The sequence below is a fragment of the Haemaphysalis longicornis genome, unplaced genomic scaffold (genome assembly GCF_048455015.1).
Source record: "Haemaphysalis longicornis isolate Haplotype H1 unplaced genomic scaffold, Haemaphysalis longicornis Haplotype H1 scaffold_2, whole genome shotgun sequence".
Taxonomy (NCBI): Eukaryota; Metazoa; Arthropoda; class Arachnida; order Ixodida; family Ixodidae; genus Haemaphysalis; species Haemaphysalis longicornis.
The window spans coordinates 95,194,178-95,266,266 of NW_027526295.1; the positions used below are offsets into that span (position 1 = coordinate 95,194,178).

At 46.9% G+C, this 72,089-nt stretch overlaps 2 protein-coding genes across 2 annotated transcripts; both read right to left on the reverse strand.

Moving 5' to 3' along the window:
• Positions 1–17,121: 17,121 nt before the first annotated feature.
• LOC144168168 (uncharacterized) lies at positions 17,122–17,945 on the reverse strand. Its single transcript, XM_077697204.1, has 2 exons — positions 17,822–17,945; positions 17,122–17,549 (listed from the first exon to the last, which is right to left on the reverse strand). Exons 1-2 carry the CDS (start codon positions 17,943–17,945, stop codon positions 17,122–17,124), a joined length of 552 nt encoding a protein of 183 aa, XP_077553330.1.
• A 117-nt stretch (positions 17,946–18,062) lies between these two features.
• On the reverse strand, positions 18,063–55,137 carry LOC144168169 (uncharacterized). The gene is made up of 5 exons (XM_077697207.1): positions 53,961–55,137; positions 52,656–52,675; positions 18,873–19,096; positions 18,470–18,815; positions 18,063–18,320 (listed from the first exon to the last, which is right to left on the reverse strand). The coding sequence occupies exons 1-5, from the start codon at positions 55,129–55,131 to the stop codon at positions 18,063–18,065; spliced, it is 2,019 nt and encodes a 672-aa protein (XP_077553333.1). The 5' UTR covers positions 55,132–55,137.
• Positions 55,138–72,089: the final 16,952 nt, after the last annotated feature.

Below are 72,089 nucleotides of genomic sequence, written 5' to 3' on the forward strand. Positions count from 1 at the left end.
CTTTGCGCAAAGCGAACTGTTCGTGAAACGGCGAAGTAATAGGAACATGAGCAAAAAAACTGTGTCTATGGTAAAACAAGGCTGACGACGGCCAGAACCCAGAAGGAACAGTGAGTAGGGAAGGCGTCCTGCTAAATGTGGATAGACTGCAGATGGTCGAGCTGCTTAACTATTGCCGCAAGCCATGCATTGGGTTTGCTTATTTGTGTTTTGCTTTGCCGCCCGGCTACGCCGGTCTGTGTTATCAGTCTTGTGTGTGCCAAGAGAGGTGCGTGTTGCCTTCTTTCTTTCTGTGCCGCATGTGTTATCTCTTCTAATAGGAAGAGCGTTCCGAACTAACGCGAGCAGCCTACAATAAACTGGGTTTATCTACAGTGTTCTGGATACAATTCGACTATTCCAGAAACCCCCGCGCCGAGTGATAAATTCCCGCTGAGCAGATGCCGTGGCATTTGACTCTCAACGCTCAACTACGCACGTCGCTTTCCTGTCTGGTAATTCGCCGCCTGTGTATTCTTTTAGTTGTTAAGGGAGCAAAAGTTCGCTCCAATAAAATTGTTTTCTTTGTAAGGCAACTGCGTCGTCTTTGGCTTCGTGACATCTGGTAGGTGCTGGGTACGCACCCATCATGAGCTCTACAACCTCTGGAAGCCGCCAAGCCCAAGCCAGTCCAAGAAGAGCTAGCCTCAGACTGCAAGGCCTCCGGCCCGAGTTTGGTCTCCTGCCATACGGACCCAAAAGAACGACTGCTGCAACCACCACCATGGTGCAAGAAGCAACATCACCAATCGTCCTGCAGCAGCCACGATAACCGCCATTCTTCCGAGGAGCCCCCGCAGAAGATCCAGAAGAATGGTTGGAGAAACTGGAGCGCGTCCGGATTTTCAACAGGTGGGACGACGCAGAAACGTTCCGGCATGTTTTCTTTTACTGGTATGATTCAGCTCGTACTTTGTTCGAGAACCACGAGAGCTCCTTCACCAACTAGACTTGCTTCAAAAGCGAGTTCCTGAACACCTTTACTACCGTGGTCAGGAAAGAACGCGCTGCACTATTGCTGGAAACTCAAACGCAGCACCCGAACGAAGGGGTCATGATCTTCGTGGAGGAGATGAAGTGACTTTTTCGCCGTGCGGACCCAGAAATGGCGGAGGAAAAGAAACTAAGGTTTCTGATTCGAGGTGTGAAGCAAGAGCTCTTCGCGTGCCTTGTTCGCAACCCCCCTAAGACCGTGTTGAAATTCGCGTCCGAGGCCGCCCCGATGGAGAAGACGCTCGAAATTCGAACAAGGCAGCACGACCGCCAAATCAATGCGGTGGTTTCTGAGACGATTGGTGCCGGCGCTATTAACTCCGACTCACTACGCGACACTATCTCCGCAGTGGTGAGGAAGGAGCTGCGGAAACTTTTACCGACGACAACGCTACAACCTCAAGTCGCTTCCCTGACTGACTTGATCCATTTATTTCATTTCATTTCATTTATTTGCTCTTTAAAGGCCCGAAGGCATTACATAAAGGGGGCTTGCGCCAAGGTATAAGAATACATACACCGAAAATAACAACAACAAGACCACAATAAAAAGCAACATCAGTTAGGAATAGCGAAACTATTGTAAAAACAAATTACTCGACAGAGAGAGGGAGAGAGAGAGAAAAAAAAAGAGAAAACGTGACAACGGAATTTTCACAATCGATTCGGCAGGGGTATCACGTGAAGGCCTAAAGGTTCGCCGTTTCAAGTTTTTTGCAAAATAATTTTCGATTAGGGCATGAAGCTATGTCATTGGGTAGGGAGTTCCAAATTGCTATTGCGCGAGAAAAGAAAGAAATATTCATTGATAATGTACGGCACTTGATTCTAGAGATTGGGTGACTGTGGTTAAGACGGGCAGCTCTTGGTGGGGGCGTTAATACAGCATGCCGTGATTGTGACGGGAAATAAAAGGTGTGTAGAAGGCACAAACGAGCGATAACGCGGCGTGTAGCGAGGGTGGGGAGGTTGATGGACTGTTTGAGTGACGTCACACTGACTGTGTGGGAGTACTATGATGTTATAAAACGGGTGGCACGGTTTTGTATTGATTCCAAGTCGTGAGAAAGATATGATTGCGAGGGGTTCCAAATTGATGATGCATATTCTAGCCTTGGTCGAACGAACGTTAGATATGCAAGTTTTTTAACATCGGTTGTTGCGGTTTTAAGGTTGTGACTGAGGTAGCCAAGTGTGCGTGAAGCGTCTGAGCAGATGGATTCGATTTGGACACCCATGACAACGATGACGTCAGATGAACACCAAGGTATTGATACGTAGTGGCAGGGATTACTGGTACTGATTTATTTGTGTACAGGTGTTGAACAATAGTGTGTTTTCGGGAGAATGACAAGACTTTGCATTTTTCGAGGTTTAATGGCATGAGAGATTTATCGCACCAAGTAGAAATTGTGTTGAGATCGTGTTGCAAGGAGTGGTTGTCAGAGGGACAGCGGATGGGGTTATAGATGACGCAGTCATCAGCGAATAATCGTAATTTTGTTGTAATATTTGTCGGTAATTCGTTTATGTAGATGAGGAACAACAATGGTGATAGACTTGCGCCTTGCGGGACTCCAGAAGTTACATTGGTGAGCGATGAGCGTTGGTTGTTAGCGGTAGTATATTGCATGCGGCCTTGTAGAAAGTGTTCGATCCAGCGTAGTATATTAATGGGTAGTTGATTACGGGGAACCCGGCCAAACGCCTTTGAAAAATCCAGAAATACTGCGTCCACTTGGAGGTTGTCTTCCATGTAGTAAAAGATGTCGTATTTAAATTCTGCTAACTGCGTTTCGCAGGAAAATGACTTTCGAAAACCGTGTTGATGTGGATAGAAGAAGGTAATTGTTTCCAGGTAATTCATGAGGGCAAACGCTATTATATGCTCGAGCAATTTGCAGGGGACACTTGTGAGCGAAATAGAACAATAGTTAGCTGGGTCTGCTCGATTTCCCGATTTAAAAAGCGGCACAACCTGCGCAACCCTCCAATCATCGGGATTGATGCTAGACTCTAAGGATTGCGAAAATATCAAGAAAAGTATCTGACTAGATAAAACAATAGTGTTTTTCAATAATTTACTGTTAATTTGATCACAACCGGCAGAAGCTGACAACTTAGGTTCTTTGATGAGATTAAAAATGCCTTCACAGCTAACGTGGATAGCGGACATCGTGCTCACGCAAGTGATTGAAGTGGGGACAGAAATAGCAGCGTTACTAGGGGAAAAAACGGAACAAAAATAGTCATTTAAGGCATTTGCACACTTATCGTTATTTATTGGCTCGTCGCCTTGGTCTGTAAGTTGTATAATATTAGAGCCGGGCTAATTGCTAATCATGCGCCAAAACTTGATGGGGTTATTTTGAAGACTATTTAGCAGGTCTGTAGAGAAGAATTTTGCTTTAGCTTTACCTAACTCCTGAATGTACTGTTTAGAACATAACTGGTACCTGTGCCAGGCCTCAGAATGACCAGTTGCGTTTGCTCGTTTGTACAGACGTTTCTTACGGTTTAGGAGTGATTTCAAATGTTTAATAAACCAAGGGTTGTTTGAATCAGCCTTGACGAGAATATTCGGTACGTATTTCTTTTTTAAGTTTAGCATGACATTTTTATAAATTTCCCAGATTGCGTTGAGAGAGCGGTTTAGGTATATATTTTGAAAGTCTTGAAAGAAATGCTCTAGCTCCCGGTTAAACGCCTCAAAATTTCCTTTCCTGTAATCGCAGATGAACTTTTTTGATAGTGATATTTTACGTAGTGGCAGGGAAATGCAAATATGTATAAGATTGTGGTCGCTCAAGCCTCCAAGAACAGTAACATTTTGAACGTTATCAGGGCAGGATGTTAGCAGTAAGTCTAGTGTATTATCTCCTCTGGTAGGAGACGTTATCATTTGATTAAGGTTGAAGTCCAAAATTAATTTGATAAACTCTTTTGATTCGCTGTGCGGAGAACTGTGGGTAGTTGTCAGCAAAGGCCATGAAATTTCCGGAAAGTTAAAATCTCCGTACAGAAAAATAGGTGCTTGTGGAAACATAACTCTAACGCGAGTAAGTGAAGAACGGAGACAGCTACAGAAGGAGGTGGGGTGATCCGGTGGGTGGTAGCAGATGCCAAACACTGACTTCACATTGGTGTTCTACACGAGCACTCATGTTAGTTCCAAGTCATTGTCATGAAAGATGAGGGAAGAAGAGAAAGAATTCTTTACGGCGATTAGGACGCCGCCACCGCGGCGATTGCTGCGGTCACGACGATAAAGCGTCAAATTGAGATTGCCGGGAAATATTTCACGATCATTTATGTCCTCGTTCAACCAAGTTTCTGTTAATAGGATTATATCTGCCGATACGTCTTCAATAAAGCTGCAAAATGCATCGCGTTTTGAAATAATACTGCGCACGTTAGTAAAGGCGATGTTAAGGGTCATAGAAGATAGGTTCGACTGGCGGAACGGAGGCGGTGAAAGATATGTCTTAGCGTGTCATTTGCCATCAGGTGCAGCGCTTTCTGGTGAACTAGATGAAGACGAAAGTGTACTTTGACTAGAGCGTTCGATGACTGTGGCTGAAACAGGGTCATAAGAATAAGACCTCGAGCCAACGAGGAGCTTATCGAGTTGCAGTTTGAAGGCGCACTTTTTCGGACGAATAAATTTGATTAGCTTAGCACGTGCGAGTCGTGTTGGCGCTTCAAAGTCTTCTCTAATGGCAAAATCTGTTCCTTGAAGTTTTCGACCACATGCAAGAATTCCTTCTTTTATTTTGAAATGGGCCAGCTTTATGATTACAGGGCGCTTTTTGTTAGCGGAATATCTGCCCAGGCGATGAGACCGTTCAATGTCATGTGGGCTCAGCTGCAGTTCTAAGTTGTTAGCACAAAATTGTAAAACCTTTTCTTCCGACTCCTTCCAAGTTTCTTTTTCGCAGTCGTCAAGGCCTGAGAAAAGAGTGTTATTTCGGCGCATGCGGTTATTCGAGTCGATGTGAGTGGCCTTCAAAACCTCGAGTTCCTGTTTGATCTGGGAAGTATCATTTAGTTGAGTGGTGGACGTTGGCTCGGACTGTTTTAATTCTAGCATGTTAATCCAGTTACTCAATGACGATATCAGCTGTTCTAGGGCAGCTTGAGCTGCCTTGACTTGAACTAGCTCTGCACGAATAACTGTTTGCCCATCTTCAAGTTTTTTTAGCAGCAACCAGAGAGGCGATGTCAGGCTTAGGAGTCCCGGGGTTGACCTCTACATCTCCCGACAGTTACAGGAACAACTCAGACAAAGTGGTATGCAAACTAATCGCTTATTTGGCGAATAATGCTACTGCACTGCAGGTCGCTGGGGCACGACACCGTGACAAGGAAACGGTTGCTGCTTCGACATTCTTCAGAACAAGTAAGGTAACAAACCTGGAACAGTAGAAGGGCGATGAGCATGTTGCGGCGAATGATGTCGTGCCCCAAGCGTCCTGCGCGGCTGTCCAGCTTATATACACTACGATGCGGTCACGTCACACATGACGTAGACGACTGAACATGTTGCCAGGTGACGAGGTGAATCCGGGCCAGAACTGATGGTTCTGGTTTTGTTGGTGGGCACAGAAATTTTCCTGGAAGCGGAAGCAGAGTGATGAATGCCGGGGTGTCTGGGCCCTCCATGGTTGTGAGTGGTCCAGGAAAAAGGCATGCTGTCGGGGAAATCCAGTAGGCCAGGGCCTGGAACAGTAGAAGGACGGTGAACATGTTACGGCATACAGCAGGCTTTTGGAAGGCGTACAGCAGTACAGCAGGCTTTTGGAACTTCTATGCCACCCGAAGCCCCCCACGAGCAAGAGGCTATGGCCTACTCCGCGGCTGTTTGTCGACCCCGCCCTGTTCGAACACGTCGTCAAGAGGCCTCGTCGTACCGCCGCCCAAAGTCGCCCGCCCGATACCCTGTAACACGAAACCAGGCCCCAAGAAAGACCGAGGTATGCAGAACGCCCGATAATCTCCCGCTGTGTTACCACTGCAGAGAGGCCGACCACATCTACCCTCGCTGCCCATACAAGAGACTCGGACTTCGTGGTTTCTCCTTCGAAGCACCACGCCCCCGACCCGGCCGGTGCCCTTCTGAGATTGAAGAATACCTGTCCAACACCAGCCGTGAACCAGCCCGTTTCAATCGCTCACCGTCGCCCTACCCGTACCAGTCGCCGGACCGCCGTAGCAGTGCTGACTTCGCACGTGGAAGGTCCCCCAGCCCACGCGGGGGAAACTAAAGGCAGCAACTTCTGGAGGTGAAGTTGCACAACGGCGGCAAAACTCTCCAACGACGCAACGATTCGCCGAAGACTGTGACTCACGACAAGCCCTCATCCCGACAACCCGACGTAAACCTGACATTACTCCCGAACACGGCCACAAGGCGCTACGCGTACCCGACAAGACCGAGCCTGCCCCTGAGAAGACGATGACGACGACGCACAGTGCCCGACCGTCACCACGCACAAGCCGAGATGCGACGCCCCGACGCACCCGGAACTCGAGGAAGGCGGCGTCATAGGTAGAGGTGTCAATCGACGGCTTTGAAGTAGTCGCCCTCGTAGACGCAGGAGCCGACTACTCAGTAATGAGCGGACCCGTTGCGTCTAAGCTGAAGAAAGTTATGACCAGATGGGAGGGTCCGCACATACGCACAGCAGGAGGCCACCTCGTGACGCCAAGTGGAACGTGCACATCCCGCGTCACCATAGACGGCACGACGTACCCTGCCTCGTTCGTTGTCTTGCCTCACTAATCCCGCGACGTAATTCCCGGAATGGAATCTTTGACTGACAACGGAACAATAATTGATCTGCAGACCAAGTCTATAACTTTTTCCTCCGATCACTCCATGACGCCGGAACCGAACCCCGAACATCGTGCAGCTGTGGATCGCCGATGATCATGTCACGCTGCTACCCCGCACCTCCACCAGATGTCACGAAGCCAAAGACGACGCAGTTGTCTTCAAAGAAAATAACTTCGGAGCGAACTTGTGCTCCCCTAACAACTCAAAGAATACCCAGACGGCGAAGCAGCAGTCAAGAAAGCGACGTGCGTAGTTGAGAGTCGAGAGTCGAATGCCGCGGCGTCTGCTCAGCGGAAATTTATCACTCGGCACGGGGGTTTCTGGAATACTCGAATTGTATCCAGAACACTGCAGATCAACCAAGATTACTCTACGCTGCTCGCGTTAGTTCGGAACGCTCTTCCTATGAGAAGAGATAACAAATGCGGCACAGAAAGAAAGAAGGGACACGCACCTCTCTTGGCACACACAACACCGATAACACAGACCGGCGTAACCGGGCGGCAAAGCAGTCACGGCAACTACGTTCGGAGTTGTCGTGACTGCCAGCGACGAAAAACGCCACCGACAAGACCCGCCGGAATACTGCAACCAATCGCCGTCCCGTCGAGGCCATTTCAACAGATCGGAATGGACCTTCTAGACAAGTTCCCTACGTCACGATCACAGAACAAGTGGATTGTGCTAGCGACAGACTACATGACTCGCTACGCAGAGACCGCCGCTCTTCCGAGGGGGACTGCAGAAGAAGTCGCCAAGTTCTTTATAAACCAAATTGTGCTTCATAAGCCCTTGAAGTCCTGAAGTAAGGGGCTTCATAAGCCCCTGAAGTCCTAATCCCAAACCACGGAACGGCCTTCACCGCGGCGCTTATGCAAGGAATCTTACGCTACAGCAACACAGACAACCGAAGAACTACGGCGTACCACCCCCAAACGAACGGACTAACGGAACGCTTGAACAAGACAATCGCGGATGTGCTGTCTATGTCGGTCAAAGTTGAACATAAGACTTGAGACGAAGTCTTCCCGTATGTCACGTTTTGGTACAACACGGCTATCCAGGGAACCACACAGATGATATCGTTCGAGCTTGTCTACGGAATACGGACGACTACGATGCTTGACGCCATGCTTCCCCACGTGGAAGAAGAGTTCAACGCCGACGTCCAAGGATACCTTCAGCGTGCGGAGGACGCCCGACAGTTCGCTCGAGTTCGCACAACGGACCAGCAGCTGGTGGATACGCGGCGCTACAACCTCCGACATCGAGACGCCGAGTACCGCCCAGGGGATCGTGTGTGGGTTTAGACTCCCATCTGACGACGTGGACTCAGTGAGAAACTTCTAAGACGGTATTTCGGACCGTACCAAATTCTACAACGTGATGGCCACCTTAGCTACGAGGTGATCCCCGATAGTAATTCCGGAACATCACGACGACGCACGCGGCCCGAAGTCATCCACGTGGCTCGCTTAAAACCTTTCTACGCACGTTGAAGGACTTTTATTTTTTTTGTTCGGACTGTCGCTTGCGTTAGGATCGGGTCGATGCACTCTTAGAGGGGGTAATGCCTGCGAACCATGCATTGGGTTTGTTTATTTGTGTTTTGCTTTGCCGCCCGGCTACGGCGGTCTGTGTTATCGGCGTTGTGTGTCAAGAGAGGCGCGTGTTCCCTTCTTTCTTTCTGTGCCGCATGGGTTATCTCTTCTGTTAGAGAGAGCGTTTGGAACTAACGCGAGCAGCTTAGAATAAGCTTGGTTGATCTACAGTGTTCTGGATACAATTCGACTATTCCAGAAACCCTCGCGCCGAGTGATAAATTCGCGCTGAGCAGATGCCGCGGCATTCGACTCTCGACGCTCAACCACGCACGTCACTTTCTTGTATGCTGTTTCGCCGCCTCTGTATCCTTTGAGTTGCTAGGGGAGCACACGTTCACTCCAACAAAATTATTTTCTTGAAAGACAACTGCGTCGTCTTTGCCTTCTTCACATCATCGTTCACACATCGGCAACGCTATTGGAATTGTGTATCTCCATTGCATTAAAGACAAAATAAGCAATTATTTTTATGGGGTGCCGCACCTTCTCCATTTCAGGCATATCCTTGTCAACCCGGCAGCCGAGCGCGATGGCATCTTCAATATATGATGCGTAGGTCTCCTCCGGGCATTGCACACAAGCATCCAGTTCCTTTTTGGCTGCAAGCTAGCGAGCAGAGGACGTCTCGATGATCTTGCGTAGTTTTTGTTGAAGGCTCGCCCAATCATCGTCTGAACCTCCTTGGTTGAAGAACCACGTCTCCGCCGCTTCTTTCAAGGAGAAGGAAACGTTCTGAAGCTTGAACGCATCGTCGCATCCGTTGAACGCGCTCCCTCGCTCGTACTGGTCGAAACATTACTCCATGTCGTCGCTCCAGAGGCCAGCGAAAAAGGGAGGATCGTGTTGGCGGCTGGTGAAAGTAATGGTTGGCTGGACCGTAACCGCAGCGTTGTTGCCCGAATGGTTGCTCTCGCGCTGCATGGGGTTTATTGAAAGCAGTAAGCACCGACCTGAACGAAGCTTCAGTGGTGTCACCGGGAGAAAGTAGTAGGCAGGATCGAATGCACTCTCCACCACTTGAGAGACGGCATTTCGCAAGAAGACCTTTATTCTGTCGCCTAGCCCAGACCTTCGCCCGCAGTCGAAGCCAGGGGAAGATGATGATCATTTACAGATGATAATGGCGATGGGTGCACTGTTATGACTAACTGGAAAACACACCCCTTGGTCACAGTGCTTGTGATGATGGTGATGTGGCGTTCGGGCATAGTGTCCAGACATAACGTCCCTATGCTCACAATATACACTCAGAGCTTCTTTCCCTCGTCGAGGTGGATATCTATTCTTCATATTCCTGTATACTTCCAGTAGCAAGTGACTTTGGGGTATTCGTCTATGTACGCAATGCCCAGTGGTCCCCTTGAAGCTTGCATTTAGCGCAGCGGAATGCATTGAAATAAATATTTCGTCGGCTATGCTTGACATTCCGCTTTTAGCCATGTACAGATATCCGGCCCAACATTCTAGTGTTTTAATCTGAACTTGAAGGCTCTACCCAGCGCGTTTCTGTGAATTCTATTCTTTGGTTAGTCAGCGATTACATTCTTGACACGTTGTCGTCCATTAGGCCGATCGTGTGCGATTATGTCAATATTTTAGCAAAATAAAGTATTCATCCCACCATATCGACCACCGCAAAGTACAGTACCTCGCGGAAAAATCTTTGACATCATGTTTTGAACCATGTTATCATCAGAGAACGTATATGTGACCTCACTCCTACAGTTATCAAGCAAAAACGTGCCGGTCATTATTTTGCCGTTGTCATCTTTCTTCCCGCCGTGGAATAGAACACATGTTACTAAGCGCAGCTGGTTTTATTGATAGACAAATTTGATAAATGTGGAGCTGATTTTGATTCCGAAGTGTTATACTGGAGCGTTACCTTTCAAAGCATGTATTAAAAAGTCATCAAAATATTAAAAGAACCTAAACTAAACGCACAAAAACCGTGCTAGCAACGAAACTAAGTGTGCACAGTCCTTGGATAAAAGATAAAGCCCGGCGTTGGTTGAATAGCAATGTCTCTTCGGCAGAATTGCCTCTCTTGACTTGTGCTCGCTTGCACGGCATCTTATTTAGTTTCAGGCCTAAAAAGTACAAGGAATAGATTATGCTTGACTGTATAAACTGCAGCAAAACGTCAATGTATTATCTAATGTATTAATCTTTAGGTTCAATTCTTTTACGGAGCATGGTTTTTTAGGGCACTATTTCGGGCGAGAGAAAGGAGCCTCGGACAGGACGACCGTTCGTCGGCAAGAACAAGGTGATTCAATTTTGTCGAAACTCTGCGGGACCCCGTGTCCTCGCGCACTCGCGGGGCCGCGCCTGTCCCGCCATGTCGCTTGTGCTGCCGCGCGAGGTGGGGCGCTCGATCTAGCGATATCGCTGGAGCTGCTGCTACAGTTTCATCCCTGATGAGCTTAAGATCACTCTGGTCAAGCCACTCCATATAGGTGGAAGATTTAAAACGATTGAGTATTACAGACTAGTATTTATATTGACTTGCGTTGCACTATTCTTAGAAGACTATCTATTTCGCACAATGAGTACTTAAAATAACAAAGTTGCTTCAGAATCTCAGTTTGGGTTAGGACAGGACAGCGTACTACAACGCTTTTAGAAGAGTTTTACGATATTATTTATTCTGCCTTCGATACCAAGTTGGTCTCTTCTGTTCTTTTCCAGGATGTCAAAGAAACATTCGACTCGGTTGATCATTCTTGATTTATTCAAAAGCTTCACCTTCGGGGTTTATTGGTCCCTTTTCCTAAACCTTCAGAAACATGCTTCCAACGCTGGGCTCAATTAGTGTGGATATCCATTTCTCTGGTTTCATTTTTTTGGCAAGGACGAGTTCTAGAAAGTCTCATTTATCGGCATTGGTGCTAAAGTGAATATCTATGATTTGTGTTGTGTCACAACGAGGAGTAGCCTGTTCTTGTATGCAGGCGAGACCGTTCTTGTGTGTATTCAATCTCCTTATAATAAAATTATTCACTCCCTTGAAACAGATGCAATTTCGGTGATAGACATTATTCTTATACCTCTATTTGTAAAAACCCGCAACAAACAAACTGTGTCTGTTTGCGCAAGCATCACAAAAAACTGACAGCACGCCGATTGCAGTTCAAACTCAGGATGCAACGATTGACACTGGTTTTCAGTTTCCTTTTCAACAAGTGTGAAATATCTACGTGTATGATTAGATAGCGACATGACTTGGAACACCCACACAACTTACGTATGTAGCAAGCTTCGTGAAGTGTCTTGTGTTTTACATAATGTACTCTCTTGAATGCCAGTTCCAACATGCGCAGTTATTGTGCGCTAACTTGAATACCGCATTCTTAGATTGCGCATATCTTGTTATGCTATTGATCTTTCTCCTGACGTTCCAAACAAAACTGCATATCAAAAAACATCATCCACGGCGTTGTCTACAATGTAGATATTCCCGCTAACGTGCGCTCCTTCACTTAATTCAGTCTGCCTAAAGTCGATCTTGTCCTTTTTCAGACAAATATTTTTAAAAATCTTCCGGTGCAGCGTTTTTGTCTTCTGTTGTACAAGTGCGAGGGTTCAGACAGGGTCCTGAATTTGTTTAACCGCATGGCTGCACACGTTTCGGTTCCTATGTTAGACCCAATTCTATGACATATATTTTCCACTAGATACGCAAATAGATATTATCGATTTCCTCGTTACGTGGCCTGAGAATGTACCCGGGGAAAAACTTCTCTGTTTTGTCGAACTCTTACTAACACCATTTATCGCCTCTGCTGACTGCCAGGTACGGCCTGACAGGTCTTGGATGGCTTGGGCTGACCTGATTTTCTTTTATATATTTCGAAAGAGAAAATAAAGTATTACTTTTACTCTCAGTGTCACGAAAATGTCACGTTGTTACATACCGTACGACGCTAATCGCTCACTCAGCTGCTTACGGCGGAACTCTTCGGTAGCTCCGCCGCCTACTAAATTATACTCTTAAAAGAATTGCTTCCCTTAAAGCTGGAATATTACAACGTGGCGGCAAAGCTGATGACACAAACCATGGTTGAAGGTGGAGCGATATATTAAACAAATCGAACGACCTATGTGCAGTATTAACATGGCAGCCATTCAAGTCCTCGCAAGGTCCGGCAGCCACTTTGTTGAAGTCGTCGTCATCGTCTGAATTGGGCCATGATCCTGTGCGTATTGTCCGCTTTGACTTTAGTAACATAGCCCCCGCGGTCAGTGGAGATCGTCATGGTCTTAGCCGCGGCAGGATGAACGTATTATGCGGATGACGAATGTGATCAGATTCAGAATGTACAAGGAAGAATCACTTGCCGCCACTGACTACGATGATGATCCTGGTGATGCCTGGCCCCGCAGCAGCAGCGATGTCTTCATGACACTGTCGAGGGTTATAGAAGCCACATTGGGTGAAAGGGCTGGAGACACGACATTTGCGGTTCGTCTCGTCACTGGTGATCTCGGTTCTTGAGCGGTGTCTCACGGGCTGGGGTACAGGGCGAGGACATAATCGAGCTGTGGTCACAGCGGGGCTGGGGCTGCCTGGCGTGGCTCCCTTATCCTGGTTTGCTGCGTCCACGCCAATGGTATGCGACGCTGGGGCCAGGATGGGGATGTACTCAGAACCTCCAACCAAATGTAACGTGGTGGCAAAGCTGATGGCATGGACCATTGTTTAAGGTGGAGCGATATAATAAACAAATAGAACGACGTATGTGCAGTAATAACATAGCGGCCATTCGAGCCCTCGCAATATCCACCAGCCACTTCAATCACGTGGTCATCGTCGCGGTCGTCTGAATTTGGTCGTGATCCTGTGGGGCATTGTCCGCCTATGACTTCGGTAACGGAAGAGTTGGGTGAAGACGATGAGGGCAGCTACGGCTATGTACCGTTTGCGCTGAGCTTTAGAAGAGGACGAAGGGCTTCCAGCTACCGGTCTCTGTACTCTCTTGCTGGCATCACTCAACATTGTTATTTTAGTCGATACATTGTATTTCCGTGCTCCAGCCGCGTAACATCTTGGTGGAGGATGCGGGATTTTCCCACTAACCACTTAACTCCACAGCGGTCGTCGAATTCCGCCGTCCACGATGCCTAACAGCAACGACCCGGCTTTAGGTGCTGCCAATCCCCCCATCACCCGGTCTCACCCTCGAGAACATAGAATGTTTACCAGCAATGGTGAAGACGACGCTGATGATTGGATCCGTATGTTCGAGCGGGGAAGCCGACTTATCAGGTGAGATCCCACAGTGATGTTGGCCAATGCTCCGTGTTGCCTGAAAGCACTGCACTGACATAGTACGACACCAAAGAAGGGACGTTGACGAGCTGGGACGTCTTCAAGGAGAAGCTACGGGCAGGGTTTGGAAATTCTCCTCACCGACAGCTTACTGCCAAGAACAACCCCGCGTCCTGTGTCCACAGATCAACCGAATCCTACAGTGCATATATTCACGACGTACTTGCTCTGTGTGTCAAGGTTGACCGAGCAGTGCCTGAGGGAGAAATGGTTGGGCACAACTTAAAAGGAATTGTGGAAGACGCTTTCAATCTACTAGTTTTCAAGAGCAGCTCGAACGTGGATGACATCATTGCAGAGTTCCGACGCTTGGAGCAAGCCAAAAGCCGACTTGTTCCCAAAAACATCGCCGGCTTTCCGAATACTACCGCTACTCCGCCATGCGAAGATATGCTGCTTCGCCCACGCGACGTCACCCCACCTGAGACGCTCACCGGAATAACTCGTCGAGGAATTGAGGCCATGTCGCCAGCCCCGCTCACAACACCAAGCAGTGACAGCCCATCCAGTTGTGTTATTCAAGCTGTGGTACGCCAAGAACTACCCGGTTCTGCAAAGCCCCGTACACATCTATCATACCGCACCTCGTTGTTTCCACAATCCGGCTTACTTGCAGACCCCTGACGACCGTCCGATTTCTTGATTTGCTTTTGTTGCCATCGTATCGGACACGCCTCCCGTTACTGCCGCAATCGCCCTTACGATGCTGGCCGTACTTCGTAGTAATATTACCGGCTACGTGAGAATGCTCCCCGACGATTTTCACTCGACCGTGATACCAACAGCTCCGACGAACCAGCTTCGTTCACCATACTTAGCCGTTCGTCCTCCCGTCACCGTCACCAGTCCCCATCCCCCGAAGCCCGGCGTCTGACGTCACCGTCCTGCGCCGGCCACCTCTTCCCGCAAACTAGACCATGCAGCTCTCAGAGCTGATGGTGCATCGATGACACCGACCGAAAATCCTCTACCCGCTTTACCTGCCCCTTGCAATCTTCTTGGTGTCCTTGTTGATAGAGTTCCTGTCCAAACGCTAATTAACACGGGCGCGATGATATCTGTGATAAGTGCGAACCTCTGCAGTCGACTCAATAAAATGCTCACGCCTGCCCCATCTCGTGTTCTTCGTGTTGCTGATGGGACTTCCCCTACCGTTTTTGGTATGTGCCCGCCCGCGTCAGCATCGCCGATCAGCGAGTTCCCGCTTTGTTTACTGTTTTGCCCCACTGCCCCAATGACCTCATTCTTGGCCTTGATGTTCTTTCTGAACATTCTGCGCTTATCCACTGTTCGGAAGGCGCCATCAGCTTTGGTCTACCTTGCCCAGAAAATGTGCCCGAGGAAGTGCAATGTCGCTTACATTGGACGGAGTGCCTTCGTCTCATCGCGCGAGCTGCTAATAATGTCTTACTTTCTACGTCGCCTCCTGTTCCCGACTGTGATTACTTCCTTGCTCAACAAACTGATGCTCTCCTCAGCCGGGACGTGACCCTTCCGGACACCATGGTGTGTGTTTCCAACAATCGCACTACTCCCCCTTTGATTAATTTTCGAGCTTTTCCGCAAATTATTCCCAGTGGCACGACCATCGCGGTGGCTCACTCATTGGACAGGGTGGGTGGCGGTGATTTATTAAGAAGGGAAGAGAAAAGAGCTGGGGGTATTGTTTAACTCAGTCGGGGAGTTCACCTTCATATAACTAGTCCAGAGAAAGGAATGGGGTTTCAAAGCATAAAAAGAGAGAAAGAGGAAGGAAGGAAGAGAGTGGGGCACAGTATATGTAGCGTTCGTTGCGTCCAAGGCGAGAAGGCTACAAACGCTGCACTCATCCTGTCACAACTAAGAAGTTGAGGAGGTGCTGCAAGACCTCCCGTTGTACAGCGTCGAATCCCGTGGGGAAAAAGAAGACTTCCAGCTTGTGGCTTGGTACACCGAGTCGCTAGAATGCGGTCCGGAGCTCCTCTCTCACAGTGTCGTTCTGGCGGCAAGAGCTCAGCAAGTGCTCGAGCGTATCGAGCTCTGGGCAGTCAGCGCAGGTGAGGAACGCCCGGCAGCCCTGGTGGTGCAGGCTGGCTCCCACGTTGCAGCAATTAAGCCGCAGGCGAAGCAGGAGCGACCGGGCGTCTCTACTGATGCGGCCGGGCAGGAGCCGTGGGGCCTGACGACTGACCACTCGGGCATCTGGATTTTTACCCTCCACCACTCGGGCCAGGATAGTCCTTCCAGCGTCGAATGACACCACATCCCGAGAGGCTGGTACCCCTGCCTGGTGAGCAGGGCCCTTGGCCAGGGCGTCTGTAACCTCGTTGCCTGTGATGCCCACGTGCGATAGTAGCCCGTGAAGTGGCAGTGGACACCCCTGGGACCCCACTGCATGGAGCCTCTCTCTCTCTCAACATAGCCACTGGAGCTGGCAGCCGGTCGGCAGCTCTTAGACAGAGGAGGGCAGACCCAGAGTCAGTCAGGATGATGGCCCCCCGGTCATGGGCCCCCTGCTCTAGAAGATTCGCGGCCAAGTGGAGTCCAGCCAGCTCTGCGTAGGTGGATGAGGCCGGGAAGTGGAAGCTGCACACCCGGCTGGTGCCAAGTTTCAGAGCCGTGCACGCAGCTCCGGCTCTGCCCGTCGACTGTTGCACAGAGCCATCCGTGTACACCTGCAGACGTCTGGCAGCATCGTCCTGTAGCAGGGCGGCCACCTCTTGGTAGGTGGCCTGGGGTGGAGTGGACCTCTTGCCACGGACTACGGGCAATGTGGTGGCGATGCGTAGAGGCTACCCCGTGCGTGGTGGTGGTGGCTCCAGGCGCGGCCGATGCGGCAGCTCGATGTGGCTCTCGTAGGTGCTAAGCAGCATGCCCATGCGAGATTTGGGCCGGCTGCGGTATCGCTGGAGGAGTGCCGCGCCGTCCGGTGTGCCCTGCAGGCGGTGGATGTGGTGGAGACCCACTTGCAGAGCCAGCATCTGAATAGGCCAGGAACCTTCCTCCTTGTACGTTGCCGCCCACGGGGATGTGCTCGCAAGGCCCATGCAGAGGTGGACAGCCCGGCGCAGATCCACCTCCAGCTCCTCCCAGTGGCACGGCTTGAGTTGCACCAGAGGCAGAGCGGACAACGCCATCCCGTGGAACACCCGCTGGGAGACGGTGTGTGTGCAGCCCTGACCATGCGCTAACAACCTCCGCGCGCCCTGGTGGACCATCATTGTGCGTAGCCGGAGCGCCTTCACAGCAGGTATCCAGGACAAGTGGCAGTCGACCAGGAGCCCCAGATACTTGGGCGTGGCGCACCACGGAAGGGACTGGCCCTTCAAGGTTAGCGGTCATGTCGACTTGCGTGCCCTGCTGCCCCTCGGGTGGAACACCAAAGCCTGCGTTTTCGACTCGGACAGCTGCAGGCCAGGGCTTGTCAGGAAGTCGGCGACTGGCCACAGCATCCCCTGGAGGCACGCCTTCACCTTGGAGAGCAGTTTCGTTGGTCTGTGTGCCCACATGGCGATGTCGTCGGCATAGACTGCCAACTCCACCGTAAACGCAAGACCAGCCGGGATGCAGTCCGGGAGTGAAGCAAGGACGAGGTTGAAGAGGAATGGGCTGAGCCCACTCCCCTTGAGAACCCCAGAGCTGATGTCTCGTGGGCTACTGGTTGCTCGGCCAACCTTGACTCGAAGGGTCAGGTTGGCCAGGAACGCCTTCACGTAACTCCAGAGGTCCCCCTCAATGACCATGCTGTAGAGGGCATCCAGGATAGCTGTTGGGGGACGGAGTTGAAAGCCCACTCCATGTCCAGCAGGAGCAAGAAGGCCATCTTGTCATTGCGGTCCTGCTCCAGCATAGATAGTACATCCCCCAGCCAATACGCCGTGCAGTGGTGGCGCCTGAAGCCACTTCGCTGTTCCTGGAGGACGCCCAGATGATCAGCAACTTATTGGAGGCGGGCCAGGACAGTGCTCTCCATCACCTTATCCGCTGCGGACGTCAGGGAAGCCGGCCGGTACGATGCAAGCTTGGTGGGCGGCTTACCGACCTTCAGCATCGGCCTGACAATTGCGACCCGCCAAGAAGGTAGAAAGCTTCCCCATCTCCACACCCGGTTGATGAGCTGCAGAAGAGGCTCCAGCTGGGTGACGTCCAGGTTCCGGAGCATCTGACACGTCACCCCGTCAAGGGCAAGCGCGCTCCGCCGATAGGGGCATCGATGCAGGGCTGCCTGCAGCTCTCGGAATGTGATGTCGGCACCTCAAATGGCCACCACTTATGGGTCCTAGGGGGACTCCGGCCGCACGTGTAGCTGGGCCGCATTTGCAGGTGAAGCCGGGGTGAACTGGTCGGCTAGCCGCTCTGCCAAGGCGTCCTCAGTGATCCCCAAGAAAATGGCAGACGCCAGCAGGGGCTGCTGGTTGGTGACAGCAGGCTGAACCAAAGCCTGGAAGAATCTCCAGGCTTTGGCTGTATCCCTACGCGAGTCCATGGAGTAGCAGAGCGATTCCTTCTCTGCCTCCGCCGCTGCTTGGCTGTCCTTCTGCAATGCGCATCCACCTTCCGGTACGCCGTCCAGTCTTCCCGACGCCTGCTCCGGATGGCCCGCCGTTGCAGCTGGTTGCACCTGGCCCGGAATCTTAGGAGCTCCAGGCCAGGCAGTGCCGTGCAGAGGGGTACCTCCCCCCGTACCGTGGCCTTGTTGGTGCTCCGCACGACAGCTGTCAGGAAATCAGCCTCTGGGTCCTCCAGATACTTTGCCACCTCCTTGCGGTAGTTGACCCAGTTGGTGACGGCGTAAACCCTCGTGTCTGCTCGCCTGTGGTCGCATCTTGAAGTGACGAGAATGGGGTAGGGGTCCGAACCCCAGGTGCTCGTGGTGGTTTTCCAGGTGTAGGCACACCGCTGGGACACCAGTGTAACGTCAATATGCGACAGTTGAACCATCCCAGCGGGGCCAGGGCGGGTGAAGGTGGGGCTGCCTGTGTTGGCCACGAGCAAGCCGTAGGCTCTTACAGCATCCAGCAGCTCTCGTTCCCTGCGGGTGGTGCGGGGGCTGCCCCAGGCCGGGTTGTGCGCGTTAAAATCGCCGCACACGACAACGTCCTGGGCCAGGGAGGACCGCAGCCGCCCCACTGCTGTGGCATCGCAGGGCCGCGTTGGAAGAACGTAGAGGCTGGCCACAGTGGTGTCCGTGTAACCTATGCGCACCGTGACGGCGGCGAATTCCATGGGGCCATCCACTACCGAGGTCAGGTCCACTGGAGCACTGTTGAGCATGGCCCTCACGTAGACAGCTGCCTGGGACTTCCTTGGTGGCTGGCTGGCGTTGACATTCACAATGAATCACAACAACGATTGCCCCTGATCTCTCACACGAGAATACTGCAGCTCTTTATAGCCTCCTGCTCTCTTGCAGCAACATTTTTGACTGCGGCATTCGCCCTCTCGGACAGAAAGTATGGTCAAACACCGTATTTTCACGGGTGACGCGCGCCCAATCCAACGCAGGCCATACCGCGTATCCGCCACTGAACGTCGAATTATACAAGGAGAAGTCGACAAAATTCTCGCTAAGGACATCATCGAGCCCTATTCCAGCTCTTGGGCGGCACCGGTCGTACTCGTTAAAAAGAAAGACAGCACGTGAAGATTTTTCGTCGATTTCTGTCACCTGAACCACATAACGAAAAAGGACGCGTACCCTCTTCCCCTAATTGATGACGTTTTTGATTGCCTCGACGGAGCAGACTATTTTTCTTCCATCGACCTACGTTCCGGTTATTGACAAATCGCCGTGGATGAAATGGACAGGCAGAAAACCGCCTTTATTACACCGGATGATCTCTACCAATTTCAGGTAATTCCATTCGGCCTATGTGACGCGCCTGCCACGTTCGAAAGAATGATGGAGGCCATCCTTCATGGCCTCAAATGAATCACCTGCTTGAGCTACCTGATGACACAATCGTTTTCTCTGCGACCTTTGAAACGCATTTAGAACGTTTATTAACGGTCCTTTCTGTTTTCCGCTGCGCAGGTCCTCAATTGAATTCATCCAAATGCCGATTCGCCAAAAGTCAACTTCAAATTCTCGGTCACGTCTTGGGTGCCTTTCGGTGTTCAGCCCGATCCAGCCGAAATACACGGAGTCAAGAACGTTCCCCAATCGCGCACCTCAAAATACTACAGAAGATTTCTCAGGCTACGCTCCTACTTCCGCCGCTTTATACAAAATTTCGCCCATAACACAAACCCTTTAACCGACCTCTCCAAAAAAGACGTTCCATTCACGTGGGAATCTCCACAAGCTGAAGCCCTTGCCACTCCTATTGATAGCTTACTTCCACTCCTATTCTATCCCACTCTGACATTTCTGCTCCAACCGAACTACGCACTGACGCCAGTGTCCACGGCATGGGAGTTGTGTTAGTGCAACGCCATTCCGGTGAGGTGCGCGTGATCGCGTACGCAAGCCTCCTCCTTTCGGTCGCCGAGTGCAACAATTCCATAACCGAACGCGAGTGTCGTGCCCTCGTGTCGGGTGTGGAGAAGTTGCGCCCATATCTATTTGGCCATCCGTTTTCTCTGGTCAGGGATCATCACGTCCTGTGCTGGCTGCAATAACTAAAAGATCCCATGGGCCGCCTTGGCCTCTAGGCTTTGCGTTTACAAGAATACTCGTTTTCAGTCGCGTACAAATCACGACGGTTGCACGGTGAAGCCGACTGTTTATCGCATTACACCATGGATCCTCCAAGCGTGCCTTGAATGACACAGAGGCCTGTATTTTTTCCATCTGCGCACTGCTGCAAACCGGTGCATGACAATACCAGGATCCCTTCTTCTGATCAATAATCTATCACCTCCGTACAAATTCCCGTGAACGAACCTCTCGGAATTAGGTACTGCAGGACAGCGTCTTATACTATCAGAATTTTCGATATGATGGCCCAGAACTGTTGCCTGTCATACCCCCTCCCTTGCACTCCACCGTCCTTGAACAACTTCATGACCATCCACTTTCTGATAACCTCGGCGTTACCCGCACATACGCTAGCGTACGCCGCCGTTTCTTTTGGCCTGGCTTGTACCGTTCTGTAAAGAAGTATGATGAAGCTTGTGACCAGTGCCAACGGCGAAAGGTTCCCTTCAAATTGCATGCTGAACTCCTTCAGCCCCTTCCTATCCCACACGAACCCTTCGCCCGCGTCGGTCTTGAGCTCCTGGGGCCTTTTCCTGCAGCCACTTATGGGAATAAGTGGGTTGTCGTTGCAACAGATTATTTGACACGCTACGCCATAACACCATCCCTATCACCTAGCTGCGCAACTGATGTGGCTGACTTCTTCTTTTAAGACGTCATCCTTCATCATGGACCACCTCGACAGCTCTTGACCGATCACGGCCGCGATTTCCCCTCTAAAGGCATTGCCGACAGTCTTCATTCCTGTTCCAATAAGCATAAATTGACTACCGCCTACAACCCTCAAACGAACGGTCTCACAGAGCGCCTAAACCGCACGCTGCTCAACATGCTTTCTATATACGTTTCCTCCTACCACCGGGATTGGTATGCCGCCATGACATTTGTAACCTTCGCCTACAATTCCTCCCGCCATGAAACAGCTGGTTGCTGCCCTTTCTACCTGGTCTTCGGCAGGGAACCCGTTTTACCCTTAGATAGCCTTGTCTCACTTCCCGCAACTCCTACTAGTCAGTACGTCAGCGACGCCATCGCACAGGCTGATCTCGATCGTCAGATCAATCGCACAAGCCTCACTTCGTCCCAAGCACCCTAGAAGTCCCTCTATGATCGCCCCCACACCAATGTCCAGTTCCAGCCAGGTTCATTGGTGCTACTGTGATCACCCCCGCATCAAGTAGGACTTTCTGCCAAACTACGTTCTCCTTACACCGGCCCTTACCGCGTGTTACGCCGCGTCACCGACGTCACGTACGAAATTACGCCGCACCCGTCCTCCTGTGCCCAGCCTCACATGGACTTTGTTCACGTGGCCTGGCTTAAGACTTACCACCCCAACACCTAAACGTTATGTCCCGAGAAGCCGTGGCGGCGTCTTCCCGCCGGAGGGGGGGTTGTGTCACGGAACAGTTGGAAGAAGGCGATGGGGGCCGCTACGGCTATGTGCTGTTTGGGCTGAACTTTAGAAGAGGACGAAGTGCTTCCAGGTACCGGTCTCTAATCTCTCGCTGGCATCGCTCAGTGTTGTAATTTCAGTCAATACATGTAGTTCCGTGCTTCTGCCTCGTAACAGTATGTTTCACCTGTCTGTCCCCCCGGGCATTCGAAACGCGTAAATTCTCCTGAGGATATACAAAGTAATTCTGAAAGCTCCATATTGTAAAACAAACACTTGACTTGTACCATTAAATCAATCAAAAAATTGTATCTCCATCCTTTGGTTATGAACAAGAAAATAGGTTTAATAAGCACGCTTCATAAAATTCGCGATCACCGAACCTTGAGCCACAAGGTTATCTAACGCAATTTCTATGTTGCGTGTCACCTAGAGCAATGAAACAAAGTGTGTAGCCACGTGTAATCATGATATATTTTCTCATTCATTCATACCACACACTGTACTTTGTGGAGTCGCCTCACGTGAATTTGAGGTATAGTTTATAAATAATTGTTTCATGCTCAACAGTTGAATCTTCTTTTTCATCATAAAACCTAACCCATATAAATGCTGCTTGTCCTGTTTTATTTCTTTTTCACAGGGATTTGTGATAGAGCAGTTATGCCGCTTTGATACATTTTTTTTGTTTTTTACTCACTGTTTGGAAGCAATGCGCAAGCTTTCTCCAAGTTTGCTAAACTACCCATTTTGCGCAGGTGCTTCATCCATCGCCAAGACGTATCCAGCCACGGGACTACTGACTGCTCCGACTTCATCAAGTTGACATGGTAGCCGGACTTGCAGATGCGAGCATTCATAGCGTTCGACATTGTGGCAAGATCGCTGGTTCAACTACCCGGCTTTCAAGCTGCAGTGGAACACCCCGTTAATACGTTTGTACCGGACCGCGAAAAAAGAACGCAACAGCCGAAAAAACGTACGGGTAAGGAAAGCCACAAAAACAGGCAGGCATCTAACTGGCGTCATTAAGTCACCCCTATCTAGAGATCCATTGTTGCCAAGTTGGTTTCTGACCGTTTGGCCAAATGTAGCGGTCTGTTTTTGCATTTTTATGTGTACAATTATTGTGGCCAAGAGCCGTTCGGACGGGTGTCATGTTAGTCATCGTAAAATCACTGTACTACTCGCTCGCCGTCACTCTACTCGTGAAGGTCGACAACAAAGTCGGGAGTGTTGAAATGAACGTAGCACTGAGTCACCGTTCGGACAAATATAGCGATCTGTTTTTGCATTTTTTATCTGCACATTTAGTGTTGGCAAGAGCAATTAGGATGGGCGTCAAGTCATGTTACTCGTCGTAAAATCACTGTACTACTCAGTCACTGTCCCTGTACTCGTGGAGGTCGGCAAAAAAATTGGTAGTCGTGAAACCACCGTTGCACTGGCTCGCCGTTGCGACCATCCCGCGGCGCGAACACGGGCTTCGTGATACGGAAAATGAACGAAAGCAGTGCCGCTTTGACTAAAACGATTTATTTCTGCAATGTAAGCCTAACGCTTTAAAAAATCGTGAATAGGAGCTTCCGGTTTCTTTCGCCCGCTCGCAAGGACTCGCTTCTCAGTAACCTGAAAGGCCGCATTGCGTTTAGCACCACTTTTAGTTGCGGCTAATATGTGAAGCGGCTTCATTGCCGCGATGGCTTCTCCAAAGCTTGTAGTGCCTGGCAAGTCCTCGGACACTACAAGCTTTGGAGCAACTGGCGCTGGTGATGGTATGGGTGGTGTAGAAAGCGCTGAGAGTAGCAAGGAAGGAGCACCAGACGACGCGCAAAGACCGATGTCAACGCTAGCGGAGCGCGACGCCCTTGTCGACGGAAGCACCGGCCAGCGCCGTGGTACTGGAAGGCCGCGCCCTTTGCAAACTGACCTAACCTAAAAACGGTGCACGGCAGCATTACTACAGCGCGGAGGCACTTACATCATGTGCTTACGGCGTTCTGAAGTGAAACTTCTGTTGTAAGCACAGTGATGATGATGATAGCACTTTCGACGGATGGCCATCTAGTGACGGCCTCTCCCTCTCGCTTGCTGCTTTTTGAAGCCAGTTGAGTGACACAGCCTGGTTAAGACTCATCAAAAGCCAAAATAGTAGAGCCAAAGCAGCTTCGGTGTGTCAGTTGGCGACGCTTGATACGGGAACTGGCCCACAGTTGCGACGTTAGAGTGACGTTCGGAATACAATATATTACGTGGGAGCTATGCCAGTACCTATGACAAACAACGTAACAGCCAGAAAAACACCACAGTCAGGAAGGTAAGACCGGGGCTCTTCTGTACTTTGCGCGTCCTCGAAGAACCCACTAATCAGCGTGGGAAGCTACAATTGGCTGTCTTCAAAATAGACGGCATCATGGGAGGCTACTCAGTTTGGCAGCGGTGCGCAAACACTCTGCAAGTTCGCTAAATTGCATGTTTTGCGCAGATAGTGAAACTTTCGCCACGAAGCACAGGGCCACAGGACGTCTGATTGCACCGAAATTGCCAAGGCAACAGTGTAGCTGAACTTGCACAGAGTCAGTATTAATCTAGTTCAATGTCGTGGCATAATCACTAATTCAATGGTCTAACTTTCAACCTACTTGGCTCATCACCCCATGCCCCACCATTCACCGCGGAAAGCTGCCATCGGAAGGCTCTATAACGGACGGCATCATGGGTGGCTTCTCAGTTTGGAAGCGTTGCGTAAGCAGCCTACAAGTTTGCTAACCTACCCGAATATCGCGGATGTTGAAACTTACGTCAAGACGCACGGAGACTCCGGTAGACTGACTCTCCCTCAAGTAAACATTGCACCTACATTTGCACGGACCAAGTATTCATCTTCTTTCACGTTGTGGCATGATCGCTGATTTAATGGTCAGGCTATCAAGCTAATTGACGCAACGCCACATAGCCCACCAATCAACGCGGCAGGCTGCCATCGGCAGAATTAATCGCGGATGGCATCACGGGCGGCTGTTCAGTATGGTATCAGTATGATATAGCATTCATCTCGGTTGAAGTTGTGCCAAGGTAGCTGATTTCACGCCCCGGCTTTCAAGATTATTGGTGCATCGTCGCTCAGCCCACCAATCAGCATAGGGGGTATCATCGGCTGCTTTTATAATAAATGGCATCACGGGCGGCTGCTCAGCATGGCAGCGGTGAACAAAAAGTATGCAATTTTGCTAACCTACCCGTTTTGTGTAGGTAAGACATGGGAATCGTTGAAACAGCAGCACCTTGTTCAATTGCTGCGCGCTGCTCCCAAACATTCACTTTGAGTGTGCGTGTGCATGCAACCTTTGAGAATGGTTGGCAATGCTAACGACATTACGAAGCCTCTCACACACTTCAAACGGGAAATTTAAGCCGAGTTGGGGAGAGTGAGAGGGAGTGTTAAATTTTGCAGGGATAGGTGTGATGAAACAAAAGCGATCAGCTCCGATCTGAAGGCACTTTGGCAGAAAATAGCCCATCTCGTGAAAGCTAATGAATCATGCATAAGGATAACAAGCGCGTAGGGCGGAGAGTTGAGGAGCTGTATCGGTACACAAGGTTAACTAAATTGAAAATAAAGGGCATCAGCTCATGCTATGATCGGGTTTGCATTGTCAAATAAATCGGCGATGGTCTCAAGGAGAGTGTTTCTATACATGACACTGACACGTGCAACCAAACCCCTTTGCGAAAGCCAGGGTCAACAGTGTCTTGGTTCGCTTGGTCCGGAGAGATATATTCCATGGTTTTCTGGCTAAGGCTAGAAAGCAGACGGTAACTTCCAACCAGTTCGGCTTAGCTGAGACAAGCGCAGTTTATCTCGACCAGCATCTTTCTCGGCCAGCAAACCGCCTGTTGGTGACGGTGTTGCACGCAGAAAAACAAGGGGCATGGACATTTGTCTGTGCGAGCGCGGGGAAAGTTTTTGCGCGGAAAGACGAATAGACGGACACTGTGATGATTCAAGAATTGTCTAATTTGCCCAAGTTGACCAAACAAGAAAGACTTGTCGCCGCAAGCTCGCCACTTCTGAATTGCTACCTGTACATTTTTCAGCTCCCTGTATCGGATACAAAATTGATCACCCCAATTGTAACTTTACAGCAGAAAAGAATATTGTTCAGCCCTTTATGTAACATTCGTAGCATAAAAAACAAATGAGATCTGGTTAATTTGTTACTTGGATCACTCTCTGTTGAGTTTGATGCTGTTTTTTTATAAATATAGTTCTAGAAGCAACATGCGCCGCTATCGGTGCCAAACCATGTCACCATGGTTTGGCACTGATAGCAACGCATTTTCCTTCTAAAACTATATTTACAATGTTTTATTGCACCTCATAACAGAGGATGGGCTTTCTGTAAATGTTAAAAAAATACCACGTACATTCTGTGATTACCGATGTTACAATCAGAAATCAGAAATCCCACGGTTCAAGATTAGCCCTATTTCTCAAAAATATAGTTGTCGTTGCCATGTGCAGACCCCCTTATGGTAAGGAATCACAATTCTTCGATTTCTTGGAAAGCCTTTTCAGAATTCTCGACTCCGCGAACCTACCCCTCATGAATTGCAGGACTAGCATTCCTTATAGTCACGCGCTTCGATTTAAAAGAATGTTCCGATCAAGCTGATTTTAATACCAATTGTGCTCAGCTTCGAAGTGCTTTAGTTAAACAGAAGTATCCACCCCAGATAATTGATGACGCCATTAAACGTGCTGATAGCCATGACCGCCTTAAACTTTTACGCAACAAAACGAAACAGCCGGGGTACTCCCATACGAACCTAATTCTTACCTTCTCCGCGCTTGCGCAAAATGTAAATGCCGTATTAAAAAACCATAACAACATACTCCTACAGAGCGAACGATTAAAATCAATTTTCCGAGAACCACCGCGTGTAACCTACAGAAGATCCCGCGATTTACGTGACCTGCTCACATCGTCCAAAAACAAACCTGAAATGACAACTGGCTGCCACCCTTGCAACAAACCGCGCTGCAAGGCCTGCAATCACATGACCACTTCAATAAGCGCAAGCAGCACTGCATCAAATTTCGACTTAAACATAAATGGAAACTATACCTGCGACACGCACAATGTGGTTTATCTCCTTGAGGGTGATATTTGTAAATTGAAGTATATTGGCAAGACAAAAACGCCCTTCAGGCAACGGTTCAACAATCACAAAACTCATATTTTCGTACTTCTTCACCTTCCAATATCAAAACATGTGAACGTCACTCGCCACTCATTCGACCATATTAAAGCCACGATTCTTAAATCCGGTTTCCGAACGTATCATGACAGGGAGGTGCGAGAATCTTTTCTTATACTAAAATTCAATACAGTCGCACGTGGTTTGAATGAAAGCGCTGGAAAACTGAGTTGCTTGTCTCATTGACCGTATTCAATATTACTGTCGTTTACCCGCCCCCTCCCCACTTTTTCTTGCACGTGCGCACTCATGCTATAGCTGACTTCCAATATTGCACGCGTCGTACTTAAAAGGAGGTTGTACTTCAGCCAACAGATCATTGTGTAAAACAGAAAAAAAATACCGGTTCCAGCACATGTCCTCGTTTAAAACGACAGTCAAAGCAAAATACAAACAAACATTCAAAATGCTTCTTTTCCCCGAATTCAAAATGCTGCTGTTCCCCAAGAGCAGTGGTGCAATTGCAAAGCAAACTTTTAACAATTACGAGATATTATAAAAACACATGAAGTGGCGAGGATTTACCGTCCACTTTCTCGGCAAGACTTTATGTTGTCCTAGCGACTATTCATAAAGCCACCACCAAGAGGTATGACGGCGGGATATATTTTCTGCCCTTTCCTTTTTTGGTGAAATCACAATCATCGCAATGGAATAGCCTATCACGCTAACCTTTAAGCCTTAAAATTATCCATGTATACTGGTGCGTTCACATACCAGCGCTTAATACCAATGGCGCATATATTTTATATTTGTAACAAAACAGAAAGATCCCACAACAAGCACATAAATACTACCAATGAATTAGATTATTTTGCCACGCTGAATAATTTGTCAGCTGTCACCTTAGTGGTTGTCTTAGCCGCACTTTTGTTAAAGTACGCTTTAGTTAACGCTCAGTCACTGAAATATTGCTCTTCCAATGCAATTCCTTTTGCGATAGCTGTACCGGATGTGTGCATTACAACCAGTATGTCATCGTACCGCCTGACCCCCGGTTATCGTTCTGTGTGCTACATTGCGGAATCTTATAACAGACTATGCTGTTAAAAAAAGAAAGGGAAATTTGACGCGCGGATCATAAGATGGGACTTTTTTGGGTAAATGCTCTTTAATTCGTCCCGAGCAGTACTCCCCTCCGCAACGAGTATACCAGTAGAAGTAGTGCAGCGAGTTGGGCAGCCAATACAAGTGCACTTTCGAAAAAAGCAGATCTGGAAGAGACAAAACTGCAGAACAAGCAGAAAAGATAATCGCTGCGCAAATGTGGCAGTGTGAGGTACCAGCCTGCTTTTCTGCACTTGTCATCTGCTTTATTACTGTTGCTGCTTCGAAGACAAGGTCGAGGGCTGCAGTTTCTTGCCAAGGGATTAGGTGCGCACCTTAACCGTCTTCCCTGACATATCTGTTGTTATTCGTATCTGTAAAAAGCGGAACTTGTCCACAGTACTGTCCTCAAAAACAGATTTGATTGATTGATTGATTGATTGATTGATTGAATGTAGGGTTTAACCCGCTGACGCAATGCAGGCGATGAGGCACGCCTTAGTGGAGGGCTCCAGATTAATGTTGACCACTTAGGGATCTTTAACGGGCGCCAGAATCTCGTACACCCGGGCGTTTTTGCTATTCGCCTCCATCAAAAAAGCGGCCGCCGCGGCCGTGAATTGACCCCACAACCTCGTGCTCAGTAGCGCAACGCCTTAGCCACTAAGCCACGGCGGTGGGTTTGTCATCAAACAGTGACTACGACACTCACTTTCTTCGCATTGAGGCACGTTTGGTTGCGAAAGGTAATGCAAAGAAAAGTATAGAGCACTATCCAAGTTTTGGTACTTTATTTATTCGGACTTACTTTTTTGCGTCATATTTTACAACAACGTGATTCGCCTTTTCGTTTTTGTTATTTTTTTATAACATTTTAAAAAAACTAGTGTATTTGATGCCCCGCGCTATATCTCTGCTACGAGGCGCAGCTCTTGTTGCAGGCCGGCATACCTATTTTAACCAGCTGGTGATATTAAATGTGGATCAAAATCTCATTACACGGACGTTCTCGATTACCATCTACTTAAGAAAAACGGTCGTGGGGAAAGGAGATCGAAGCCACTTGTGGTCAGCAGCAAACGGCTTAGCCACTGAGAAGCTCCTGCGGTCACACTTGTCAAGTATTAACAATTTCCAGGTGTCGGACCTTTTAAACAAATTACGAAATGCAAAAACTTTGCACACATCGGGTGTGGGCTTTCGTTGTTGCGCAGTGGAGCGCTCCTGCAGCCTGATTGCTCCAGTAAAGTCACAGCTATGAAAGGACAAAGTGGTTTTATATCCCCTTAAAGGTGCCGAGAATGACATTTTGTTTTGTCAGCTTGCCCTACGCTCGCGCTTCCAGCAGCAAAAAGACTATTGCTACATTGGTGCTCATTCATTTCCGCTGTTGTTAAATAGAGCGTGATAGTGTTCAATTGTCTGCAGGGGAAAGTGCTCGAGACGGTATGAAGTTGATGGTACGTGAAAGAAAAAAAGGCCTGAATTGCATCATTGACTGTGAAATATCCACAACGGAGGGTCGAAGCGTTGCGGCATAAACCAGTAACCGTTATTTCTTTTTCGTTTCAATTCCGGTTTTCGGTTCGGTTCGACACCCTGCCTGGTATATATATATATATATATATATATATATATATACCTATATGTAATATTTTCAAGCCCATCCACACCATGGCAAATAATTTTGTGCATATTCATTCTGACAATATAACAATCAATCTGGTTTCCTCCCGACAATTTTTTTGGTGAGTGGTTTATGAAAATCTTTCGTGATCTGTAACTATTTCAAAACTTCCTCCTGAACTAAGTAAAACTCTTGGCCTATTTTCAGAATTTTTAATCTACCGACTTCTTGGTTAAAAGTGTCTATGTATACTGCCCTGTTTTTTTCTACAAATCTTTCATTTTTGAATCGTGTATGGGTTAGGATGACGTCTCCAAATTACCAAAAAATTACTTGGCCTAGATGTGCGGGGTACTGAGTGCGGGGTGCGGGGTACTGAGCGGGGTACAAAGGGATATTATGGGGGTTCCATAAAACTCACGTAGGCAACCCTTGTTTGTTAAACACTGCTGATCAAAAGTGGAGCAAGTGTATTATCGATCGCTGGTTCAATACATTCACCAGAATCACGTGTACTCTGTTACAGATACTTTGTTCTAGATATCAATCTTCACACGGTAAAGCTAAGAGTTCCGGCACGCGGACGAATTGTGTTAAACAAAACTCAGGTTTTCAACTACCCAACGTCCTAAATGAATTCCCCTTTCCTGATGAGTAACTTATTTGGAACCACGACATACAAAAAAAACCAAACAACATAGAAATCAAACTTGTATTCTAATAGAAAAATGTAATTGATGGTCTTAGAAATTTATGCGTATGTGGGTGTATGTGTGTACATAGATGTAAGTCTCTATAAATATTTTTAATTGTTTCACATAAGTTGTTGAGTCGCTTGTTTTAGTATATTTCACCTGTACGCACAAAAGTGTACCTTTAAATGTATCAATTTGAGTTTTTATGTGTTACTGCTTGTATTTACAGTTGTTGTATTGATTGCTGCACCTTCGATGCGCTATTTGGCTTTTTCGTTTTAATCTGCACTGTGTATTGCCTTACAACCGAGGCCTCGTCAAGCCTAACCATTCAAGAAGGCCACTTTTGTAGCGATTGTTAGGTGCCTAGGGACAGAAATAGAAGAATTTACTGATTCCACCGTTTAAGGAATGCGACTTCTTGACATTTATTGCGGAGGATTTGAAAGTCTTTTGCTTACCTCAGGTGCGTAGCAAATAATTAACATATATTGTTATATGTAGGCGAAAGAATTCCCTTTTAAGCATAAACCAATAAATTGGGTTTCTTACCCTGACTGTTGTGAATCTTGATAATATGTCGAAGTTGTCAACACGTGAGTATCTTCATTCTTTATGCTTGGAGTAGTACAAAGACACTTTGTATCATTTTTCCCATTTGGATCAAAGTTTCTTTTTCGTACATCTACTTGTTCATGGACGTTGAAAAACTGAAATGATAAACATCTTCGTGTCCATTTATCCAAACCGCACAGTGGCTGGTGTGTAAGGTGTTTTGTTCCTGAGTACGCGTCGATGCTTACGATCGTGTTTAACAAGGGTTCTTTGATATCACAGGCGAGAACCAAAACCATCACCCGCAGAGGGTTCACTCTGCCTTATAAGCGCCATCAGTTAATCAGTAGACAAACATTTAAGACGCCTCTTTATAAGTTAGGATCAGCTGGTAGCCGGCGTAGCCTTAGCTGGTAAAACCGAAACTTTGGAAACTCCGTTTCCTGGTTCGCATTTGATAGTGCCCGAAAAGTACATCTAAAGCCAAATTTCCGCATCGTTTGTGGGAAAACAGTCCCGTCGCACGGTTTCTTCGCGTGTTAGATTGGGAACCTGTCGAGGTGGTTTGTTATTTGTTGTCCCTTGGAATGCGGATACAAGTATTGTTTGTTGAACTCCAACACGGTTTGAGGATTCTTGGCAATCCATTTTTACAGCCAAAATAAAGTCTCCATAGATCATACTTTCTAAAGGCACAGGTTGCGCCTCATAAAAATGGTTACCAGTAGTTAATAAACGTGTTATAGAAATTACTCAAAACAGTTTTGTAAACTTTTTGTCAACATTCTATAGAATATTTCTACCGAGTTACCATCACAACTTGGCCCCCACGTTTTAATTAAAAGTCTATAGAGCCAAGTCAGTAGACCCTACCGGTTCTGAATGTAATTCGTTATGAGTTTCTTATGGGGAATATATAAAATAAATTCAACAAGACTTTTATGCAATTCTTACTGCGTACAGTCGCAACAGCCTGTTGCATGGGAGTCAGGTTTGAATACAGTTTCTGGAGGATTTTTGTTAAATTTATGGCAATTATTTTTATAAAAGTCTTATTGAGTATAGTTGCAACACACTGTTGCGTGTGAATAAAGTTAGAATAAACTTTCTGATGAGTTTTTTTTTTAATTTGGCCGCATTAGCTTTCTAAAATCATGTTTGAGTGTACTCGTAACAACGTGTTGCGCGTGATTCATCTTTGAATAGAGTTTCTGACTGGTTTCTATTAAATTTATCTCAATTATATTTCTATAAAATTCCTATAGTGCCCAGTCATTACAACCTGTCGCATATGAGCTAAGTCTGAACAGAATTTCTGAGGAGTTTGTAATAAATATATCTTTATTATCTTTCTATAAAATTCTTATTGAGTATAGTCGTAATATCCTGTTTCTCGTCAGTAAGGTTTTCTGGCAAGTTTTAACAGATGAGCTTCGTAGGGGCTCGAACTTTCCGGGGGTGATGTCCGCCATCCCAGGCGCCACCGCTACCAAGTGCTCCCAAGACGTAGTGATGGGACGTCCATCGCGCGATCTCGGTTGATGGGGCGGGGCACGCGGCGCAATAGCAGCCCACATATATGCACCGATAAGCTACCAGACCTCCGTGGGTGGGCTATAGAAACCGAATAAAGAGTCTATTGAAACTCAATATAATGAAGGCAATAAGATGCTTGCTGTGTCTTCGTTATAAAAAGTTTATTGCCTGTCTAATGACCACAGTCCACCCATTACGAGTTCGATCGACCCTAGAGAAAGGTAATACAGAGTTTGTTAAAACTCAATATAGTGAAGGCAATAAAATTCATGTTGCATTTTGCAAGAAACAGTTAGTTTATTTTATATTGGCCGCAGTATTTAAGATTGGAGATTTGTGTTATTCTATAGAAACGCAATATGAAGTGCATTAAAACTCACTGTCTTGAAGGCAATAAATTGTTGGGTGAGTTTGTGCAATACAAAGTTTGTTGACTTTTGAACAAGCACAGTCTATAAGCGATGAGTTTTAATTGACTTTTTATTGACTCTATAGGAACTCAATAGGGCGTCTATTAAAACTCAACGACCATTTTCATGAGGGCTCTAGCTGCTACAAACAGCTTACCCGTGTAACGCAGAAGACATGAAAGATAAAAAAGAGTCGTTTTTAAGTGCAGAGCACTTTGGACGCTCCCCTTGGCATCCTAGCTCGCTCGCTGCACCCAAATCTAAGAGCACCAAGGCGGCGTCCCGGGGTAACGCGGTTGTACACTTTTTTTCTTTATTGCCTGGATTCGACCATTCACAAGACATCAGAAATGAACAGCGTAAATGATATACAACAACGGGAACATGTACAACAAGCACCATCATTTCACGAGTTGCCAACGCTTCTGACCATATAAACCGTATAGATTTTGAGCCTCTGGGGTACGCCGCGAACAACAGCGTTAACGTGGTGAAGCTAGCCCTAAGTCGCGCCCGCGTCCACAGCTTAACGCTGTTGTTCGCGGCGTACCCCAGAGGCTTCGAAATCCAAGCGATTTATATAGTCATAAGCGTTCGAAACAAGTGAACCGCTTGCGCTTGTCATACATCTTCGCGATGTTTAGCACAAAAAAAATATAGGTAAATTTGAGCAAAAATATACGTAATTAACCGGCAGTGCAGCGTTCCTTTAGTTAAGTAGGCCGGTTGGATTGGTGTTAACGATAATAAACGCAAAATGTGGCAGTGTAACGCCGGTACGTGCGGGGAGAGAAGTACAGAGTGAAAAGAACTCCCGCTGGCGCGCTTCAGGAAGGGAGGCGCTAGCTCTGCGAAGGCGGGAAATTTCAATTGCATGGTGTGCTAGCAGTAAGCAGATAACGGCGGTACAGCCTATTATGGCGAATCACTGCTCTGCACTTCCGGTAGCTTTCACGATGATTGGAACGTCTTTAATTTTTGATTCTCTATATACATTAATAAAGAGAATTTATATTCTTAGGCCAATAGTCCTGAGAAAGTTTCGATTTACCCTAAAACGAATGCAAACGGTGGGATGAGCAACCCCTCGACTGCATGAAATGCGAAGATTAAATAAACGATACAAGAAGTAACCTAGAAAACCATAAGCAAGCAAACACGCCTGCTGTCCCTATACAAAAAGGACGACTGTCTAACCAATATTTGTCTGCGTATTAAAGCGGGATCAGAACAACAATACAACTGTGGACTGAGGCAATGTAGCTGCAATGGCGCTGCTTTCCAAGGCTTTTGAGGTTATTAGAAATCCGTCAACACGGAGAGGGGTTCGCTGCCTGTCTCTGCTGAGAAGACGATGCTGCGCCATTTTTCATTGCCCATGATTCCCGTCACCTTTTTGTGAGTTGTAAAATACAAGGCGGCTGAACACTCAGGACTGTGAATGGTGGTGATGAAACGTTGGTTCTGGTGGGCACCACAAGAAGCATCGAGCAGCCACTCTAGCAGCTAAAGCGAGCAAATGCGAGTACTGTGATAATTACCGCGCTCAATGTATCTGGCACCGTTTACGAGGGAAGGGCGAAAGCATCCATGTTGCCGACTTGCGAAGCTAAAGCGAGGCGTTCGCATCGGGTCGAACCCATAGTACAAGAATGTAGATAGCAGGGCAAACAATCAATTGCGGAAAACGCAGTGGAACGACCAGATTACAACATTTTAGTATAGCGTGGGATGTCTGAGTACGTAAACGTTAACATTTCCCGACATGCTAAGTGAGCACCGTCAGGAGAGTTTTACGAAACCATTTTGTCGATTTTGCGTTACGACGTGCTAACGGTTACTACGCCATCTGTTGGACCCAATGCAAAGCGGCTCACTCAGTTTGCAAAACGGGCACCTGGAATTTTGCACGACTACTGAACCAGGAGAACCGAGCGCCTTGCAGTTTCTATTGAAAGCAAAACGCGGATAACATAACTCGCATATTCGTCTGCACTAGTCTTTTCTCTAGCGGATGCATTGAAGCCCCGGGGTTACTTGTTTGGCAATTGCACGGAATAGATGGATTCAAAAGATTGGATGGGACGTATGCATTTTATTAGGCTAAAATACAATCCCAAAATCTGTTTGCGACAAACGCAACGTAACGAGGTAACGGCTTGCCCTCGGATTACAAAACAAAAGAAAAGCATGTGTTTACTGGCCGTGAAGAGCCACAGGTCGCCTGGACGAGCTGCTTCCTTTATACGATGACTGAATGCAATCAACAAAAAAGAGAAGATAACTGCTACTCCTCTGTGCTGAGAAGACGGATTGGAACAGCTTTTTACGTAGTACACGCTCTGAAAGATGAAATGGCTCTAGTAACTCGAATAATAATGACGCGTGGTGCGAGCTGCATTAGAAGAGTCATGGCGAATTCCATTGGGCGAACAGGAGCAAGTGGAGCGAGCAGCCAGAGCAGCACACGGGAGTAACAAGGACGTGTGTTTTCGTTCCGCGAATGAAACATTCGCGCTGTTCCGGGAGCAGTGAAAAGAGGGGGAGGGCGAGATGTCAAGAGTCATGTGACCAAACGTTTCCCGCGCTCGCTTCCCGGAGCATTGCGCTCGTGATGTTCACACGCAGTTCTTCCTCACCAGTTTTGCCAGATACGTGCCGGTGGTTTTGTGTCTGCCTTCCGCATGGCGACGAATCAAAAAGCCGAACGGATGTTCATGCTCATGTTAAAGGGGTCACCATCGTGTCTCCCAAAAATTAGCTGCGAATGATAACAGCGTCCGCCGTCTTTTCCAGATACGACTCTACCTTCGGTCGCTGCTCCGGCGGGGTGAACAGGTGCTCGAACATAAACTCATGCAATGTCAAATCGTCGTCGTCGTCGCTGCTGCTGCTGTCCGATGATGAGCTTGCGCTTGAATCTGTGGTGCTTTCATCATCTAAAAGTAGCAGCAATTCCTTGTGCAGACGGCCGCGCTTAGCTGCTGCCGTACGCACTGAGCGACTGCTGGATTCCGCCATTTTTCCTCCGCCACCCGGGGATAAAACCAGAAGTGACGCAAAAGAGGTCATGTGACTTCCTCGGCGTTCCCTGTTACTCCGCCGCTGGCGACGGAGCACCGAGAACTGCTCTCAGCTGCTCTCGGCGCCAAAAAAGTGCTCCTCATCGACCAATAAAACACAACGCCCCTGCTCCTGCCTGACCACTGGAAGACGCCAGAACTCGCGAGAGCCCTTTGGGTGCAGTTAGAAGTGCTCCTGTTCGCCCAATGGAAAGCGCTATCAGACATTACAAGAGTCCAGACATTAGAAGAGTCATCGAATTCGCATGGTTTTCGTGGCGCTAAAGCACGTTCAGTGCTCAATAAACAACTTTTTGAAGGCCAACATGAACCAGCAAAGGCGAGAGAAGCACCGCATCAGAACCATCAACAGATCGGCCGAACCTCATACTTTCCACGGCTTTCCAGCACACTGCGCTCAAGGTACATGTTGTAATCGCAAAACGTCGGGGTGGTCAATGTAAATTGTGATGATTTCAGAATGTAAAGTCAAAACAAAGACGGCGAACATGCGAAACTCAGGCAGCCCTACGATCAGCACAAACAAGCACCCTGAATAAATCTCCAGTAAAAGATATATTCAATTGCGGACTCATCGAAAAAACAAGGAGAAAAATTTACCTTTTTAATGAAGCCGGTTACACATATAGAACGATGCAGCCGGTATGTGACTTCTTCGACGATACAATCGATGAGCCGCACATGCTACACAAAGCTTGAGTGAGCACTGCTGTCTTTACTCAGTGCTGATAATGGTTTAGATTCCCCGCTTAAACTTGCCTGACTCCTCAGAGCAAATGTGGCACAAACTCTTCAAGCATAATTGGAAGCAGAAAACTGGACTACCATGGCGTGACGATCACCACAGACATGACATGGATTGTGACCACATTGCGCTGATTACGTGACCTTGGACGAAACTGTTAGAAGAGGATTTGTTGATGATCGCTGAAAACTGCAATTCTTCATGTCATGCTCATTATCCTTCGCCGAGGCCGGGAGTATGCAGAACGCGTCGTGACGTAGGACGGGACGGGAAAAGTTAACCGGTATTAGCGGTCAGCATGCGATATTTTGCCTCGTTCATGTCGTACAGATGGCAATCGTTTCGCGCTCTTTACAGCCTCGAACAGCACGTCACAACACTGGCGCAAATATAGAAAACTGTGAACCGCACATTTTCGGTTGAGTCGTGGCTAGTGACAACAAATTCGGAACGTAGCAGCAGAGCCCACCCGCACAAGCAGACCATAGCGTTCCAGCGTGAAGGGAACGTGTCAGCAGCACACACGCACACAGCTTCGGATGCCGTCCTGCCGTAGCAAATCAGCGATGTAGTGTTAGTTTCGCTCACCGCTTGAGCAACGTGCAAATCAGAGGACCTATATAAGAATACGGAAGCAAAAGTGTACTATGGATGAAAAAAAAAATACCCGCAGGAGACCGCAAGTGTTGAGGTGCTCTACTCTAGTTGCCACCATGTTGAAAACACAGAGATACGCAAGGTGCCACCGACGATAGCAAACGTACGCTACTTTGGTGACAGCGTTATTTCGTCTTACGTCTGCTAAACACCAAAACCAACTGTGAGGACTGCGCATGCACCGTGCGAACGATGCAAGGGAATAGCGTGCGTTCACTCTTTCGGTAGCCTTGAAAGCTCTACACTAAAATAATCTAAAAGCACAATGAACGCTACCGCGAACCACAAAGCTTCGCAGCTGCAACAGCAATTGAGGGGGTATTGCACCCGTATGACGGAATGATAGCTGCCACAGTTTAATCCGGCGTTGTGCTATAAAGTGCCGAACGCGGCGGCTGCGCAGCTTTTTCTGAGGGAGCTGCGCGGCTAGTTTAACCTAGGACAAGGGCTTGTTATATTATCTAGCCACACCAGGGCGCAACGCTTTACCTGTTGTTTTGACATTACTCCATGTCGAGCCTCAGATTTCTGTGAGAGAGGGCAGAGATGTTCACATATTTCGAAATACCAAAGAAAATAAATATTTCCTGTTTCCTTGCTCTTTGTAAACGAATCAATGGCGAAAAGTCTCAAATGGGCGGTCAAAACCGCCTTGCTCGCCAATTAGACTAATTTTACTTGGCCAAGAAAGTGGACGGACAATAAAAAGCGGCTACTTGGCGATACTATGGTCATGCCTGCCAGTTGTGGATAAATTGCCGAAGTTCACTTTAGCCAATCATAGCTTTACGCTAGCAAGAAGTCAATATTTGGAGGCTTGTAAATCAGGAACCGCGGAGGTGAATGGCGAAGTAGAGAAATATTAGGCATAAGGCTGACTTACGAGGGCTAAAATATTTCTGGAAATATTTCAAGAACAACCGTCAAAACAAGTTTGAAGTTCGCAGTTTAAAAGGAGAACAGTAGCAGTAGCTTTGGTTTATTCGTACTATATGTTGACAACGCCTGCCGTACAGGTGCACCGAAAAGTGAATAGAGCACGGGTTCAAGATTTTGAGAAGATAAGTACAAAATTAAATAGGGCTTCAGTTATTCAATTTATTCTGGCACCCACATTAAATAGAAATTATTCTAATATCGCAACGCCGTGCTTCGTTTACATTTTTGGGCACCAGTACCATCGACAGCAAACCATAACCGTCTCTGAAGGAGTCGATTACGTTTAAGAGCACCGGTAGTTAAGGCAGTATGAGGTATGAGGTAAGCATTGCCGCCTAGTTCACGCTTTCCCCCGGTACACACTGCGCTCATAACGAAACTGAGGTGCGTAGCTTCCTGTAACCGCAACCTCGCCTAAGAAGGCGACGGCACTTTTCGTTAAGGTTACTGGTGTCTTAAATTGAAATTAGGAAAAAAGTTTTTTTTTTTCATCCGGTAAAGATACCCATGAGGCCACGAGCCATTCATATTGGAGGGGCGAGTAGAATCAAGGCGTTTTGTTCGTTAGCTACTCCAATTGCAGGGTACTGATCACATTAGACTGACCAGCATGGTAGCTTGTCCTGTCAATGTTACGGTCTCGTCGAAGATACGTAATGCCGGGGTCGTTTATTCGCTATATGCTCCGGGGAAAGTTGATAACGTGAAGAGAAACTCGCGCAGAATAATTACCGCCCTTATTTCAGAAAGAAGTTCAGTTGCACTATTGGCTACATTCAGTGCTAGTGCAGAACAACGATGCTATATGTAAAACTGCAACATGTACTTGAATTTTACAGTCCACATTCTGATAAGCAAAATGCAGTCGCCTGGCATTTTCGAATATGCGGTTATTTCCACTCTTTTGCACCTTTGTGCAGATTACTCACAAGTGATCTATCATGACGCAATAATGCACTCCAGTGTCCAGAGGGGCGGTAACTGTGAATTCCGACGGAAAAATGAATTTTATCGGAAATTATCTCTCGTTCAGGGCATACGACTGTTATGATTTTATTTGTTTTCCGCTGTTGTGGTGTCGGTAGAGGTTTTGTAGATTCATAAAGAACCACTGGAGGTTGCTTGTCAATGCATGCAACCGCATATAATACTTCAGGTCACGACCTGGCAGCATTGTTTGCGGCACTTAGGAGCAAATAACATCGTTAACAGCAGTAACTGTTGGCCAAAGATCAGCTCAGCTACCTAGATCACCTGCAGCTTCATACGCACAACACATGGCACACAAGCTCACCGACGGCTCTCTAGTCGCGAAATGCGATGTTAAATGGCTCATCTGCTTCACGTACCTGCGACGTAGCACGGCATTTCACTAAGATGTCTATTTAGGCTTTATTCACGAAGCTTTCTACTGTTTTTGGAGGGCTCCAATCAAATCCAGCAAAAAGCCATTCATTCAATTCTATCATAAAAAGGTGGACCTTCATTGCAGCACTCACACAAACGTCCCTTCTCTGTGCGTGATATCGCTCTTCTTGCATAGATGGTGACGCTATCACCACAATATGAAACCCTCACCCAAAATGCAAGGTCGCCTTCTTTACGCTAGTCACTGCGGTAAGCGTCTGGTAGCTTCCACTGGCGCTCCTTCCACCCGCAAAAAGAGTCTCGTTATTGTCCAACCAGTACCTTTCGCAATCGTAGAGTGGGAAGTAAACCTGTATGAGCTTATGTTCTTGTTCTTACTCATTGAAAGTGTCAATGCACCGAAGTGGTTTAAGGCCTAAGTATCTTCGAAAGTCCCAACTTGAACTTATAATGTTATACGCTGTGTGGGAAAACAAGTGACTTACGGGCTCCTAAAACCTTGAAAGATTGTGCATGCCTTATAACGGGTGTGGTTACGAGCAGGCCAACGAAACCAAAACTCTTCAAATGCTGTGTTAGGAAGAAGTGTCGCCTGCAGACCAGTGAATTGATAAAGATGATAGCCTTGGGCAAATCGCACACGCTCTATCGACATCTCCACGACAAAATATCACGTGTAGAGTGGGAGAAATTGAGGCTTTCAGTTACAAAAAATGCAGAGCACTGCAGAGTAAACATAGAGTCTACCAGATTCAAAGCTGCCGTCAAGCCACAAGCTCGTCCACTTAATCTGCCGCTAGCTAAGTCTCGATCTCTGCGGCTGTGACACAAACCCTAAAAGGGAGGGGCCATTTGCATTACTTCAAAATCACATCACCGGCAGTGTACTAAACATGTGTGGTGTTTTTAAAACAGCTAGCCAGAAATGTCGTAAGAACGTCGACTTAACAGATTTTTTCTTCCCAAAGAACGTTCGGTCAAGAGAGAGAGAGAGAGAGAGATAACTTTATTACCCAATAATGCGAGAGTGGTTCCTCAGTCCAGGAGCCCATGTGCTGTCCAGGCTGCCGTAGCCCTGGTCACAAGCAGGAGCTGGTCCTCAGGTCGACAGCTGGACAGCAGTATCTCCCACTGCTCAGGGGAAGGGGACGGGTTCAGAGGCGGAAGGTCCGAGTTTTTTGTGCAGTCGAATAATATGTGTGCCAGAGTTCCTGGTTCGTGGCAGAATTTACACTTATAAGAGTACTGTGTAGGGAAGAGTAAATGCGATCAAGCAGAATGTTTACAGAATGTCTGTAGGGCGAACTCATTTTTACAAGCGTGATTTTTTGAAAAGGCTCACTGTGAACGCGTTTTTAATTCGCGTTACTGCAGTGATGTTCTTTACGTCTTTAACAAGACAGAACAATTTGTTCCATACGATTCAGCGAAGACACCTGCCTAGAAACAATTTTAATTAGCCGATACCTGTCATGGCATAACTTAGTAAATATTAGGCGTTTCTGGTTATGCTCGGAAACCGGCCGCAAAAGGTGGTTCGAGAATATATCCTTCAACAGATGCACACAGGCAAAACTACGAGAAAACACGAGAGCAGCAGCAACGGACTGAGCATTTGTTGCGAGCACTGTGAAGTAACAGAAACACAAAATACTGCGGCGGCATCGCAGTAAAGCATAGGGCAGTTTCTTCAGACAGCGTGTTAATGTTTGCTTCTATAGGAACATAATTACATAACCCATGAGATCCGCCGTTTTTTAAACTATTGAAGGGGTGCGCAACACTATAAAGTAGGCTTTTGTGGCGTGCATTTGCATTTATTTGCGGGCTCTTCTTAATTTTGGCATGTTCCGAAATACATTTGCACATCCCAAATACAGGTTGAATTTAACCTAAAGCTGAGTAGTGGCGAGTGTTTCAAGAAGTAGGGGAAGTAAGCAGAAAAGTTCACCATCCCTATCCCCCTTCTCCACAACGGCCGCTGTTCTTGGTGCGTGCATGGATGAGTGGTAATTGTGTCAGCAGACAGGATGGATGCCGTAGGTACCTTCAGTGATAACCGGTAGCCAAAGGTTATCTGCTATGCGAAAGTCGACGTTAAAGTCGCTTTTAGAAAGTTGTCGAGCAGTCTCTTTGAGGTCATTACCGTAGCCTTGAGTCATAGCCCCTGAGGCGTTTTGGGGAAAGCAGAGGGCGAGGAATGCTTTTTTTGCATTGTGGGAGCAGCCGGAAACATGCGAGACGATGGCTGAGGTGATAATAGGGTTCCTATATTTGACTGGCGCAAAGCACGCGTTATCCACCTTCCTTCAGAATGGGCTCGGCTTCTCGTTTTTTTATGAAAGGCAGAACTTGAATCAAGCGGGCAACACTCTTTTGAACATTTTGACACTGGAAATCTTTCCAAATGTAGTCCAGAATCCCTTCCAGCGGCGGAATAATTTGGCACAAAGAACGTCACTTAAAATCTAAGTAATAGTTTCTCAAGAGATTTTCTTAATTTTGTGGACTTTGTTTAGGCATTAAATGACCGTCATTCGGGCAATCTCGCGGCTATCAGCCTGATTTTCTTTGGCTGCAGCAGTAATAGCATTTGATAGCCAGGCAATAATTGACCGTCATTCGGGCGATTTCGCTGCTGTCAGCCTGCTTTTCTTTGGCCGCAGCAGTGACGGCATTTCTTAGCCATTTTCACAAAGCGCCACGGGCAAAAAAACTGCTTAAACAGGGAATTCAGGGTTTTCTCCTCTATGCTAGCGATAACTACGGCTTGCAAATGCTTACAGGGAAGTAGGAAAAATAAGAAGTTTTATTGCCCCGCAAGGGACACCTTGTGCATTTGCAACATTGCGTACCTCAAGCTCCGACATCGACGCGGTAACCAACCATATAAGGTGAAATGAAAGGTAGAGTAATCGAACAGTGGTCGTTGGAGCCGTGTTCAAGCTGTTGCAGATGAGGTTCGTCTGTTTATAAGGCACAGAGCTCCGGGACCCGATTGGCCATGAGTGCAAACTTAATAAAAAATAACCATGTGTGAAGCAGGTTGTTTTCAGTTCGAGGAGGTCTAAATCTGATCCTCCTCCCCCCGGAGGAGGATAAAGCTGTAGGCTTAGGACAAAGATGCGATATAGTAACGGACAAGTTGCCAGATAAACTGCACACACAAGAAAATCCAACCCAATGTAGACGATAGAGTTCTATAGAAATGTCTAGTTAACAAATGTTCGCGCTCAACTGGAGATCGATGGCTTCGCGATGTAGCTGTGGTGCGTAGTGCTCGGTGCGCGGGCTCGGTGCCCCTGTCGATGGCGGTGCTGCGGCCGATAAACGACATGTCGGATTCGGCCTGGAGGCTCCGTGGCCGGCCTGGGCTGAAAGTTGCCTCGTCGTCAGCGGGGAAGCTGCGGCTCGGAGCGGAGGTTCCCCGAATGTTCGCGTCCGGCAGGTCTCTCTCCGAACCGCGTTGTCCCTACTGTACGTAAAACCACTGTCTTCTTTTTTCGCCTACCTCCCTCTGTTCTCCTTGACGTTGGCGCGGGCGACAGAGAGGGTTGCGTTGCGCACGCTGTGACGACTTGCGAAGTTTTAAGTTCTGGAGGACGATGAGGTTTGCCGTCTAGTCTCCTGGGCGTTCGCGTCCAGCTGAGAACTCAGTGAACCGCCCACCTCCCGCCTCCTACTTCCACCTCCTCTTACCCTTCTTTCTATTTCTCTACCCCACTATTCTTCGGCGTCAGCACGCACCTCGTCTTCTCCACTTCTTTGAGCCGTCAAAGAGCGCCTCCTCATAACCTGTTCCCTGCTTCTTTCTTTTGATATATCGATCAGTCAAACCCCTCAATGAAACTTAATCGGTACAGGAAAAGGGGCCGTAACATAGTATCGTTCCCCCGCTGTCAACGTTCCATTTCCCAAACCGTACGATTATTCTCACTTTCTCGTTAAACAATATATTGATGCAGGCCACACGGCCGACTCATAGTCAGTTTTTTTGTCCACAAAGTTTAAAGATACCATCGTTTGCAAGAGTTATAATGCAAAAACAATAAGCCGTAGAACGTTTTCTTCAAGTGAGCAATAAACAGCAGGCCACAAAGCACCTTTATAAGCTAGGCATCGTTGACCTTGGCAACAAGCTCACACCGCATCGGAACCCCAAAAGCTCTGAGGGTGTGATCTCTGAGCCAGACCTAAACAAAACAGATGGCGACCTTCTCAAAGATTCCGCTTCACCACCTCCAAGTACATCTGAGGGCACGGAGGAGATGGAGATGGAGGTAGCCGCAGTGGCTCTTACCCAGATGCACCACCAAGTGCCACTCGTGGCGTTCCTGACACCCACGATGGTGGGGGCCTAGCCAAAGCGCAGCAAACATGGTGCGTGGTGCAAGGAGTCCAATCCGTCTTGTAAAACTTCCTCCTTGTTGTCTATAATAAATCTAGCATGAAATTGCCGGACGCAGGTATTCTACACAGCCTAATGTTTGGGTGGCTGCTTACTTGAGCTCGAGAAAACAATATGTCGACGCCTGTACACAGACCTCAGCAGATCACTCAATTGATTTCGGAGAACAGCGGAGGACAGTTCCATGATACCACTGTCATTTTTGCTTTTTTCCCGTGGTATTGTAATATTGTTACTGCTACAGATAAAAGGCGGCTATTTGGAGACGGGTGTACGATTATAACTTATACAACGACACCAGATGATCAATTATCTCTGAACAGAGCACTTAGCAACATTCTTTCAAGGTGGAACAGATGAAGCAGGGTTTTAAATTTTGAGAAGTAGGTTTATCTCCAAATTTGTAACCAGAAAAAAATCCCCTCCAATTTTATTATTTTTCGGGTAGCAAAACCGTAATGAAGAGTGTGAGTATAAATAACGTCTCCTAACAATGACGGTTAACCTAATTGAGAACCCACGAAATGCCGAGCTTTTGTCCTCTACCTTCACAGAACTGCGGGTTGTAGCCCATGAACACACAGAGGCCTCTTTAAATTACACATTATTAGCATATTGCACATTCATATGGTCAAAGCTAGAATATTCTTGTACGGTGTGGTATCCAGGTAATAACTATAGACTATAGGTTCATTCCCCTCAGAAAATTACAAAAACAGCATTGCGTTGTAGTGTCTGAAAGCTCGCTTGGTCGTAATGGGTCACTTCTAAGCTAATGCAAGATAATGAAACCTAGTCATTGTTATCCGAACGCCGGCTCTTCCATCTAGATTTCATATAATCGCTAGGTAATCCCAATCTTGCGTTAACTTCATCTGTTTACTTAACCACAGTTTTGTAACCTCGTTAGTTTCATGCTTTATTCGAACCCTCATGTTGCTCAGATTAGTTTGTATCACTTTGACTTCTTCTCGCGAACTATAACACGATAGAAGAACATGCCCGCTGGTTAGTTCCAGACGTTCCATCATTATGCAGCAATTGTTTCGTTACCAGAAAGACTCAACCTCACTTCCATTGGCTTTCAGATTTGTTGATTTGATCAAGTGTTTGTTGGTCACTCTCTTAATAATAAAATGCGATTTTTACTCAGTTCTATGAATGGATTGATTGCACAGTTGTATCTTTGCCACCATTCGGCTTGGAACTCTAACCTGGATTATTTCAAAAGAAATAAAAGCCATCGTCTTGAGGGACAAAACTAACCTTCTTATGTGCGCGCTGATACGTGGTGGAGCCGCTGTGGGTTTGAGGCTTCTTAGCAAGCATAGTTCCTTGTCCTAACTTCCTCGAGGCATCCGGGTTCCTCCAATGTTTTTTAATTTACCTCCCCTTTGGATCTATGAAAAGTTGTTCCTATTCCCATAACCTACCCCCTCTAGCGTAGACACAAAAAATCGTCGTAGCGTAACACAGCGTCACTGTACCTTTTTTTAATAAGAATGCGTGTTACCACGACCACCTCCCACATAATCTCATAAAGCTGGTTAGCCAGAAGTTTAGGTCCAAATGAATTACCTACAACTGATGGAGAAAGCAATCGATTGAGCTTAATGTAATTTGATAGGCCGCACAGTCCGAAATGAATCACCATCGTAATTGTTTTTGTACATTGCACTTTTCATGTTTGGAGCAATAAAATATTACATCTTGTCACCAAAATCGGCGAAACGGTCCATTCATTATTCTAAGAACATGGTTAGTGCATTAAAATAGTAAGAATTGGGGCTCTATCATCTTCCTGGGCTTGTCTCTTGACCGACGATTTCGTTTGAGTTATGGATGCTCTCTTCGTAGCGAATGCCAAGTTACGGATGCTCTCTTCGTAGCGAATGCCATTTCTTTACTGTAGACTGGCAAATTAAGTAAACAAAACGATTTCAATGTTTGGACGTTTGGGTTTCTTTAGAATTGCTCAAATGCTCCACATGTTAATTTGGACAGAGACTAACTACATACAAGCAGTATAGAAATCTCAGAGACCAAAACTAACAGAATGCTGTCGTAGAATTACTCCCCACTTTGCATCAATAGAGGATTACTATCAACATATTGCGTTTTTGTGGCAGAGATTCCACGGGAAATTTTTTAATCACAGGTGTAATAATGACATGATATAATCTTCTTCTAAATTTTTTCCTGCGTAGCTATACTTACGTTCCATCCGTTTGGTGTGCCAGGGAGGCTTGTACATTGGTCAGGGGCCCCGTCATCGTCTTCGGTATCATCTGCTAATGCACTAAGGAGAAGGCCGCTAAGTAAGATACGTACTGGAAAGAACATGTTTGCTCTGTTGTGGGACCAATAGTGTCTGTATTTTGAAGCAAGCACTTCCATTTTATATCTTGCGAGATAGAGGGCTCTTGTTTGTGTTTGGGTGCGAAGCGGTTGAAAGAATTTTTTACCTTATCAATTTATTTATCAGTAAACATTGACAAGAAAATACAATAAAACACTAGGCTCAGCAGATTTCTGTGTGTTGGAATTTACGCACGTCCTGTTTCCCATATCAGCGACAACAAACAAGGCTGCTTACGACAGCTTATAATTCATTGCTTTCTTCTGAACAGTGGTTCTATCAGTGAGCATTTTTTTATTCTTAAGTCGACGAAGGGCATGAATCCCTATTATGGAATGAACACGCCCTAAACATGGCACCTTTGCTTCTTCCTGTGACGCTTTATGGCCTTGTGTAGAAGATATCGGTTCCGTTCCTGAGCATGTGTGGTCTCCCTGCGATATGCTCTTTCTTAGTAAAACATTTACTGGGCAAAGTGAAATTTGTGAAGTAACGAATTTACGATAATATTTGTTATCAGGAACTGTTATGAAATAACAGTAGCAAATGAAACACGTTTAAATAAAAATCTTGATATAAATGGAGGCTTATTGTTGGTGCCTGCGAAAAACGCTAACACAAATTCCAGTCTTCAGACTAACTAAAAAATGTTGATACAACTAATTTTACGCTGGCAGTACTAGACCCAGTAGTGACGTTATTTTTATGACTTTTATGCTGCAGTTCTCCGGATCCACCGTGGTTGAAGCCTTGTTTCTGCGTATCAGAAGTTTTCTATAACAAAAATAGCACTTATGCCGTATCATCACTTCATTAGGGCGAAAGCCTTATTGTCTCATTATCAGGTGATCGTGAATGATGCCGCCATCGACACGAATGATACGAAAACATCTCCGGCAGAAGAAAAAACTGAAGAAAGCAATGCGCCCCAGCCATGTATAGGAGAAGATCCAATATTTACTGATTATAGTGTGTGAGTGAACTGTGAGAATGTTTAATGTGCGATTAAAGTATAATAGAATTTGAAATCTGTAATGAAGGTACATTAAAACAGAATAAGTGATACTTAGGTAATATGGTACATTAGGCTGGAATACAATAGATTGGTCAAACATAGGGTGGAATGGCGTCGATTGAGATCCATTCATTTGAAGTTCAAACAGTGCGAGACAACGCGAATGCAGCACCGAGGTGGTGAAGTAGTGTATCGGCTATTTTGGCGGATTCACGGGTTTATAAAATGAAGCCGCCGATATAGTACACCCCACTGCGCCTATAAACACGAACATTATGTTAATATAGTGCAGCCAGAATGGAAACCGACCCTCGGGTACAAGTGTCGCCAGGTTTCAACCATTAAGCCCCCAAGCAGATGCAAGCGCAGCGTGAAATGTTATCTGAATTTGTAAAGGAAGTACTAGTTTCAAATCACTGAACGATATACGCTACTGTCATGATCTGTCTTCATGGGTCAGTCATGGGACCCTTTACTTCATGGGTGAGTTGGCAGAGCGTCTCAGACCTCTCGTTGCGGAAAGACAGATCGTGGGCCGCCGTTTCGTCTGCCAGGCTCCAGCATAGCACCGACCGGCTTGCTGAAATCAGTCAGGAGCTAGAATCCCTGGCTTGGCTTACAGAACCGCAATTTACTGTCAAAACAGCCAGGCTGTGCAGTCTGTCGAACTAGCTCAAAAAATAATTGACTCAATTCGACGAAGACTTAATAGACTAAACGGAGGGCCCCCACAGGAGTCATTTCTAGAAAATCAAGACCGAAAGCAAGGCCGGCCAATGGATGAATCGAAGAGTACAAGTGAAAGCATGGGACACGGAGAGAATAATGAAACTCTTGACCCACAAATTGCTTCGTAATCGATGGGAATTCGAATAAGCGTTGTTAGACCCCAAGGATCTCGAAACATGATTGCTTCACTTGCACCAGCGACATCATGCGTCTTTCTGAACGACTTGTTTCAGGATTCGCAAGAGATACGCCAGACAACTTTGCTTCCTTCGCTCAGACCTGGATATGCCATGTTACTGCGTTCACTTTCTTCGCAACGAAGAGAAAGCCATTGAGATACTGAAATCGGTTTCATAATCACCAAAAGACGATGCCGTGGATGAGGACGGTAGACCGATTTAGGAAGGCATTAAAGGCGAATACAACGCGCCAGAGGTTCTTGCGACCTTCCCTGTGGACAGAAGGTATGGTGCAGACTGTATGCAGACGAACATTCACAAAAGAGAACATGAGAATCTGGATGCTGGCGGACTACTTACTAAGGTAGCGACAACTACAGCGGACAATGCACAGCCATCACTAAAAGACAGGCGTGACCAGGATTCGGAAGGGTGTGGCTGAGAAAGGGCTGCCCACTGTGGGAACCCTACAACCGAAACAAAAATGCAGCAGCTACAACCACACGACGGAAGTGCCACAGGATACGAACTGCCTAAACGCGCTCTTAGTGATAACCCGGACCACTCAACGGCGATTTTTCGTAAAGAGATCAAAAAAAGGAAGCTGCCGCAATCATAATAAAATCGACGATAACCCAGGCCACTAAATGAATTCGGAAATTAGAGAAACCTGGAAGACATTGTGTTACGTTGGGAAAGAAACTTCGAGGACATTGTGTTATGTGGAAATGCAAGACGTCACTGAAGCTACACCTGAAGCCAGTGCGCATTCTTGACTACCGGAAACGTTATGCCTATAACTCATCCCTTGACCTAGCCATTATGGAAAAACATAGATCGAAGGTTAGAAGAAAGCAAAGAACAGAAAAGAGCGAATACCGAAGATAAGGAAAAGGGATGAAATCGGACACTGGCTAGACACGAACAGCAAATTGACCAAAAACATCACCGCTCAAACGAAGTCTCGTGGGGCGGGGTGATGTTGGAACTTTCATAGAAGTCGAAGAAGCTCACACCCATCTCAGCAGGCACGGAATCTCAGCAGGCACGGAGACGAGTAAGACGAAGACGACGGGAAGAGGCTACTTGATGGCTGCATAGATGAAGGGTTCCCTGTACATGATCTAAATATATTTGCTTTTCTTTGACAACGGCCTCCTTCGTTACCCCTCTGGACGTTTTCTACACGTGCGATGACATTGGTTCTGCTCCGTGGCGTGTGCGCCATACGCTTGCGTGGGGACGAGCTCAGCTTGTGAAACACGGAGGCGGCGTTTCAAAAGCTGAGCGGCGTTCCACTTAGGCGGCGGACGCATAAACACAGCAGCTCCCGCTGCTATACGCTGCCCTTTGAAGGCGCCAACTATCTGCGCTCATTATTTTTATGACGCAGTACTTCGCGTATCCTCTCCTAGACCGCAGCAGCATCTGAATATACAAGTTAAATGAAATTACACAAGGCGCGTTCCTACAGCTACCCGGCATTACTTCATGGGTCAGTTGGCGGAGCGTCTCACACATCCCATGGCGGCCAGACAGATTGTGGGCTAGAATCCTAGTACCACTGCGCCGATAGAGCTTTTTCTGGTCATGTCATTTGCGTGACGGATATGACGTCGGTGATGTTTGCGTACCCCCGCATAAATCCATTTTGTTTTGAAAAAGTAAAAGTGTATGTTAGACCTTTTTACGCAAACAAGCGTGGCACTCCAGAGAATGGCGTGATGTCTCTTACAGTTGTAAGCTTTTAAGGGCAACAAACGCGACAACCCGGCTAATTTTGGCATTCCATGCCATGCAGCATTGGAATGCCATACCAAGCATTGGAAGCCATGCAAAAAGTGTTTACAGAACTCTTGTTTTATGTGAAAACTGTTTTGAAAGGCAGAGTGGCTGTATATGAAATGATCTCTTGAGATAAATTATTGTAATCTAAAATAAGGGCTGACAGAGAACCTGTCATCTCAATGTAAGCAGCGTTAGTAGAAAGTAATCAACTAATAATACACTGCATTGGGCACAAGTGCGAATTAGACAACCATGTATATTATTGACACAGAAAAGATTTTCCGGTACGGAGACTACTGTATCAGTGTGGCTTTCATTGTCCTTACAGGGAAACAACTTACATACTTGAATAAAGCACGTGAACAAAGTATGAGCGAAGCCCGAAGAATTAGGTGTGCTGCATTTTTATTTTTTTGTTTGTCTGTTTCATACTGTTTTGGTTGCCATATCTTGTATGTAAAAGGCTTTTGTTATAGACATTCGGTTGCAATTCAACACTCCGTATGTGTCTTTGTTGTTGTTATGTGTATGTTTTTGAGCTGTTGAGATCCAGGGGGTTGAAAAGAAAGACAAGGTAAACATTATAGAGATTCTCTCAAACAAAGCTTGGTATGGTCATCAAGGAACCCTTTCCTCAAAGTAACATAGTAACCTTCCAACGCGATCCAACACGCAATTACGACAAATTTAACGTTGTTGCACAATTCATGTCGGGGTAAATGTGCATGCGCTTTGAAAAAGCCAAGCAATAACGTTGACCAATGAAGAACTAGGATATTAAAACGCGTTGCCTATCCGTGTCAACAAACAATCGTGCCTGACCCTGAAGCGTTTGCTTGGTATTGCTGGCAAAAAAAATCACGTACACGAGTGGAAATTCCTGGATCCTTTATAAGAAAGATATAAGCAAACAAAACTGAAAATTCTCCAACAATCATTATGGCCGACGAAATGACCTTTAAAATGCGGTAAAGTCAAACCCAAACCGCTATATTGCAGTTAGAGCGGATCAGATGGGTTACTAACAATTGGTCGTGCCAGAATGTTTCGGACATCAAAATTTAAAACTACATTCTGTAATACACGCCAATGCCAATTTGGGAGTTCTTAATGAGCGCACAGGCCGCATTTTATTTTTCGTTTAGGAACGTAATTTCTAGTCTTTTTCCGATATAAACGTTAAATGGCGAAACTTGAAAAGTTTCTTTTCTGCGTAGTAAATTTATTGCATAAAAATTACATAAATACGATACACGTTTGAGCACGTTAATAAGACAATATAAACACTGAATCAACAAAACACCTATATCGAGAACACAAGGTATCTTTGCAAGAACTTTATCTACTAAAACACTCCCCAACGAAAAAAAAATTAAGCTATTTGCGAACAATGAGGTCAGCATGTCGTCGGTGCGCTGTTTGCTCGCACCTGCCGCCCAAACGCTGACGTTGCCGCCCCTGCTTCCACGTTCCCCAGGCAGCCACCGCCACACATGCATTAGCGGGATAGCAAAACGCTTTAAATCTGCGGCCACAAATACAGAAGCATATTGCGCATCTGGCCTGAAAAATAAAAACGGCACTGTAAAGCCGCTGAACTTGTTACTCTTCTGTCAAACTTTCCATGTTGTCCGAATGTTTATTTAAAGCCACGCAAAATTGAACTTGCGTCCGAGACACCTGCGCTCACTAATTCGTCAAAACGAAGAGCTCTGCTGTTCAAAAGGTTGTGCGACCCTTGTGGCGACCAACTGCTCAAATTGCGTCCTTTCCCTCTTTTCCTTGCGTGTAGTGTTCTGGGAGCGAGGTTCGGGTTTTACCACATGCACTTCTCCTCTCTCTCTTCCCTCCATCCGAAGTTAAGTAAAAATTTCGGCCGGTGTGACGCCTGCGCCTGCCCCTGTCCCCCCCCCCCCCTTAAAAAATATTAAAATAAGCAGTCTTCCGTGATATCTACAGAATGCTCCCTCGAATGGCGTTCGCTGGTTATAGTTACACGCGCCTACCGTACGGAGAGCTACCACAGGGCCCTGACCTTCTCCCTTTACAGTGAAAGCAGTTATTCGCCGGCGGCACGCGGCAGTCACCCTGCTCATAGCAGGCGCGGCTGTCACCACACGTACTTCTCAAGAAAAGCGGTTGCCCTGCGACGTTTGACCGGCCAACTTCACCTTCACGTGCCAGCAAGCCACAGACGCAGCCTAAGAAAAACCCCTGACAGCCGTTCAGAGTTCGGACACTTTTCATTCTGCTCGTGAGTGTGAATGAGTGAGTGTTCTGCTCGAGACCCGCGCAAATACGCATTGCTTTCACACCGTTCGGCTTCCCCAATGACGTTCCGGGCATGGCGCCCTCTCTCAAGCAGAACGCTCACCTCCAGTGGCGGAGAATCTCCTGTGCGCGTGACGCGGGAAACACGCTGAGTTTATTTGACACTATAAGGGGCACAGGTGTCCCAAAATGTTGGGTATAATAAAAGCGTGAAACTCTTATCTTCAACCACCTCGCAGATGCACAACCGCGTTGTTTTTAGCGAGCAACTCTCAGCGATCACTGCATTTAGGCCTCGCGTCGGCTCGCTAGCGTATTCCGTCGGCTCGAAGGTCGGTGACGCGGAGGCAACGTTGCAGTGTGTCGCATTTCAGTGTACCCTTGTTCAACTATGTTCGCAACGAGCTTCGATTGTCGGGAAGCGCTTCACGTTCGTTTGTGCGGACGCAAGTTCACATCGACAATAAATTTTCGGGGATGTTGGAGCTCACACGACACACGACACCAACTGGCAGCCATTTTGTAAGGAGGTGTAGAGGAGGAAGGCGTTTAGTAGGAGGAAACAGAGATGGAGCCGGCGTGGGAGTTTTTAATACTCTCATTAGGACAAACGCAGTATTCACAGCTAGATATTGCGTTTTGTGAAGAGGTACCATCGTGGTAAATGCGCCCATTTTCGACGTCTTGTGGCCCCCAGTGTAAACTGGCAGTTTTTCCACCATCATACTGCCAAAGGTGGGAGTAGGCCGCCTGCCCTGAGGTGTTTTAAAGACGTATTCCAGCCAAAAAAGTCCCATTGACGCTAACTTGTGTTTTGTGTCGTGGTACCGGGGTCCTAGCGCCCGGCCGCGGCTCCCAAGAAAGACACCGAGTCCCCAGAAAACACACCTTTAGTCAGCTCTGACCCGAACCCGTCCCGAGACGTCTGATCTTCTCCAAGCCCAGGCACGCACTGCCTCAGTCCCTCCTCACGCTCCAGCGCGCACACGCTGCGCGTGCCCCGAACAGCGTCTTTCTCCTCGTCTGCGCGCCGTTCCCACACTCTCCCCCCCTCGTGCTTGAACAACAGCACCATTGGCCACTTGCAAACGGGTGCTGCATTTGCGCAACTTGACACCACGTGCACGGCAAAGTTCAAACACGGTATCGCCAATTAGCGACAAACTGCCGCCAGTGTCAATCAAGGCGTCAATGTCCGCTCCAACTACGTAAACAGAAACATACGGTGCTATGGGCTGTGCCGGCGCTTCAACACGACAAGCAGTGGGTAATAGGAACCAGTCCTCGCCACCAGCCAATTCCGGGCCACTCAGTGATGGGTTAGTCACCATCATTGCCTCGGGCTGCATTCCTTCGTCTCGATTGCTATTTGTATTTCGGCGACCAGCCATCACACGCGGACACTCACGACGGATGTGTCCTGGCTGTCCACATTGGTAACAGCCGCCAGCTCGATTTCCATTGGGCGTGTAGCCCCGCGACCCTCCCGTCTCGACGACCGGACGAGAAGGACCTCTGGAGTTCAGAGGATTTCGTTGCCGACCCCCAAGGGAGAGACTCGGGTCGGGGAGCGGTGAGCCTGCCAGTAAAGAGGGCCTGTTTTCCCAACGCAGGAACCCTGGCTCTAACCGCTGCGGGGAGTTCCCGCCGTGGGCTGCACCATCTAGTGGTCTTCCGCGCTCCAACTGCCTGTCGCCAAGGGCAGAAGGACCTCGTGCGCGGGGGGAATTCAAGCCCGCCGCTGCCGTACGCGGCTGTGGACTTCGCTGTGGCAAAGTCTCATAGGTGTCTCTCCATGCGCAAGCTGGCTCAAGTGCCTCCCCTACTGGCGGAGGGGGTATATAACTCAGCTCTGATATCAGAGCGTCCTCGATTGCTCGAGCTGATCGCGCCATCTCCTCCAAACTGGAGTAATCACGACCGTGCAGGAAAGGTCGGAAGCGCGGATGGCAACGCCGCAAGACGTGCTTTACCATTTCCGCGTCAGACGCACCCGGGATAGCTCGCTTGAAGAGCTCCTGGATAGCTCGAATGTATTCGAGCAAGCCTTCTCGCGGGTGCTGCGTACGTGCCTCCAGCTCACGGCGGATGCGGTAGTCGTAGTCGGGAGGCAAGAACTCCTCGCGGAAGCGTGCCTCGAAGTCGGCCCAGGACGCGAACGGGGTCTGGAGGCGCCACCAACGACCAGCCGATGCCTCCAGGGCAACCGGCAGGACACGGGTCAACACGAACTCGTCCGAAGCACCCGACGCCGTCTTGTAAACATTGAGATCGCTCAGGAAGTCCGCCACGGATTTGAAGTCGTCATAGCTCGTGAACCGTGGCACTGCGAGGCTCGGGTGGAATGCCGGCACGCGCTGCGGCGCCTCGAGGCTCGTGGGGGGCGCATGCCCGGAACCAGCGGGCCCCACCTGCAAATTCTCCAAGCGATTAACAAGATTCTCGCAGAGGCGTGCGATCGGGCCCAGGGTAGCGACGACCTCCGAGGTATCCGATCCAAAGCCAGCACCGTGAGGGTCGGCCGAGAGGCTCCGTCGAGCAGAAGGCGTGGCTGCACCCCGGCGAGGCCTACGCTCCATGATGGAATCCGGTGCACCACGAAACGAAAAAAAAAGGCACACAGCGATTACCGCCGCCGCGCTATTACAAGGGAAATGCCACTGTTTGCCAGAAAAGCGACACAAAAATCTCCAGAGAATTACCGGGGAATACCCCAGACACCGGCGACGCGAACAGCGAACGCTCTAGAACAAAGAGGAAGAAGACCACAATGTCTTTCCCGAGAACCAACGGCCGGCCCCACGTTCAGGGCGCCAAATGTGGTACCGGGGTCCTAGCGCCCGGCCACGGCTCCCAAGAAAGACACCGAGTCCCCAGAAAACACACCTTTAGTCAGCTCTGACCCGAACCCGTCCCGAGACGTCTGATCTTCTCCAAGCCCAGGCACGCACTGCCTCAGTCCCTCGTCACGCTCCAGCGCGCACACGCTGCGCGTGCCCCGAACAGCGTCTTTCTCCTCGTCTGCGCGCCGTTCCCACAGTGTGTAGGGTATGCTTTTAGAAACTAGAATACGACTGCACACATTTGAGGAAAAATATTCGGACAGGACGCGTAGCGTAGTGAAATATTACTGTGAAGATTACGGAAACAATAACAAACTACTACTATCAATAGATTTTTGGATTCGAATTTCCGCTCCTTGGCAGTGAGAATGAGTGCCCCAGTTACCTGCTGCTACAAGATGCTATCCGAACGTTTGCTGAAGTGGAGCCCTGGGCTGAATGTCATACAGTTCCGAACAGTCAATACTGTCAGTAACAGACAGAACTATCTCAAACAGCACTCAAAAAATAAAGTGGAGTCTAAATAGCGTTCATAAACGCGCACAATTTGAAGACGAGAATTTGTAGGTGTCACAGAGTCCCGCATACTGCGCCTAATATTATTGCACAACTTTTCATTAACACTGTAAACCGCTCCGCTCTTGCTGTACAGTCGCTAGATTTGTTGCTAGTTTCGTTTGCAGTCCTCCCGAACTACCACCAGAAACTGCTCCGTCCGGGCGTCTACGCTTCATCACTCGGGCTTAGGCACAAACAAGAGACGCAGATCATTCAAGCATGACGCGAGCAAAGTAAATGACAAACTAAACGGCCACCGCTTCGCGTACACGACAACATTCCCGACAAGCCCGGAATCTGAGGCGCATTACCAGCCTCTTGCAGCGCGGATGCTTCGAGAAGGCACATGCCACAAGGCATGCCGTTGTGAAGGGCTCCGGATTAGTTATGACCACCTGGGGATCTTTACGTGCGCCGAAATATCGCACACGGTCGTTTTCGCTTTTCGCCTCCACCACGTAAGCGGCTGCCATGGCCCGGATTGAAGCAGCGTGCTTGGGCTCAGCAGCACAATGTTTTAGCCTCTGAGCCAGCGCGATGGGTACGGGTATAAAAATAGCGCCCGTGCCGAGCCAAAGCAGTAACGTTGCAAGTCGCGATGTCACGGTGGCTTTTGTACGTGCGTGCATTGTCATCGTAGATCCGCGTATTTGAGTCTCGAACGCACTCAGGGTTCTTGAACCTGTGCGCTCTTCATCGGATGGCCTGGCCTATATCGAAGCAATGCCTCATAGGTAACACATCGCCTCAAGACAGCGACGAATCATCAGGCTGAGTCAGTGAACATTGCGGAAATTTTTGTCTTCCATTTCCATCGAGCCCTTTAAATTTTACTTATTTTATTTACTTCTTAACCTACTTTTTGTTTGCAGTCCTCGTTTGTATGATGTCAGTAACGTTAATTCTCGCATTTGAACTCGGATTTTTCTGTCTCTCGTGAATGTTCCTATTTTCGTAGCAGAACCGTTACTCGCGTGTTGAAATATGTCTGTCTTTGTTTGTTTTTTGATTCAAGACTCTGTCTCGTTCTTTCACCTCCACTCGGTGAATGCTGCGGATCAGACAGTCACCCCCTCATCACTGGTGATCAGTGGAGTTCATGGAGTTATTTTCGTTGCGCGAGTTGACTTCCACATCCTCTCGGCTGAACGAAACCTCCAAAACGCTATCAAAAGGCATTTAGGCGCATGCAGCCAAATAAGCATTTATAGGCACTGTAAATACACCATAAAGGCCTTGTCAACCTACATTTGTGCTCATATATCAGCGTGCGGCAATGGGAACGTAAAGAACAAAATACAGTTGCAAAAATCCGTCCTCAGTTTATGAGACTGGGCTGGCTACTGTCTTTGTCTGTGGAAATCCATCGGAATGGTTATGTGTTTTAGCGTCGCAGCAATTGTGAATTTTTATGATAGCTTTGTCGCTGCACGCAACGAAAGAAAAGTTTGGTCTCTTGGCATGCTCAACCGTCTCGGTGGACTCTACTTTTCCACCAAATAAGTCAATTAACGGAGAATGCACGCCCACATGTTGAAATAAATTATGGCACTGGCGCGATGACTTACCGTTGGTTAGAAGAGTTCCGTCGACAGTAAACCAAACTGTTCTGCCGAGCTGCAAACATATTTGACCGGTTTTTTTTTTCATTCAACGATTGAGACCATGCCTCAATCGCTTACCCTGCCCCTCATGCTTGTTTATCTGTAAAAACGTAATGTCCTTTTTCAAACATTTGAAATTCTACCAATCAGTCTAAAATGCCCAGGTGTGAGAGAAATTTTCTGTTCTTGGGTATGCTTTCAAGGCTGTTTGCAGGCGGCAGCCCTATGAAACAAATTTTCTAAAACACTAAGGGTGCGTAAAGAAGGGACAAAACGACGCACGCTCGTGGGAATTGTGAAGAGCTAATAATCCATGAATAATCTTTTCGAGCTGGATGTACTTGGAATGTTCTGTGGCTCTCTTTTTTATGTCAAGAAGTGTATGGGGTGCTGTAACGAGCCTTTGGCGTCTGTGTTTTCAGAAGGAGAAAAGCGGCCAGTCAAATTTGAATGAAGCCGTCCAGGCATCCCGAGTTTTTCCGGAACGTTGCTGGTGTAGTGTCGCGCGTTTTTGTGCCGAGGAAGCCGACAGGGCCTCCCTTTATTCTTTCCCAACCACACTGTCTTGTTTGGGCACCACTGATTTCCCATCTATATCGCACTTTGGCTTCTTAGGTCAAAATAGATGTACACACGTGTTTTGCATAAGTAACCGGCTGCTGAGGGTAACGGAATTGTTTGGAATGGAAAATTGTTTTGGAAATCGTTTTAAATGATAGCATCATCAATGATAATGACGAAGTTGCGTTCCGTAATGCTTGTGGGGTTTTTTTCGAATGTTTCTTGGAGTTTCTTGCTCAATATATCAGATCAACACTTGTAGCGTGATGAAGAAAAGTGTACGTACAGACAGCAGGCATTTGCATTGGTGTCGTGTTGTCCCAGTCCTTTGCAATATGTTTCTGAGCGAAGTTGACAGAACCATTGAAAAGAAGTGGATGGCATAAATTTGAAGTGGTTTAGGCTTGCTGACGAATATCTTGTTTTGGTCGGGAACACCGCTTTTACGCATACGCTCATAGAAGTCATGAAGACTTTCAAGGAAAAAGGGCTTGGTCTTGAGTACACGTTTGAGGTAAGAAAGCAACGCGAACTTCAGTTTTAGATAATTTTATTAGGTTTCTGCCCACCCACACTTGCTTGATGTACAACTCTAGGTCTGCCAAGAATTTTATAAGTTACCAATCGGACATTCGAAGCTACTTAAAAAACGGCGTCGCCATTTCCTGCATCTGCTGTGCGTTAACAAAATGATGCGAACATTTGGTGGAACAATGTATCGCTGCTCAAGTAGATGGGTTAAAAGCGGATGGGTTTCCAGATGAGTGTGTTCTGTTGGCGTGTGAGAGGAATCACCCAAAGGTATGAAGGGCAGGTAGCACCGATCAGAGAAGGGGAAAAGAAGCGTATTCTGGGGGCGAGAAGATAGCGGTGATTCCGTACCTTGTGGCACGGTTCATCGCCTAAAGAAGATAGTATCGACATATGGTCTGCACGTAGTGTTTTTAGCGCAAAACAATTTAGCAAAAATTTTCCCAGCGGTGCAAAAGATGGCAGAAAACAATGCAGTAAGGACGAAGGGATGTGGTAAGAAACATAGCACTAAGTTTGTAGGGTGCAAAAAAAAATTCACAGCATATCCACGGCGTGAATGATGATGAGTGGGCGAAGCTCCTGAGGGGAAATCATCGGTAAAATCGAGACTCTTCAGTGAAAGTTCGCCCACTACATCTGTGTCCGAACGTAACGTCTAGAAAGTCTCGCTTAAACCGCGCGTCGGCACCTTGGGGCTGAGCTCGCCTGATGCGTTTTGCAGACGCTTCACGAGCTCTCAATGCATCGGAGTCTGCCTGCCGATACGCGCGCTTTCTCGCCGCTCCCCGTTCTCTGACGTTTTGGAGATCCTCTTCGCGCCGCAGCCGTGCTGCTTCGCGTACGGCAGGGTCCTCGCGCCGTTATCGTGACGCTTGGGCCTCTCGTTCTCGAACGCTGGGATCTTGGCGGCGTCGTCGCGCAGCCAGACGACACGCTTCGACCTCCCGCTCTCGTACGGGAGGATCTTGGCGGCGGCGTCGCGCAGCTTCACGGAGCGCTTCTGCCTCGCGGGCTCGCACATCTGCAGCCTTATCCATCGGGCGACTCCGAGCGCGCGCCAACAGCGAACGGATTTTATTACAACGCTCCCCGCCATCTAGTAAACAATTCAAGAACTAAACTAGAGGTAGCCACGCCATCTAGTAAACAATCCAAGCGCATCTTTTCATCATATACAAGTACCGCCATCTAGTAAACAATCCAAGAACTAAACTAGAGGTAGCCACGCCATCTAGTAAACAATCCAAGAACTAAACTAGAGGTGGCTACATACATACGTCGAGGATGGACAGACCCACGCTGCTACGGCTGAGCCATGCCAATTGGTATTGACCCGTTAGTGATCACTGCAGAGTTCCACTGCAGCTCCCATACATTACCGGTCGCATACTATGACGGTCTACAGAAATGTAGGAGTGGCTTGGAGAAAACACAGAAGGGGTCCAGTGGAAGCTTGGTAAATCTCTGGCTGACGATGCGAAATCCTGATAACAGATCGTTTTTTGCTATGCTTTTAAGTTAGAGCATCTAAGCTAATGACGATCCCCCAGATGCCTATTTATTGCCGTTAGTATATCTTCGTTTGCATTGTAGTTTATCTTGTTTTCATGCTTGTCTGGCGACGTACTGTACTACGGACTTGAAAAGAAGCCGCAAAAGTCTTTTTAAAGGGGCTGTGCAGAAAAATACAAGCCTGTTCTTTTTCGAAAGATACGGTGTTTTACAACGGACCTATTGCTTGTGCGGCAGCAAACGATAACTTACTAAGAAATCAATCAATTTATGCTAAGTATTGCAATCACCCGCCAAATACTGTATTTATTAACTTGTGGTATGGCGTAACCAGGACTGCTCTTCAAGTTAAGAGCTGTTAACTAAGCAGCGTACTGCAGAATGCATCTTTTACCATCACTCGTCCTAGATGAACAATTCCTTTTTTAACATCAGTCCTCCTTGATGAATGAAAAGAACAAGTTTGTGATAAATCAACGCCTGAAAGAGTAAGTGAAAATGTCCATTATTATTCGTTCGATAGGGCATTCTTCTTTCAAACGATTTCGTTACTGTCTCCCTCCGTTTCCTTGGAGCAAAGCACACGTTTCATCTATTGTGACCTAAAAAGGCAAAGTCCGATTACGATGCCCGCATCTCAGTTGGCAGTGGCGACGACTCTTGTAAGAAGGTCGACCCACTGCTGTTTTTTGACGAAGAATGCTGCTTCGCCGCACTATACGCAACGGCCGACATTCTCTGGAGCCCATCCACGCGCTCGTCACAAAAGACAGCCAAGAAATTAGCTTCTTTTCGGTGCCTTTATCGTCAGTCGCAGCGCTTTCTTCAGCATCGCGGCCCCGGCGCTGCTACAAAAGGAAGCCTACCTCAACTGTGCGCTTCACTCGGCAGTGGCGACGACGCTTGGAAGAAGGTCTTACCACTGCTGCTTTTTGCCGCAGGTTAGTGCTCTGTCTGCGTAACTATTGGTCACAATTAGTCACAGTGCGGATCGTCGCTACTGCCAAGTTCTCGGACGTGCTTGCATGATTTTGTCTGCCCTGTTGTATTGGTCACGGTTACGAGTTTGGTTTTTCTTAAAAAAGCATGGCGAAGAATCTTGCTAAACTAATAGATGACATGAAAGCTGAGTTTTTGAAACTGAAGGAAGATATGAAGCAGGAACTTCAGACATTCAACGAGACACAAGAACGTGAGCTACGAATGGAGATTCAAGAATTTCCCAATGAGCAGCGTACCCAGGCTCAAAGTCTAGAGTATGCTCACAAAGAATTGAAGATTTAAAGGCGACATTGAGTGGAGAGCAAGCGAAGAATACAAAACTGGAAAGTGAAAACCGAGACCTTCAGGCAAGGAACCTGACACTGGAGGCAACAACCACTGACTTCGTCAAACGGCTCATTCAAATGGAGCAGTACTCTCGTAAGGCAAATCTTGAAATTCAGGGCGTCTCTAAAGCAAAGAACGAAAACGTCACTGAAGTTGTGTCAACCCTCGAAACGGCAATCAAACTTCACAGAAGCTGACATCGTTGCCTGCTACGGCGTTCCTACCCGCAACCCTGAAAAATCTAGCATAGTTGTTCAGTTTAAGTCCCGAACGACGCGAAGCATTGCTGTGAAGAAAGCGAGGAAGTTGAGGCTCACTAACAAGGACATAAGAATAGACAACGCCAGCCCAGTGTACGTGACTGAGCATCTTTGGCCTGCGCAAAAAAAAAACTTCTAAGAAGGGCCGTGAAGCGGAAGCACGAGTGTAATTGGAAGTCGGTCTGGACCTTCAACGGTAAAATCTCTGCAAGGAAAAACGACAGCTCTGATGCTGTGCACATTTCCAGCGAAAGGAACCTCGGAAAAATTCGCAGCACACAAAGCGATAACTCGCCTGCTCCGCCCAGTACTTCCGCAGTAGAACAGAGAGTGATAAGCTCCTAAACGCCTGCAATCTATCGCGTGTCCAGCTTATAGCTATCCGCTTGCAATGAAATACCCCGATTTTGCTTTACCCCATAATTTAAAACTGCCTAACAAATCGCACAGCACTGTTTTTCAACTTAGTGCACGTTCTGCAGAGAGCAAAGGCGATGACATCAGCTATTTTCTGAAGCAATTTTCATTCTATGATAATGTAATAATGATTATTGAAACTTGGTGCAGTAACGACAGTAATATTCTGTGCCTTGATGGCTACAGACATTTTTCTTCATAGGCCGTATCGGCGTGGTGGTGGTGTGTCTGTGCTTGTAGAACAGAGTTTATTGATGAATTAGTATCAGAGTTTTGCATAATCTAAAATTATTATGAAATAATAACAATACGGGACAATGTAGACGTTCTTTCGGTCGTATACCGGCCTCCAAATGGAAATAGTTTGGGGTTTCTAGATTACTTCGAACTCTTTCTGGAATACGTTTCCTCAAATAAATATGGGTTCATTTGCGGAGGTTATTTTAATATAAATATTCTTGACAGCAACCATAATGTACATAACTTCACAAACAGGTTATGCTCTGCCGGTTTTGTTAACGTAATAAATATGGCTACCCGCGTAACAACAACCACCTTCAGTTGCCATGATCTTTTAATCGCAAATATCGATACTCTCGTTCTTGATGCCGGTACAATTTCATCGGACGTCAGTGACCATTGTCCTATTTTTATATCTTACAGTGAAGGCAAAACTAGGCATTATCGAGATGAGCCGTTAACCATACAACACATAACTGATTGGTCATTGAAATCCTTCAAACAAGACATGAGTTCATACGACTGGTATTGTTTAAAATAACAGATGCAACTACGGCCTACTCGAAGTTTATCGCTGCGTTCGTAGAAATATACACAGCAAAGTTTCTTTTAAGAAAGGTAAAGCAGTCAAAAAGAATAAGAATACCATGGGTGACGCCCTCAATGCTAGCCGCGATACGGAGCAAAAACAAGCTTTTTCATACCTTCTGACGCACTCGATTGCCGGCAGATACGTCAAAGATAAAAAAAAAACTAGAAAAAAATTAAATGCTGAACTTAGAGCCACGAAGACTGCCTACTACCAACAATTTTTTTTTATCAAGCAAAAACATCCTGACGCTTTTTGGAAGGCTATAAATGACGTCCTAGCACGCCAACTAAAAAGCTCTTCCCCCCAAAGATAATTCACCACAACTCCGCGTTGTACGGCGTAGCACTTGCCGAGCATTTTAATAACCATTTCACGAATGTTGGTGTTCCCGTCTCTGCAGGGTCAACTGTAGAAACACTGCCAAATACCCCTGCTTATAGCATATTTCTGGATCCAACGAATGATATAGAAATATACAGAACATTGATGGCTTTGAACAATACTAAAGCATTACACGCACATGGCATACAAATAAAACCAGTAAAATACGTTTTGCCGCTTATCACTGCTGGGTTGACTCATATTTTTAATTTGATTATTCAGTCAGGCGTATATCCAGATGATATAAAAAAATCTAGGGTGACTATACTTTTTAAGAGTGGTGATCCAAATAACACCTCCAATTATCGACCAATATCGGTCATCCCAGTATTTTTTAAGGGATTAAAAAATACTGTTTACTGGCATATCAAAATTCTTTGATGTTAAAAATATGTTATCAAATGCACAATTTGGTTTCACAAAACACCTCCAATTATCGACCAATATCGGTCATCCCAGTATTTTTAAGGGATTAAAAAATACTGTTTACTGGCATATCAAAATTTTTTGATGTTAAAAAGTATGTTATCAGATGCACAATTTCGTTTCACAAAAGGAAAATCAACGGAAACAGCTTTACTTACTCTTAAAGAACATATATTACAAAACATTGAAAACAATCTCTTTACTCTTGGTGTCTTTATAAACTTCAGTAAAGCATTTGACCATCTGAATCATTGCATTTTATTCGATAAGCTTTTATTAAGTGGAATTCTTGGTATACCTCTCGCGTTGATGAAATCCTAACTGAACAACAGAAAACAATTTGTGCAGTTGAACAGTTACAACCTCCTTATTTACCGGTAATACATGGCGTACTCTAAAGAAGCGTACTGGGCCCACTTCTATTTAATGTATACATTAATAACATCGTGCATATTGATGCCACCGTAAAATTTGTAATTTATGCAGCAGATAGTAGTATATTAATCTCTGGGCCTGATGTTAATACCTTAGCAATGATAAGTAATGAAATGTTACGCAAGCTTTCTATTTGGTCAGGAAAAAATCGCATAACAATCCATTTCAATAAAAAAAGTTATGATATTTCGGGCAAAGAATAAACCAGTACAATTAATTCATGTCCGTGAGTACGATGGAAACAAAATTTGTATTACCCATGAACACAAAATTCTAGAGATCAATTTTATCTCTCACCTGAGCTGGGATTCACATGTAGTAACAATCTGTAAAAGGCTCGTTCAAGTAACCGAAGTGTTATCTCGCTGTAGACAGCTTTTGCCTGTGAAGGCGAAACTTCAAACTTACCATGCTTTGTTTATGTCGCAAAATAACTATTGCAGTTTGGTGTGGGCAACTACAAGCAAAACGAATATTAAAATTTTTATGTTTTAAAAGAAAATTGTCCGCCACATTGCTAACCTGGAATATCTCGCTTCAAGGGACATAGCCCTCAAAGACCTCAGTTTCATCAAAGTAGAACACATGTACCGGTTTCGAATTTTACGTGCAATTTATTTTAGTTCCGATTCCTTTAAACATTTTTTGATGACTGTGGCCTCCCTTAAGCATAGATAAAAAACGTTGTGTACGCGGAATAGTGATATCTGGTTCATACCGAAATTTTGTAATAACTATAAATTGCAGTCACTGCAGCACAACTTGGCATACATTCTCAATGAATATAAACATATAACAAATTACAAACTTAAAGAACTGAGGAAATATTTTTGTAATCTATCACCATTTTTTACAGTATTTGGCTAACGATAATCCTACATATTGCACATTGCGTTCCGCGTGATGTTAAAGAGGTTATTTTGTTTGCTCCAATCTTTAGAGTTTGTGTAATTGCACTTTGAAGAATTTGATGTGAAATTTCTTTTGTGCTTGCATATACTGGTACCCTTGTTTACGTACAACTATGTTTACCTGTGTATTTAGTTGATAGTTGTGTAATTAGACATTTTTGGTTTCATTTCTTGCGTGTGTTCAGTGCTCGTTGCCAATGTGCCCGTTGCCAAACTGAGGGGCAAAGACCTTTGTCAAGCTGCTGCATGGCGGCTTTTTGTTCTTGCCCAAGCATTCGTGTTGTTTTTTTTAAAATGCTGAATAAATGAATTGAATTGAATTAGTACTTTAAATGACATCATACAGGCCAGTGTCTTCTGCATAATCGAGAGCTCTCTTACAAGGTAGTAAGAGCGGTTTTTATTAGCTTGCAATCCTCTGTCACACATAGTGGCGCCGTCGCAAGAGCGAACATGAATGCGCGAAGACACGTTAATAATGCTAAACAAGCCCTCTGTAGTGACAATATTCCCCCTATATTATGTTGTTCCAATGCATAGGAGCCCTTACCCTAATGTGCTTGGAGATGAGCGGTTCGTCAATGTTAAAATAACGTGTTATTTTTTCCGTTATCTACATATAGGGTGCACTGTGAAAGGTACTGCGCTAAGAACACTTAAAGGTTGTATACGCATCATTTCTGCCAAGAGTGTAGCAGTTTTTTTAAAGTAAAAACCTTTTTGCGGCAGTGAAAAAGGAATATAAGTGGCGCACTATGCATGGAGATGGGAAATCTGCAATTTTCACAAAACCATTACACAATATATACTTGAGACACAAAATTTGAGAGTGGCTTTAGAGACTAATTCTCCTATATTTTGTTAAGGTATATTTCGTGCCTTGTTTGCACAAATACTCCCTCCGTAGACGGCCATGCATTGAAAGTGCTATGAAATTCTTTAAAGTTTACACCTTTACTGTGAACGAATTGGGCCAAGAAAAAGAAACCAGGCATCCTAAAAATGAACTTGACGGCTAATTTCAGTGTAATGTTTTTAAAACATAAACTTAGAATGAGAAGAGATTTTTTTTCTATCCGGCTCTGCTGGTGGACGCAAGATTGCTCGTATTATACCCATACACACGTCCGCTCTAAAACGTTGTTCAAATATTTTTTTATGTCCCTCGTCGTTGACAACAGCAACGTGACGGCATTGTTTACGTTCACTGTCACGTCACCCGCTGACCATTTGACTTGCGGGTACACTTTACTATGACACAGGGTTGTGGGAGTATCCTGTTCTTGAGGGGGCTCGTCCGCGTCATTGCGGTAAAGTACCCACTCGTGAATACTGGAAAACTCCACCGCAGCCTATCAACGTCAATCGTGTGTTGTGGTTCCGCAAGTATATTTATCCCAGGCTGACATTTCGAGCCCCTCCTAATTTGACCCCATCCTTTCTCTTCACCTTACCCTTATATGGGTCGGCTACAGTTGTTTTTTGACAAGGTTTTCTCGTTTTTTAAATTATTCTTGTAAATATCATCATCATCATCACCAGCATATCTAGACCCACTGAATGCCAAAGGCCTCGCCCATTAATCTCCAATTACCCCTGTCTTGTGCTAACTGCGACTAATTTTTCCCCGCAAACTTCTTGGTCTAATCTGCCCATCTATCTTTGTTCCTCCCCCTGCAACGCTTGCCTTCTCAAGGGAAACAGACTGTTACCCTCAATAACCAACGGTTATCTTGCCTTCGCACTGCATGCCCTGCCCACGTCCATTTCTTTTTCCTAATTTCTACTAATATGTCCTTAACACGTGTTTGTTCCCTGATGCACTCCGCTCTATTCTAGTCCCTTAATGTTACACCTATCATCTTCCGCTCCATTGCCCGCTGAGTCATTCTTAGTTTAAGTTGAACCCTCTTAGTCAGCCTCAAAGTTTTGCCCCGTAGGTGAGAAAAGGTGAATTGCAGCTGTCATACACTTTCTTCCGCAGGGACAATGGTAGGCTGCAATTTATTTTCTGAGAATGTCTACCGTATGCACTCCACCCCATTGTTATCCTTCTAATTATCTCTGCCTCATGGTTGGGTTCCGGGATCCCAACCTGGCCTAAGTGATATATTCGCTTCCCACTTCCATTGCCTCGCCACCTAGCTCAAACCGCTGTGCTGTCTCGAGGTTAATAATCATTACTGAATATACAGAAAATAAATCTGTAAAAAGTAGCCGGCACTTGCCATTATTGTTAACTGAACTGAAAGGATATAAAATTCACCACTGGACAAACTCGAAAAAGTTCTTTTAAATACATTCCACCCAAGGTCAACGAACGCAAGCGTGGATGAGAAAATACATTTTTATATGGCCACTCTGACTTTTTTGCCAGATATGTCAGCTCTTCCTAGCAATATTTAAACAGAGATTGCCCCTATACGAATTTTTTTGGAAGTTTTTTAGCCACTGCCATCATTGATCTGTATAGGAAACGTTGGTTACAAAACGTACAAAGCTATATTTCCCTCCTATACAATATTATATGGCTAATTGCGCACGACATCGTAACAATGAAACAATTCAGGGAAGCTTGCCTTTATGCGCAAGACTTCAACGGCGAAGCTGTTGTAGGGGAGCTCTGCCGGACACATAGTTTATTTTCTGTATGATTGTTTCTTTGCATAGTAACGGTGCTTGGAATCATCATCATATTTATTATGGAGGTCGTCGTCTTCGCGGCGAGTAGTGGATACAATGGCATCCCTAGCATTGTAGACTAGCGGCTCAACCGTGGATGCTCGCCTTAAGTCCCACAGGGCCTCAACCATAGCGAAGCTGCAGGATTTCTTTATACGTCAGCAGTGACGAACCCCTCACCACGCACATTTACAATTTATAAACTGTTTATTCAAGTTCTTTTGTCATGCATTTTTTGTGATAGTAGTACTCATGGCCTCTTGCATTTGTATTGTCCTATTCCCGATGCCAAGAATTATGTGCGCTGTTGATGTTGACGACAGCTGTGGAGTTTTTTTATGTTTTTATAGCCTATGCTCTTGACGGGGACTCGCCGGTGACTGCAATGCCCGTGCTCACGAGCGCAGAGCATGTTGTCATTTCTCGTTGCTTTCCCAGTTTGTTTTTGCTAAAGCTACTGCTCTTTACGCGAACACTCGGCGGTCGGTGCGATGCACGCGTTCACAAGCTATCCGCATTTCCTTTGTATGGCTTCTTTGAACGGTAAACTTACGGCTTGCACAACAGCTCTGCTATTATTATAATGTGGCCGAAAAGTTCAGAAATGGAGGTAGTTTGGTTGTTGGTAAATTTAATGGTTTTGAGAAGATGGAAACTAGTATAACCGAATAGCGAGGAGGGCGATGCAAAAGCACTGCAGCTCAAGAAGAGAGTGTGGTTGGGAAAAATTGATCAATGAGAGGCTCTGTCTGCTAACTCGGCACATAAACGCATGACACCACACCAACAACGTTCTGCAGAAACAGGACCAGCCTGCACGGTTACTTTTAACTACACTGGCCGCGGTTCCCCTTTCGACAAAACGGACAAAAAAGCGTGTTCTGGCTTCCAATACAAACCGTGACATTAAACGGGAAGCTACTTACCATTGTGGTTTATTCCTTCTCTAAAAGAGCATTCCTGGATTGTTAACTCTTCAGAACTCCAACAATTCCAGCGAGCGTCATTTCGTCCATCCTTCACGCACCCTTGCTGTTGTGGAAAATTTATTCCATTCAGCTTCTGCCTGAAATTGCCTTGAATGCATACCTTAGAACAGACGTTTCTCTCGCTCATGGGCATTTTAGACTGGGTGGTAGAATTAACAAATGTTTGGAAAAGGACATTACGCTTCCACAGATGAACACGCATCAGGGGCAGGGTAAGCGATTGAGGCATGGTCTCCAGCGCTGAGTGAAAAAAAACAGTTCGCATGTGTCTGCAGCTCCTTAAAAGAGTTTGACTTACTGTCGAGAGAAGTCTTTGAACCACCGGTAAGACATCGCGCCAGTGCCGTAATTTATTTCAATATCTTCGTCCCTTGCCCGGTAATAAACTTAGTTGTTGTGAAAGTAGAGTCCACAAAGACGCTTGACCATGCCAAGAGACCAATTTTTTTTGGGTGCATGCAGCCACAAACTAATAATCAAAATTCGAAATTGCTCCGGAGATCTAACACACAGCCACTAAGATTGATTTGTACAAAGACTGTAGCCAGCAGAGTCTTAATACTAGGGACCGCAAGTTAAGCAAATGCCTATTTTTTTTTCGTGCACTCCCATCGCCACACGTTGAAAGAGGAGGAAGGATTTACGTTGACAAGGGCGTCTATGATGTATTTATAGTGGTTATAAATTCCTCTTTTGGCGTCTGTGGCTAACTGCGATTGAAAGCGTTTTGAAGGTTTCGCTCAGTCGAGAGGACAGGGCAGTCAATTCGGGCGAGGAGAAAGCTCAAAAAACTCTACAGATTATCAGTGACGGGGGTGTCGCCGCCTGGTGCACTATTGGAGCAGAAAGAACAACACAGCCATGAGTCGAAAAGTAAAGACAATAAGTGAGTAACGGTACTGGCCGGAGAGTATGAACATTGACGGGAGATAACAAGAAAATAGTACAAATGCGAGCATTAGCGTTACTGAAATGATAGAAGCGAGGACTGTGGACAAAGCGTTCGTTCGAAAGTAGAGGAGTAAACTAAAATTCAAAGATTTATATGAATATTGCAAGACACGAAGTACCACGATCCTCACCGACTCAGCCGAATGGGGCACCGCTATTTGGAGGCGATGCAGTACCTATAAACTGTTGCTTGGGCGTTGGCCAGAGCATCCATTGAAGAACACAGAAAGTTAAGAACCGGAAGCACTTTCTAGAATCAAATACGTATGTTCCCAATGACGATGCACGTATGCACAAAAGGCACCGTGACATCACGACTTCCAACGACAGTGATTGGGTTCTGCACGGTGCTGTTTTCATACCCGCAGTCGCTGAGCTGGCTCAGTAGATAAAAGGTTGTACTGCTCAGCCCAAGCACGCGGGTTTGATTACGAACCATGGCGGCCACTTATTGGATGGAGGCGAAAAGTTAAAACGCCTGAGTTTCCGATATTTCGGGCAACTAAAGATCACTAGGTGGTAAAAACTAATCCGGAGCACTCCACTGCGGCACGCCTTTCCACATGTGCATAGCTTCACCTCTGTATAGCAGGTGCATGGTTGGGGAATGGAGAGGAGGGGGGAAGGGGGCCGGCTCAGCGATAGCTTTGATGCCCGCACTGAAGACATGTCTGTCTTTCTGGCGGGCGATTTGAGCGTGGACGTCAAACGGCAAATGCGACTAATCAAGCTTCCTCACACGACAAGCCGATCGTGTTGGGGTGTTACATAGACAGTAAGATGCCTACAACGAGCGAGGAAAATAGGCATCCCCAAGTTTGACACTCGACTAGAGGTGTTGTTCTTACAAGTTTTATTCAGCTGATTGGCTGGGAAGTTTGGTGAATCTACAGTTACAAACAAACGTGGCTTGTTGTCCGCACTCCGTGGACTCCGTCCAGCATCGCAGTTCATCCTTCGTCGCAGTCTGCAAGGGAAATTGATTTTTTATATACCTTTCAGAGTAGATGTTTTAAAGTGAAGCCTAAAAGTTATTCATTCTAGTCTACTGCGAACGCACCGGCCTACACGGGATTGAAAGAGAAAACCTGTGCACAGTCCGAGAAATCTTCGCACGCTCTTTTTGTCTCTCGGTCTTGGGAAGTTCGCTCGGTCTTGGGAAGTCAGGCTGGACTCCCGCGGCGTTGACGACGTGTCCCGAAAACATGAGTTCCTCGTAAGCGAAGCGGCACTTTTCGGGCTTCAGCGCTAACCCCGACGAGCGAATAGCCTCGAGTACAGACTCCAACCTTGCAAGGTGTTCATCGAAAGTCTGGGCGAATACCACAATGTCGTCGAGGTAGACGAGGCAGATGTGCCCCTTCAGGCCAGCTAGCACAGTGTCCATGACTCTTTGAACCATTGCTGGCGCCGTGCACAGCCTGAACAGCATCACCTTGAACTCGTCCAGACCGTCAGGGGTTATAAATGCAGTCTTCTCTCGGTCTCTCTCGTCCACTTCAATTAGCCAGTAGCCGGTCTTCATATCCATCGATGAGAAGTACTTCGCGTGCAGAGGTGGTCGAGGGCGTCGTCGATTCGTGGCAGGGGGTACACGTCCTTTTTGGTGATTTTGTTCAGTCTCCGGTAGTCAATGCAGAACCTTAAAGCACCGTCCTTTTTTTCTTCACGAGTACGACCGGCGCAGCCCACGGACTTTTCGATGGCTGTATTATGTCGTCGCTGAGCATGTCGTCAACTTGAGTCCGGATGGCTTCCCGCTCGTGGGAAGAGACGCGGTACGGTGACTGTCGGGTAGGTCGGGCTCCATCTTCGGGTATTATTCGGTGCTTCGCTAGAGGTGTCTGACGTTGTTTCGAGTTCGACAAAAAAAACACTCGCTGTAGCGACGCAGCAAAGCCAATAGTTTGTTCCGTTGTTCTTGCGGTAGCGCCGGATTCACGTCGAAGGAATGCGGAAACTTGAAGGTATCTTCGGGTGCGCGTTCAAAGTCGGCGACTGCGATCATGTCACTTGCTTGCTGCGTTTCTAAGAGGAATTAGAAACAAGTTTATTGTAGCGAACTTGTGCTCCCCTAACAACTCAAAAGAATACAGAGGGGACGAAGCAGCGGTCAACAAAGAGACTAGCACAGGCGAGTGTCGTCGAATGAATGCCACGGCGTCAGCTCTGCAGGCTTTTATCTTTCGGCGCAAGTGTTTCTCGAACCGTCGATTCACATCCAGAACATTGTGGATCACAGAGGAATATTCTGGACTAGTTAGGGCGAAACAGCCTGCTTATCTGAATGTGATAGCCCGTGCGGCATAAAA

What these genes read in the sequence shown, in the direction of transcription:
- LOC144168168 (XM_077697204.1), bottom strand. Translation starts at nt 17,945, where the DNA reads ATGCTCCGGAACCTGGACGTCACCCAGCTGGAGCCTCTTCTGCAGCTC. An exon ending in CAGGCCGATGCTGAAGGTCG is followed by an intron (nt 17,550 to 17,821) that starts GTAAGCCGCCCA and finishes GTCCCCCAACAG; the next exon opens with CTATCCTGGATGCCCTCTAC.
- LOC144168169 (XM_077697207.1), bottom strand. Translation starts at nt 55,131, where the DNA reads ATGGAGCGTAGGCCTCGCCGGGGTGCAGCCACGCCTTCTGCTCGACGG. An exon ending in CTGGCCCAGGACGTTGTCGT is followed by an intron (nt 18,816 to 18,872) that starts GTGCGGCGATTT and finishes CACCACCCGCAG; the next exon opens with GGAACGAGAGCTGCTGGATG. An exon ending in GGAGCACCAACAAGGCCACG is followed by an intron (nt 18,321 to 18,469) that starts GTACGGGGGGAG and finishes TGCGCATTGCAG; the next exon opens with AAGGACAGCCAAGCAGCGGC.